The following is a 69,957-nucleotide window of genomic DNA, read 5'->3' as shown; positions in this document are numbered from 1 at the left end:
AACCAAATACATTCATGATTTACTTGTTAAAACTAAGATGCAAGAGGCCATGCTTGTCCCACTCCTATGCAGTAAGGACCAAACTTTTTGCAACTGATAGTGAGCTGTTTAAAGACCCTAGCCTTTATAAAGCATTATTGGAGCCCTTCAACATGTAACCCTCACAGAACCTGATATCAATTTTATAGTGAACAAGCTCACCAATATCTTCAAGCTTTACTGAGTTACAATAGCAGGCTTGTAAGAGAGTTTTAAGGTACCTTAAGGTACTCAATTCCATGGCTTGTTATTCAGAGCAACAACCTCTCTCAATGTTGAATGCTATGCAGATGCGGATTGGGAAAATTTAGATGACCGAGGGTCTACGTGGATATTGTGTGTACCTAAGTCTTAATCATTCAATAGAGTTCTTGCAAGCAAAAAGTTGTTGCTTTGTCATCTACAGAGGTTGAGTGCAGAGCACTAGCCCAACAATCAACTGAATTGGCCTGGTTACACAATTTGTCACTGAATAGGTGTGTCAATCAACTATTGTCTTGTCATCTGGTGTGACAACATTAGTGCTGAGCATTAGCATCAAACCAGTATTTCACGCAAGAACAAAACATATTAAGATCGCACTCACTATATCTGAGACCAGTTCTTGCAAAAAAGGTCATTGTGCAATATGTCCTACAAAGCTTCAAATTGCTTATGTTCTAACAAATGCCCTTTCAATTAGTCAGTTCCAAGAATTGAAACACAAACTTTGTGTTGTTGAGGTACCACATTCAAATGCTAAAGTTGACGACAACCAAGACTCATCTTAATCTCTGAAGCAACAATAGAAAATGCTAATTGTGTGCAAAAAAATATACAAAAGTTCTACATTACAAGAACATGTTTGATATGTAAGGTGTTGTGTTGAAAATATGTCATGGTATAGATTTGGCTTTGAAATATGTCAATATGGTTACAGATTTGGCTTTGAAATTGTCAATATGGTATATAGATTTGGCTACTAATGAATATGAAAGGGTGATCATAGGGTGTTAGCTTTTTTCTATGATGATGTAGAGGCAATGTGTGCTGTTGATTGAAATAGCCTCCAGATGTTATGGTATGAATGCTACGTATATGCTATTGGTGTCATATGTTGAGGCACATGTGTTGCATAATGTAGAGGTAAGTAATTTGTTGCATAATGTAGAGGTAATGTGTTGCTATTGGTTGAAATAGCCTCCAATACAGTATGAATGCTAAGTATAAGCTATTGTTGAATAGCTTCCAGTATGTATGAATATTGGTGGGAATTAGTTGCATTTTTTGTGGTATCAGCTTATGTATCAAGAAGCCAATCTGTATATAAAGGAAATGTCTGAAACAACAAACCAAGTCTTGAAGAAAACCACATCGTTCCAGTTTGAGGGGGAAAATTAGCCAGATGTAAGGAGGGCATTTTTGTAAAACTATAGGTGAAGAATAAGTAAACGGCTCTTTGTACAATAGTCTTTACTTTTGTTACTAAGCTGAGTTGACTCTCTTCTCTGTAAAAGTCGTCATAGTTTCAGCTTTATTAACTGAAATCAAACAATAAAATACAAGTTATGAATATTCCAGAACTCTTTCGATCCCTGTTTCTCAATCTCACAAAGCTGTACGAGCTATGATATGGTATGCATTTTCCTGTTATATATTAGGAACAAAATTTTCTTATACAGGTAATTATAAGAAAATTTACATATTTACAATACAAAATAATTTGAATTAGCAATTTCAATGAATGTTTTATTTAGTATAAATTATTTTTAATCACTAAGGATTAGGAGTTTCTGATGTGAAACATACCAATACTTCGAATGTAATAGATGTTTTGAGTCGCTAGGCCAATAAGCAAACTATAGAAGGCGTACCAATGTAGTTCAAGCTTGATTTGAGCTCAATCCTTAACTTAAGACAAATTAAGCTAGCTACTTGCTTCCAATTGTTAATCATAGGTTGATATGTAGCTAGAAATTTTGTCGGACGAATTAATATGTCAAGTGTACACAGAAGCATAGGTGATTTGGTGTCGAATAGGTTTTCTTTTTGTCGTTTTTTCCCTTCTTTTTTAGAAACTCGCCAATTAACTATTCAACTCTTAACTCTATTCCTTGATATATTTGAGATAATTTGATCATAATATGAAATTATCTCATGATATGCAATTTTACAAACCCTAAACATACGAAAATTGAATTTTTTATATATAATTTCATACACCGCGCGATAATATCAATATATCATGAATATATATGATATATGGTTCTCATTAATCCTTTACTCCAATTATCTTGGATGTAATGCCTAAAATTTATTCTAATAAGTTATTTCCAAATTATTTTTAATTGGTGATTTTTTTTTTTTTCTGACTTCGATCAGTACAAACATCATTTTGAAAGTATTTTTCATTAGTTTAATTAATTAAGAGCAGATTACTAGAAAACCAATAACATCAACTAGCTAAATAGTACTTTTCTATGATAGTATCTTGAATTTGTAATGTTTTTTTTTTTTTTTTTTTCTGTATGAATTTATACTCATTGTCATGACTGAGTTCCATTGTCAATTTATATTAGATCTATATATAATTGTACACGGATGCTAATTAAAAGAGTAGTAGCTCTAAGTCAAAAGGGATTTTTTTCTATTAAAGCATTTTCTATCCAACCAAAAACTTACCAGATCAACTATTCAACTCTTAACTGTATTAGATTTTCTTTTGTCGTAGTTTCCTTTCTCATTCCAAAAACTTGCCCGATCAACTATTCAACTCTTAAATGTATTCTTTGATATATATATATATATTTATTTATTTATTTATTTTAATCACGATATGGATATATTTTTCGTGATATATATACTAACGTTACAAACCCTAGACATACGAAAAATTGAAATTAATGGTATTATATAAAATTAATACATCCGCTATAATATCTATTTATCATGTATATGATATATGGATCTCATTAATCCTTTACACCAATTATATTGGATGTAATGCTTAAATTTCAATGTTAATAAGTTATTGCCAAATTAGTTTAATTTGTTATTTCTTTTTTCCTGACATTTGATTAATTATAAGATCAATTTTGAAAGTATTGTTCATTAGTTTAATCAAGAGCACATTACCAGAAAACAAATAATAGCATACTAGCAAAATACTTTTACTATAATAGTTAGTGGTTAAAGAGTAGTAGCTCAAAGTAAAATGGATTTCTTCTATTAAAGCATATTCTATACGTTGCTAGTTTAGAGCATAAATACCTATAAATCTGGAGTAGATATAGGTGATCATGGTAAAACTATTCAACCAAAATACAAAAAGGCACTTAATTTGAAAGATATATATTTGCCTAAACTCTTGTGTCATTAATTAGACTATATATTATAAACATTGGAAAAATAACACTTATTAAAAACATAATAAAACCTAGTGTTATATAATTAATACTAGCTAGTATTATATATAAATAATTAATGCCTTCAAAAGAACAGTAAAAAGGAATAATTAATATATAATTCATCAATTTACAGATCTGAGCAAGGCAAACACTATATATATATAATTAAGTAGAAAACAACAATTTACACCAACCACAATACATTTTCACTTAGTACTGTATTATTATTATTATTATTATTATTATTATTATTATTATTATTATTATTATTATTATTATTATTATATAACAGCATCTATAATAGTGTTTTTTATTTTAAAGAGCATCTTTCGTATAAATAAAAAGCATCTTCATTAATTTTAAAATATAAAGAACACAATTTTTATTTAAATCTAATAGATTCTTTAAATTTAATGAAGATAGTCTTTATTTTTAAAAAGGAGACTTAATGGGAGAGAGAATTAATAAATAAAATATATAGGAACTTGTAGTTTATTAATTAAAATTAGGATAGAGAGTGAAATATGACTCTCTAAATGTGGAGAGTTAAACTCACTCTCTAATTTATATTTTAAAAATAAAAAATCTGTTAAACTCTTATTTTTATAAATAAACTTTTTATAATAAAGAATTTATGTCATATAAAAAGTTATTTGGAAATGCTCTAACAATATATATATAATTAGAAACAGACACTTTTGACTTTTCTATACTTGTTTTTAGTAACATAACAAACACTTTTGACTTCCTAATTACAAACTTAAGTTCCTTAATCTCCGACAGAAACACAAACAACAACAACAACACAACAAAACCACTCTCATCTTCTTCTTCTTCTTTAAGTCTTCGGCCGATTGATGTCTCTTATGATGGAGGGTTTTCAATCCAACCAACTCCACTTATGTATTCCCAACCACGGTTTCCGGACCCTAACCCTAAGGGTGCCCTTCCCCACCACATCCAGTCCTCCTCATAGCTCAACGTCATCGGCCACTCCTCTAGTCCCACGAACCACCCATTACAGCCAACCCGATCTTCCGGTACCTCCGCCGCCGCCGTTTCAGTCACGGTCTTCTGCTCTTCCGTCTCCTCCTTTTCATCGTCAACATTGATGATAATCTGTTTTGTCTCATTCTCGTCGTCATCTTCAATTTTTATCACTTCTTTTGTCCACTCCTCAACATCAATCACCACGTCATCATCATCTTGATTCCCCGTTTCATTTATAATTATTTCTTGATTCTCCTCCTCCTCCTCCTCCTCCTCCTTAAAGTTCTCCCCCGAACTCGACGCCATTGAAGAACTAGCTCCTGTTGTGATAAACGTCGTCGTCCATGGCTGTGAAGGAACAGGAAGTGGTGGAGCTCTGGGATAATTAGTTCTGAAATTACGCATTCTAGCTCTGGCATCTATTCTCGCCATTCTTGACCTCCATTCTTCATCTCCTTCTCTCCCTCTCTTTCCCAGCTTCCCTTCATAAACGGGACTCACCTTCGCCATCTTCATTATTGCGTCTCTCCGCGACTGAGAAAGAGAAAGAGAAAGATAGAAAAGATGGAGAGTGAAAGAAAGGGAGAGTTTGTATATATAGAAAAGATAGAGAGTTTGTGTTAGGGTTAGAAGTTGGAAACTGGAAAATGCATGTGGCAAAGAAAGTGAAGAAGCCTTTTCCCGGGTTTAAATTTCTCGAGAAAATCCCATGAGAAAATAGAATAAAAAAAATCAATAACCTTAAGTAGAGAAACCCCTTGAAATTAATTGGACGATATATCAGGGAATTTGAGAAAAACTGAGTCTCAGGAGAGAAACAGAAACTAACAATTGTGCGTTTTTATTTCTTCATTGATACGTGGCCATGTAAAGAGGGCACGTGGCTATGTGGACCCACCGACCGACAATGATGTGGCTTGGGAAAGAGTTCAGTTCTCTTCTAATTTATGTTTTAACCATTTGGGTTTTGGTAATAAAAGTCTCTTCGGCTTTCATGAAACATGTTTTTGCATGAACTCACCACGTATACAATGGTGCACGAGTTTGTTACAACCCCTTTGTGTAGTGTTTGGGTATTATTAAGTTCAACTCTGCAATACCATTAATTAATTTCGCCAATAACATATTAATTATATTGAATTAACCTTGATGAGTTTCAACTAAATTGAACTGACACATACCCTAAATTTATTTGAATATTTCGTTCGTTTCTATCATCAATAGATTGTGTGAGGGATGTTTCTCCTTTCTCGATCTTCTTGTTACCATTTGGGTTGCTGGGGTTTATCTGGTGTCATGCTTTTTTATCAAATAATACAACATGTGCGTATTCTAGTTTATACAATATGTGTTATATTGCGATTTAATAACTAAAATTAAAGTGAATAATGTGGTAGTCATACAGTTTATATGGATTGATACATTAGGTTATAGGGAATTGTTTCTATATATAGTATCAAATATCAATTACTCCCCCTAATAAATAGTCTGGGCATATCAAATCAAAAGAAATCTATATATTACCCCAAAAAAAGAAGGAAAACATTAATTAAGATCATGATATCCAACTAAATCTAGAGTTTGCTAAATATAGAATATGTAAGATATAAGATATTCAATATATATATATATATATATTTCTCATTGATTGTGTAGGTTTTTGAGTCTAGTTATGCTAAGAGAAAGAAGGCTAACATGCATGAAAGAGTTGAAAAGAGAAAAACTTCAGCATGTATCTGCTCTATTTTCATTCATTGAACATGGGAATATGAACACAAAATTCTTCACTGTTACAACAACTCTTGCAGTGAGAACTTTTTGCAAATACAAGGCACTCTAAACAACTCTAACTAGCTAATACTAATTTACAATGTCATATAATGGCCTTAATCACCGGCTGTCATCACCTAAAAACATCACATAATAATTTCAAAAAACCAACCAAATACAGCATTTGAAAGACAGCTTTTAACATACTCAAACTTGGCGCCAAAATACAAACTTGAATAGCAAACCAGTTTCCAGCAAAATATTACAAACTTTAACACTCCTCCTTGATATTCTTGTTGGAAACTCCAAGTTTGAATCTTAATTCTTCAAACTTGGATTTGCTCAAAGGTTTAGTCATTATATCAGCCACTTGATGTTCTTCCTTGCAATGAATAAGCTTTACTTCACCATTTTGCTCAGCTTCCCTCACTGCACGGTATTTGATTTTGATATGTTTTGTACGGCCATGAAGGACTGGATTTTTGGCCATTGCAATTGCTGATTGGTTGTCACAATACAGCACATTAGCCTCATTCTGTTCCAGTCTTAAATCCCTCAGAATTTTCCTCAGCCAAACCAATTGGTTGACTACAACAACAACAACAATATATTCTACTTCTGCAGTTGATTGTGCTACAACTTCTGGTTTTTTGGAGATTCAACTTATGGCACCTGAGTTTAAGAAATAAACATAACCTAAGGTATTCTTCATATCATCCAAAGAGCCACCCCAGTCACTGTTGGTGAAACCATATAAACTGAGTTCTTCAGCTTTCCTGAACCAAATTCCCAGGTCTGGACAACCTCGAACATACCTAAGAACTCTTTTTGCTGCTTGCAAATGCAGTTCACTCGGTTCATTCATAAATCTAGAGAGTAAGCTTGTTGCATATATAATGTCAGGTAAGCTTGTTGCATACATAATGTCAGGTCTTGTTGCTGCCAAGTACAACAAGCACCGAACAATGCTTCTATATTTAGTTTCATCCACCATAGCAGCTCCATCATCTTTACAAAGATTCTGATTTTGCACTAGTGGTGTGCTGACTGGCTTGCAATTCTCCATTCTAAATTTTTTAAGAAGTTCATTGGTATATTCATGGCATATTTCTTTTGGGAAATGAATATAACACTAGGAGATTGATACACTTCCATTCCCAAGAAGAAAATCATTTCACCTAGGTTAGTTATCTCAAACTCATTGTGCAACTTAATCTTAAAGTCATTCAGCCGAGTGGAATTGCTTCCTATCACCAGGGGATCATCAACATACAAAGACACAAAAGTCCTCTCTTCACCAATCTCTCTAACATATAGGGTATGCTCATTTGGACTCCTTGCAAACCCCAAACTAACCAGATATTCACTAATCCTGCTGTACCAGGCCTTAGGAGCCTATTTCAGGCCATACAAGGCCTTCCTAAGGAGATACACCTTATCCTCTTGCCCTTCAACTTCATACCCTTCAGGTTGCGCTACAAAAATTTCTTCATCAAGCCACCCATTTAATAAGGTAGACTTCACATCTAGTTGGAAAATTTTCCACTTGAATTGGGCTGCAAGTGCAAGTAGAAGCCTTATTGTGTCATGCCTTGCTACAGGTACGAAAGTGTTAGAAAAATCCACTCCAATCTGCTGTGCATAACCCTTTACTATAAGCCTTGCTTTATATCAATTGACTGAGCCATCTGTATTCAATTTCTTCTTATAAATCCATTTCACCTAAATAACTTTCCTCCCAACTGGTTTGTCCACTAGTTCCCAAGTGGCATTTTTCTCAATCATGCCTAGCTCCTCTTCCATTGCTGCCCTTCACTATTTTACTCTGGCAACTTCAGAGTAGCATGTTGGCTTTATCAAAGCCATGTTACATTTCTCATAAATCTCTACCAAAGTCCTTGTGCCCCTAACTGGAGAGTCTACTTCAGAATCTGAGCTGAAATCTGAAGCTTCTTGGTTGTCTATCAGATCTCCTCTTTGCTCTAGCATTCCACTCTTATCAACTTCATTTCTTTCCCAGTTCCACAGAGAGGCTTCATCTACCTTCACATCTCGGTTTACCAGAAACCTTTTTGTCTTAGGATTATAAATCCTATGTGCTTTAGACAAGTTGATGTACCCAACCAGTATTCCAGTTTCAGCCCTCTCATCTAGTTTACTTCTCTTACCGGCTAGAATGTGTGCATAATAGATATTTCCAAACACCTTGAGGTTGCCAATGCTTGACTTTACTCCATACCAAGCCTCAAATGAAGTTTTGTTGCCAAGAGCTTTAGTTGGCAGCCTATTCAACAAATATAATGTTGTATTTATAGCTTCTGCCAAGAAACCTTTAGGAAGTTTTTTCTCAAACAGCATACACCTAGCCATCTCCATTACAGTCCTGTTTTTTCTTTCACTCACACCATTTTGTTGTGGTGTGTATGGACTGCTCAGTTGGTGCTTTATTCTAGCTCCCACACGTAGTTCTTCAAACTAGTTTGAGGTGTATTATGCACCATTATCATTCCTAATTGTTTTCAAACTTAAACCAGTTTGATTCTCCACCATTTGCTTGAATTTCTTGAACATTGCTACCACTTCACCTTTTTGCTTCAAGAAATATACCCAGCACATCCTAGAAAAGTCATCTATAAATAGGAGGAAATACCTACTGCCATTCAAGAAAAAAACTTGCATGGGTCCACATACATCCGTGTGTATGAGCTGAAGTTTTTCAGCAGCTCTCCAGGCTTGATTTGCTGGGAATGGCTATCTACTGAGTTTGCCCATTTGACAGATTTGGCACACCCCTTCTTTCTGCTCAATTTCAGGCATGTTTTGGACAAGGCTGTTCCTCTTCATCTCCTTAAGGCCAATGTAATGAAAATGGTCAAGCCTTTTGTGCCATATTTTAGTCTCATCAAGTTTGGCAGACAAGGCTTGTGAAATTGATTTTCTCTATTCAATTGGAAAACTTAATTTTTCCTAACATTCTCACTCTTTTCAATTCACTGCCAAGACTATCAACTACAATACATGACTTGTTTTGAAAATGCAAGGAGTAATTCTTTTCTAACATTTGGCCCACACTCAGCAAACTTTGATTAATTTCAGGCACATAAAGAACATTTGAAATGTATTTTGTACCTGATGGAGTTGGAACAGCAACCTCACCTCTTCCCTTGACTTTCACAAATCCTCCATTTCCAATTTTGACTCTAGATTGATAAGAGTTGTCAATACTCACGAAACTTGCCAAATTTGGAGTCATGTGGTTTGTACAGCCACTGTCAATCAACTAGACATCACCACACATTTTCTGATTTGAACATGAGGCCATAAAGAGTTGTTCAGCTTCTGAACTTTGCTATTGAATCTCCACCACCTGAGCCTATTGCTCCTGTTGATTTCCTTTGTTTTTACATACTTTTTCTATGTGCCCGAATTGCTTGCATGACCTGCATTGTATGCCAGGTCTGAACCAGCATCTATTTTCTGAATGGCTCCTTTTTTTACAATGTGAGCATGGAGGAAATGATCTCAGTCCACCACGTTTTCCTCCCCGATAAATACTCTTCTCTTTTCCCTTCTTCTCACCAACATACTTCTTGTCTTCCCTTTGGTATACTCTTCCCTTCTGACTTGCAACCATAGCTGCATCATGTGAATCTTCTTGCCTCGGCAGCCCTCTCTGCTCCTGAGCTTGAAGTGAATGGACAAGTTCAGCCAAGCTGATATGGGATAGATTTTTAGAGTCTTCCAGGGATGAAATTTTTGCTTAAAATCTTTCAGGCAAACTGACCAGGACCTTATCCACTATCCTCTTATTAGTCAGCTCTTCTCCAAGTAACTTAATTTTATTCACTACATTCATAAGCCTATCCACATACTCTTTGACAGACTCAGCCTCCTACATCTTAAGCACCTCAAATTCTCTTCTTAAATTTAAGACTTGCATATTACGAGTCTAGCTGCTTCCTCCAAACTCCTCCTTGAGGATGTCCCAAGCTTCTTAGGGGGTCTTACACGCCATGATTTTGGAGAAGACTTGGTCAGTGATGGCCGAGTGTATACATGACAAAACTCTTGGAGCTTTGGCTAACTCGTATTCATGGATTCTCATCTGGTTTAGCGTTGGGTTTGGTCCAAGCTGAGGAAATTGCCTCTCCTCCTCCACATATTGCCACAAACCATGGCCTCTCAAGTAGGTTTTCATCTTGACAGCCTAGACATGGAACTGATCACCATTGAAGCTAGGTGGTGATACGTTTACAAGTCCTAAAACACTTGTAAACATGAGTGGATAATGAATTACAAGTCCTAAAACACTTGCTAATTCGGTTGAATCAAATAATTCCATTCCAATTCCTAAAATACTTGGATTGTGGAGTGTGGAAAGCAATGGAGGAAATTCGGCCCAAGCAAGTTCCAAGGAGGAAGATAGCCCAAGCATTTCGGCCCAAACCAGTCCAAGTTCAAGCTCATCAAAGGAAGCTCAAGCCCACCAAGAGAGAAGCCCAAATGTCCAAGAGAGAAGCCCAAGTGTTGTTGTGAATCTATTTGGCCCAAGCCTCATTCCAAAAGGGGAAGCCCACATGAACCTCTATTGGATCCATTTACAAGACTCACAAGGCCCAAACACTTACACCCTTATTAGTAGACTTGATTAGGATCATTGATCAAGCTTTGAGCTAATAAAGTGAGTTTTTTCAACTAATGGGGTGGTTAAAGACATGGATCCTAGAATTAGGGAATCATGTCACTTTTGCATTAAATAGGTATGGTCTTGTTTTTTTTTTTTTTTTTTTTTAATGAATGGCTTGTAATTATTTGTGTAATATTTATTATTTTCATTTTCTTGTATTGTATTTGTTGATTACTCTTTTAACCTTGTAATTTCCTATATAAAGGCAACTATTCTCCTTGTAAGAGTTAGTTTATGAAATATCAAAAATTTGGTTTAACCATTGAGAGAACTTTATGTTCTTGTTGTGATTTATTTATCCAAGTCTTAGCAAGGAGATTTGGCGGTGAATCAATTCAAGTTGGTGGAGAATTCTTTTATGCTTGAAGTGTTTTCTACTTGTCTTAACCCAAAATTGCAAGTAAGTGTGACATTGCTCCTCTAGTGTATTTGGCCGAATTTAAGCTTGAATTTAGGGTATATTTTGTTGTGTTTTGTTGTTGCAAATTGGTAGGAATTGGATCATTTGGTATCAGAGCTTAGGTTGTGAAGTGGAGTAGGATTGATTTAGGGTTGATTGAATGTAGTTGGCCAGAATTTTGGAGTTGACATTGCCGGATTTGGAATGCTCTAGCTTAAGTGTTCTTTCTCTTTTGTTGCAAGTGATTGAACATTTCTTTCTCTTTCATCAAACACTATTCCCCAACCAAATCCCTTACACCTTGTTCTTTTCTAACCAAACCCATTGCCATCTCACCCAAACCCTAACCAATTCCCTCCAAAGTCAACTAAACCCATTCCTTCCCAACCAAACCAACTTTAACCCTAAACACAATTAAATTAACCTAATCCCATCTCCATAAACACCATTCCTTAGCCCAATTATAGAACACTATTCATATAATACTATTCACAAAACACTATTCACAGAATACTTTCACTTAAACTAAAATCACCAAAACTCATACACTTGACCTTTCCCTCCCAGTTTTCATTTTCTTTAACATTCAAAAAGTTACTGTTCATCCGGAATTACTATTCACAGTAGCTAAATTTCACCAATTCTCATGGCAAACAAGTCCTCTTCCTCCCCAATTCCACCCACAACACCATGGGAGAGTGCCAACAAAAAAATTCAAGAAGAACTTGATGAAGTAAAAAGAAATATGTCCAGCATGATGGAATTGATGGTTAACATGTCTAAGGACATTGCCAACCTTTCACAACCCAAACCCACCTTTGAGGAAACCCCACAACCACCTCCACAGGATAGTCGTCCACACTACCACCAACGAACCATCCTTAAGACACCATTGTTTATGAAAAACCTAGGAGATAGTAATGATTCATCTAATGAATCCGAAGTGCCTAGTTAGAGAAGGTTTGATGATGATAGGGGTCTTAAAGTAGACTTACCCGAATTCAATGGAAGTCTTGACCCAAATGACTTCATTGATTGGTTGCATGAGATTGAACTGGTATTTGAATTTAAGGACTACAATGATGAAAAGAGATGTAAAGTAGCCATATTAAAGTTCAAGGAGTATGCCTCCTTGTGGTGGGAAAATACAAGGAAGAAGAGAGAAAGAGAAGGGAAGACTAGAATTAGGTCATGAGAGAAATTGAAGAGAGTGTTGAAGAAAAGGTTCTTGCCTGATAATCACAAGCAAGACCTTTATCTTAAGCTCCATAGTTTGAAGCAAGGAGATAGAAAAGTTGAAGAGTATATTCAGGAGTTTGAAGGGTTGATGTTGAGAAGTGATATTCCCTAAGAGAAAGAGCATACAATTGCAAGGCTCATTGGCGGCTTGAGTAAGGACATTGCATACAAGCTTGAGTTGCAAACTTACCATTCCTTTGGGGATGTTTGCAAGCTGTCCACAAGGATTGAAAAGTAATTGAAGAGCATGAAGTCCTTGGCCCCCAAGCAACTCTTTAAGGAAAGTAACTACCAAAAGGGTTCACCTTCCTACACCAAACAGTATATGGCACCTACGACTTATGATAAGAACAAAGCCAATGAAGCACCAAAGGAGAAAACAGGTTTTGTGAAGAATGATGCTCCACAGCCTGATTTGAAGAACAAGAAATGTTTCAAGTGTCAAGGTTATGGACACTTCCAAGCAAATTGTCCAAACTAAAGAGTTATGACTCTTAGAGAGATAAATGAGATTGATGATGCTTGTCAAAGGGATTCTAGTGAAGAAGATGAAGTAGATGAGAGTGAGAATGAGGTTATTGAGGAAGCTGATAGTGGAGAGATGCTTATGCTTAAGAAGTTGCTGCATACTCAAGTAAACCCTCAAGAGAACCAAAGGGAGAACTTGTTCCATACAAGGTGTATTATCAAAGGGAAAGTTTGTTCAATGATCATTGATAATGGGAGTTGTACCAATGTTGCTTCCACCAAACTTGTGGAGAAATTGGGGCTGCTGGTTGTGGATCATTCTCACCCATACAAGCTACAATGGTTGAGCAATGGAGACACCATACAAGTAGTCAAGCAAGTAGTGGTACCATTCTCCATTGGGAGGAGCTATTCGGATGAGGTACTTTATGATGTCATTCCCATGGATGCTTGCAATCTTTTACTTGGAAGACCATGGCAATATGATAGAGAAGTGATCTATGATGGCTGCAAGAATACATACTCATTCAAGCTCAACAAGAAGACCATTACCCTTGCACCCTTAGCCCTCGCCCAAGCCATTGTCCAAGCTCCCACACAAACAACTTCCCAAACACCATCCAAGGCACCAACCCATAAAACCCTTGTCCTAAATAGCACCCAATTAGAAAGAGCTTTCCTAAAACACAAACCTCTCATTGCCCTCCTTATAGCCAAGACAAACCAAGAGAGAGAGCAACCTGAATTTCACCCGAAAGTTCACCATCTCTTGGATGAATTTGTGGATGTTTTTTTCTAGTGAGTTACCAAGGGGTTTGCCACCACTTAGGGGAATAGAACACCATATTGATTTGGATCCCGGTGTCCCTCTTCCCAATAGGCCAGCATATAGGTGCAATCCCAAAGAATCAAGAGAGCTTCAAAGACAAATTGAGGGATTGATTTCCATGGGATTTGTGAGAGAAAGCATGAGCCCTTGTTCAGTTCCAGCCTTGCTTGTGCCCAAGAAGGATGGCACTTACTAGATGTGTATTGATAGTCGGGCCATCAATCGGATAACTATCAAGTATAGGTATCCCATTCCACGGTTAGATGACATGTTGGATGAGCTTCATGGTGCAACCATCTTCTAAAAAATTGATCTAAGAAATGGTTACCATCAGATTAGAATGAGAGAGGGAGATGAATGAAAAACGGCATTCAAGACCAAGGGAGGACTGTATGAATGGATGGTGATGCCTTTTGGCCTTTCCAATGCACCAAGCACCTTCATGAGGTTAATGAATGAGGTACTCAAGCCTTTCATTGGAAAATTTGTGGTTGTATATTTTGATGATATATTGATGTATAGTACTTGTGAGGATAGTCATGTAGAACACCTTATCTTGGTGCTTGAATTGTTGAGACAAAAAAAGTTGTATGCTAAGCTTGAAAAATGTGAGCTATTTATAATGCAATTGGTGTTCTTGGGTTATGTAGTTTCGGGAGAAGGAATTAAGGTAGATCAATCCAAGGTAGAATCCATTCATAGTTGGCCTAAACCTGGTTCAATTACGGAGGTTAGGAGTTTTCATGGTTTAGCCTCTTTTTACCGTAGGTTTGTGCCTAATTTTAGTTCCATTATGGCTCCCATAACTGAATGTTTGAAGAAGGGATCTTTTGAGTGGACTAAGGCAGCAAATGATGCTTTTAATTTGATTAAGAAGAAGTTGTGTGAAGCTTCCATCCTTGCCCTACCGGATTTCAACCAAGTGTTTGAAGTAGAGTGCGATGCAAGTGGTGTTGGCATTGAGGCAGTTTTGAATCAATCCAAGAGGCCAATAGCATACTTTAGTGAGAAGCCTAGTGATTCAAGGAGGAAATATAACACTTATGATAAGGAGTTTTATGCTATAGTGAGAGCACTTGACCATTGGAGTCACTACCTTCGGCCGAAACAATTTGTCCTCCATTCGGACCACCAAGCTTTAAGGTTCATCAATGGGCAGCACAAACTCAACACAAGACATACTGAATGGGTTGAGTTCATCCAATCCTTTTCGTTTGTGCTGAATTACAAGCAAGGAGCACACAATGTTGTAGTCGATGCACTCTCTAGAAGGTATGCCGCACTCTCTTTACTTGATGCTAGAGTTATAGGTTTTGAATTAATGAAGTTGTGTTATGAGGAAGATTTGGATATGAAAACATGCATAACTAAATGTGGGAAACCTGGTTTTGAAAATTATATTATGCATGATGGGTACGTGTTCAAGGGTAGAAGATTATGTGTCCCTAAGGGTAGTTTTAGAGAACTAATTATGAGAGAAGCACATAGTGGTGGGTTGACATGCCATTTTGGGGTTACTAAGACCTTAGAAACCATCACAGAATATTTTTATTGGCCTAAAATGTTAGGGTATGTTCAAGCTCTCATTAGAAGGTGTGGATCATGTCAAAGAGCTACGAGTCAATTCAAGGCCGGCCCATATCTACCCTTACCCATAGCCGAGCACCCTTGGGAGGACCTTAGCATGGATTTTGTGGTTACATTGCCTAGGACCCAAAGGGGAAAAGATTCCATCATGGTAGTCGTTGATAGGTTCTCAAAAATGGCCCATTTCATATCATGTCATACCACACATGATGCCTCCAAAATTGTTGAATTGTTCTTTAGAGAAGTAGTGAGACTTCATGGCATTCCAAGGACCATTGTCTCGGATAGGGATATAAAATTCTTGAGTCATTTTTGGAGAAGTTTATGGGGTAGATTAGGGACAAAATTAATGTTTAGTACCTCACACCACCGTCAAACCGATGTTCAAACCGAAGTGGTGAATAAGGTGTTGGATAATGTCCTAAGGAGTTTAGTGAGTAAGCATTTAAAGAATTGGGATTTGCAATTGGCACATGCTGAATTTACCTACAATAGGAGTCCTAGTTCTACTACGGGTCACACTCCTTTTGAGGTGTTGTATGGAGTAAACCCACTTATCCCTTTTGATCTCACTTCCTTACCCCTTGATTTTGAGCCAAGTGTGAATGCTAATGGGAAGTTGAAGCAAATGAAGAAACTCCATGAAACCGTGAGAGCTCAAATAGAAAAATCAAATGAAAAGATCAAGAATAAGGCAAACAAGCATAGAAAGTCTAAGCTTTTCCAATCGGGGGATTTAGTTTGGATTCACTTGAGAAATGAGAGGTTTCCAAATAAGAGAAAGAGTAAATTAGCTCCTAGGGTTGATGGACCTTTTGAGATTGTTAAGAGGGTAAATGATAATGCTTATAAAGTGGAGTTGCCTAGTGAGTATGGGGGAGTCTCGGCCACCTTCAATGTGGGGGATCTAAGCCCATACTTGGAGGACAATTTGGATTTGAGGGCAAATCCTTCTCAACCCGGGGAGGATGATACGTTTACAAGTCTTAAAACACTTGTAAACATGAGTGGATAAGGAATTACAAGTCCTAAAACACTTGCTAATTCGGTTGAATCAAAGAATTCCATTCCAATTCCTAAAATACTTGGATTGTGGAGTGTGAAAAGCAATGGAGGAAATTCGGCCCAAGCAAGTTCCAAGGAGGAAGATAGCCCAAGCATTTCGGCTCAAACCATTCCAAGTTCAAGCCCATCAAAGGAAGCTCAAGCCCACCAAGAGAGAAGCCCAAATGTCCAAGAGAGAAGCCCAAGTGTTGTTGTGAATCCATTCGGCCCAAGTCTCATTCCAAAAGGGGAAGCCCACATGAACCTCTATTGGATCCATTTACAAGATTCCCAAGGCCCAAACACTTACACCCTTATTAGTAGACTTGATTAGGATCACTGATCAAGCTTTGAGCTAATAGAGTGAGCTTTTTTAACTAATGGGGTGGTTAAAGACATGGATCTTAGAATTAGGAAATCATGTCCCTTTTGCATTAAATAGGTATGGTCTTGTTTTTTTTTTTTTTTTTTTTTTTTGAATGAATGGCTTGTAATTATTTGTGTAATATTTATTATTTTCATTTTCTTGTATTGTATTTGTTGATTACTCTTTTAACCTTGTAATTGCCTATATAAAGTCTTGGCACAGAGATTTGGTTTAAGAGTTAGTTTATGAAATATCAAAAATTTGGTTTAACCATTGAGAGAACTTTGTGTTCTTGTTGTGATTTATTTATCCAAGTCTTGGCACAGAGATTTGGCGGTGAATCAATTCAAGTTGGTGGAGAATTCCTTTATGCTTGAAGTATTTTATATTTGTCTTAACCCAAAATTGCAAGTAAGTGTGACATTGCTCCTCTAGTGTATTTGGCCGAATTTAAGCTTGAATTTAGGGCATATTTTGTTGTGTTTTGTTGTTGCAAATTGGTAGGAATTGGATCAGGTGGAGAAAATGGAGTTGGGTTTGACGCCATGAGGAAGCTCACATATGGTAGTTTTTTGGTCCTGAAAGATCAAGGATGGTTCTGATACCAATTGTAGGTTTTTTAGTCTGGTTATGCTAAGAGAAAGAAGGCTAACATGCATGAAAGAGAGAGTTGAAAAGAGAGAAAAGCTTCAGCATGTATACGCTCTATTTTCGTTCATTGAACAGGGGAATATAAACACAAAATTCTTCACTGTTACAACAACTCTTGCAGTGATAACTTTTCGCAAATACAAGGCACTCTAAACAACTCTAACTAATACTAATTTACAATGTCATATAATGGCCTTAATCACCGGTTGTCATCACCTAAAAACATCACATAATAATTTCAAAAAACCAACCAAATACAACATTTGAAAGACAGCCTTTAACATACTCAAACTTGGCGCCAAAATACAAACTTGAACAGCAAACCAGTTTCCAGCAAAATATTAAATACTTTAACAGATTGATGCGTAATATTAAAAAAAAAAAATGTACCTGATCCACAATTGTAGAGAGATGAATAAAGAAAATCTCTTTCTTCCTTATAGCCTTACTGTCTTGACACCCATAAATTATGGTTTTAAGCATAGAATATGCATTGTTTTTAAACATATTTAACACCCACCCATATTAATTTAATGAATATATTAAGTCTCAAACTCAGAGATATATAAGCTCACAGCAGCATCAAACATTTAGAAAAACCTACCGCTAAACATCTTATTCCAGGATATGCATTTCAAGAAACTAGTCCACTCCTTGATTACTCATCGATCCCCATTAACGAGATTTAATCTTCCATTTGCATTAATCAGTCATTCCATTCAGCCTATAACGTTCCGGCTTTCCATGTCCATCGCATCATCACATCCGACTTCTTTCAATTGAGCTAAGAACAGAGACAGCTTTTTATTCAATTTCAATATTTACTGTACTAAATTACAATAATTAAGTCTTCTTTAATAGCTTCTAGTTTACAGTTTTAACAACCTGCCTTAACTTCCGCAACTCACACAATAAACAATATAACTTGCTGAGTCAGAGTCAGCTTCTTCTCTTCACGTGTCCATCAGCTGAACTTCACATGGCCAGTTAAACTTCTGCTCACTTGGCTGAACGACTACTGCATGTTTGATACTCTAACAATGAGATTTTTACATGGACACCCCTGGGGTTTAGTGAAAGAACAACGACACTTATAGGTTTCAGAATGAAACACACTAACACCCTTTTAATTGATAATGTGGTGAAAAGGAAGTGTCGTAAGGGTAAAATGGACAACACTATAGAAGAAAGTTTTATTTCCCAAATGGCTTATCCAATTGTCAAAGTTTAATATATTTAGATTAGATACTTTAATATATTTAATATTTTGATCATGTGAGAAATATCATATATTAGACTCTTTTTATTGTAAGAGAAAAGACAGCCACTTTATTGAAAATGGGAACCCACCGAAAATTTGAAATAAATTTAACTAAAATAGTTTCATCTTTTATAGTAATTGATAATTTTAATCCCACTTTATTTATGTTAACCTCACAAAAATCTCTTCTTTTATCTTTCTTAATTTTTGTTATTTTACTTAGAAAACTCTTCTTTTATCTTTCTTAATTGATAAAAGATCATGAACTATGAGTTTTTGTTGAATTTAATAAATGGGTTTGAAATTGTAACACCGAATAATAGATTCCTCTTTTTGACTCTACTGACTAAAAATTCTAGCTACATCCTTGGGTGTAAATTGTTTTATTTAGAAAGTATAAGGATGTAAGTGTTCCATTTAGAAACCTCTGAGTCAAGTAAGTTTCTTTCATACTCCCCTAACATATATTATCACTCAGTATTTTGGAAACTTCAAAAGTTTCAAATGCATGGGGTAAAAAATTAAACTGCAACTTGGGCTTACAAGTATGTATTGATCTCGGCCCATCAAGTGGGCCAGTCTCGACACTTTGTAACCAGCTTTTGTTATTAAGGAAATTACAAGAAAGTGTAGAGTAATTTGTGCTATCTATTATTGCCAATAAGCTGTTTGATTTTTGTTTGAGCTGACTGGCTCGACATCAAAAATAGATGGTGTAAGAAATTTCAGCTTCTCAAAACGAAGATGCCGTCCACGGCTCCACGCCTAGTCGAATATTCTCTCAAGTGCTGAGTATATCTAGTCCATAAACATCTAAATGTCAGGCTATCAGCAACAAGACACCTAAACCAACAAAGAATAATAGCGAATTGGTAAGGAAGTAAACAACTTTTTCCCCAAAATAATGGCTTAGTGACATTTTTCATCCAAAAAATTTCAAAATACAACTTTATTACCCACAGCATAAATCTGTTAGTAAATTTCGTTGTGAAGAAGTGTAGAATGGTCAATTAACATTTTGTATCAAAAATCAAATTTTAAAATTCCACTTTGCTGAGAAAACAATGAACGAGGAAAGAGGGCGACGATTCACAACCGACGATTAGTGAGTAACCAAGTGTCGGGGTTTAAGAGGTTTTAAAGAAGGGAGGTCGGAGGTTGAAAGATAGGAGAAGGTTGGCTGGGACAAATGGTCGAGCAAGTGGGATGGTGTTGTCCGGTGAGGCTTGGGTTTTGGTTGGAGCAAATTGTCATGTAGGTGGTGTGCGCTTGGGTTCGGAAGTTGTGTGGAAGGTTGGGGATGGGAAAAATTAGAAAATTCACCTGTAAACTCAACCAATTCAACACTTCTCAATACACAACAATCTCCCACCAATCTCCTTGACAAACCAATTCCACAAACAATTGTTGATGTCACAAAATGCGACTGTCACGCCGCGACAAGTACGGTTCACAAATGACAAACGACGACTAGAGACTATTGATGGGTGGATGAGTTTTGTTGATGAGAGGATGAGTGTTCAAATGGTGGTGGTAGGGGTGATTTCTAATGGCGAAATTGACCTAAATCTTGCTTTGAAGATGGGAAAGCATGCTAAAAGGACAATGGTCGTTGATTGGCTATTGGAGCGTGCACCGATGTTGGAGTGAGAGGGGTTTTGCTGTGGTCGTGTGGGTGATGTGAGAAGTCTAATGGAAGTTTCAAAGGGTTGTGATGGTGTCGGAATTAAGCCAAATCTGGCCTAATCAGACAGGTAATGGTTTTGGCCGCGATGGAGACTAAGAAAAGAAGAAGAGAGAATTGTATTTTCGTATTTACAATGAATATCATGATATTTAACAAAAATTATCAACGAAACTTAAACGTTTACGTAATAAAGTTATATTTTGAAACTTTTTGGGTGAGAAATATCATCAGGTCATTATTTGAGTGGGAAAAAATCGTGAGACTGTTAAAGACTTAGGGAAGTACAGGCAAATACATATCATCTTCCTAAAAAAAAGTTGGGCAATGGAAAATAAAAGCGTATCAAATCCATGTTAGGCAAATGAAGAATTCCACATAATCAACAACACATGCAATTGTAATATTTTTATCTGAAAGGGGTATGCAACACGAAAAAGCAACTCTCTTCATTTATGTATACGCAACAAAATAGCAGGCAGAGGGAAAAAGATAGAACCAAACCAGGCCATTAACAATTGCCAAAATACATTTACAGGGTCAATGACCAAATTTCAATCACCCACAGACTCTATACAAATTCTTTCCATGGTGATCGTTCACAAAACAAATGAAAAGACCCTCCCAGTACTAATCACTTTTATCATATATTACATATAGCACCATGCTCTCCAACATATTCAAGTCACAAGGTTTGCCGTTCAATCGGAAATACTTACAGAGACATTAGCAATGAGATAGATCACTGGCAAAAAAACCACATATCGATTTATATACACTACTTAACACATCATCTTAATTCTCTCCAAAAATATTCAAAACTCCCTCTTCTTGTTAGGTCTGCTGCTCTTGTGAATTATGTTGACATTCAGCTTCCTTCTATGTACAGTTTCTTTTATGGAAATCTAGGCCATAGCAGGGATGCTGGAATTCTGGCGATCCCTGTTAAGGCAATCAAATCCTTCTACTCTAACAGTTGCTGGTTTAAGCCCGAACTTCATTCTAGTACATCCAGCCTTACGTGCTGATGATGAAGGTGATGGTAAACCAGACGGGGATGGTACTACTGGCACTTGCAATGGTGTGAGTTTTTCATCTCCAAATAGAGCATCTTGAATCAAAGGGTTGGCAGCCCTACTTGGAGGAGACCCACTAAAATACGGGGGCGAAGATGCTACCTGGGATGCTGTTTGTTCCACGCCATAACCCTCCTATAGAAAATCAAAACATAAAATATTTATAGACTTAGTCATACATCTAACAAATGAAAAACTAATCCTTCCACGTAATAAAATCTTAACAATTAATTAAGCTTACCTTCATGAGAATGATGTCTAGAAGCTCTGCCCCGGCGTTTGAATCAGACACCCCAACTGGATGACTGGAATGAAATGACGATTTCATTAAAACTGAAACTTCTAAATAAATAAAAACAAAGTTTAAAAGGAAAGAAGAGAGAGCGAAAGAAAAATTTACCTCAATTGCCATCTAAAGGGCCTAGTACAATTACTCGCCAAAATCCCAACTCGTCGGGGCTTCGGACAAACAACAGACTCCCTCTGATCAGAGAATTCAAAACCGCGCGTCTCCTCACGCGCGACAAAGGCGTTCTTCTGATGATACAATTGATTCATCTTCAAAAATCCGAAAACTTCAACAGAAAAACGCCTAATCACACAAAAACACAATCGAAATTCTCAATTTCACAACAATAAAGAACATATGATTCAAAAATTACAAATCCGTTCGTTTGCCGAGAAAATCCAGAATTTTCTCGAGAACCAAACGGAAAATCAAGAGATTTGAATCATCCGGTCAACAGATCTAGATCCGAACCTTGTAAAACAAAAACTTTCAAGTTTTCAACTACTTCATCCACTGTCTCAACTATAAAAAACAAAAACTCTCGAAAAACCGAAAAGATCTCCGAAACTTTCAAGTTTTCAGAGCACGTGTATCCACCATAAGATTTCGAATTTAAAGATGATAAAAACACAGTCAAAACGCGTAATAGATAAAGATGAAAAAACTAATGACGAAATATAACTGAAAACACAGCTATTAATCACCAGATCTGTCTTATGACTCGCTAGGGTTTGTGAAAATGTTTTGACTGGGACGTTGAAACAGAAAAATAAAAATTGAACGGTGGACGAAGGCTGTACAAGGACCAGATCTAAAATATCTAAAATTAGTAGTGAAATGAAAACGCCGCGTTTTACCTGAATCCTCCGAGAGAAGATAGTTGAAGTTGTGATGAGTGTGCCACGAAGGAGTGGAGAGGAGAAAGAATAACTTCGCCGGGAATTTATAGTGGTGCTTTTGTTGTAATTTCCGGCTAACGGTGTCGTTTTTGCGTTTAGTGGACTGATTGGCTTTGGCTGTTTAATGAAGTTCATTGTACGGATCTAAATTAATGACGTGTAATCTTGATGATTATTAAAGATAATTATATCAAGATTATATGAATTTTATCAAGTTTTGAGATGACCAGATATTATATATATTTTTTCATATCACTTTTTAATTTTATCAATTTTGTAGCAGTGTAAAAAAGTAAATTATAAAAAAAAACAAATTATCTAATATTTCTTTATTCATCCAAACTTGTTTAAGAATTTTTTTTTTTTAATTAAGGTGTTCGAGTCAATTTATACGCACCTCGACTAAATCATAACTTTTATTATTACTTCAATTATATAACATTCAAAATATATTAAATATAATACATAAATTGAAAAATACTATTTTCATTAGCTAATTATGAAATTTTTTCATTAATAAATATGGTGATTTAGTATTTCTCCATGTTATATTTATCAAATCAATTGCCGTATTAATTACTCTAATTTAAGTATCCACTATGTGTTGGTTATAAAATCACTATAAAATCGTCCAGTAATTTGATAATTTTAGGCTCCATGTTGATCTTTATAAATCTCGTTGAAAATAACACAACATGATGACCTTGTCTAATCTAATTCATCAACTATTTGCCTTGTAAAACAAGTAGGAAATCATATATTGTATTCCTAATTATCCCTTTCACACACACATACACACACACACATATATATATATATATATATATATATATATATATAGAAAACAAATTGGAAAGTTTATTAAGGCAAGTAGCATTGCCTAATTACTAAATTAAGCAAAAGAGTCAAATTTATTAATTTTATAACTAATATTTTATTGTTTCACATTTATTTTCTGTCACCTAACCCATTAATTCATAACCACCAATCCAAATATTTAGTAAAGGTTTTAATTTGCAATTGCAAACCAAAGTAATACAACTTATAAATGCCAAAATTAGTAATATCATATGAATTGGTATTATCTTAATATCGCGATAATTATTTTTGATTTATTCCATTTATTTTAGTAATATCGGTTAACATAAATTTTTTTCACAATTATTAAGAAAGTGTTATAAACATTTAGAATAATTAAAAACCTATGATATATTATTAAAATCTTTATGAAAGTATCGAAAACTCACTAATAAATATTTTCAAACACTTTTTGACAATGTAAATATTTTGAGAGCAAACGCTGTTTTCCACTAAATAATGATTTAATGATACTTTCTAACTCACAGACTTTTAAAATATCATTTTACTATCAAAATTTATATTCCAACAGCAAAAAAAGAGCAAACTCGGTTCAAACAGTTGGAGTTTTTTAAGAGGAGAGGCTGATGAGTCTTTTGGTGGTGGAATGTTAGATTTTAGTAGTTGGGATTGATCGAAATTTGACTTGAGAGGGGCGGTTATGCAAACCTTAATCGTTCGATTTTCGACAATTGATGAGGTTGACGGAAGTAAGGTTTGAAGGGTTTTGATGAGTGATGATTAGGAAAGAAAATGGTGGTTATGTGGGATCGCAACGATACCAGAATCGAAAATAGAATATAAATTTTAATATTAAAATAATATTTTAAAATATGTGGATGAAAAAATGTCACTACACCATTATTTGAGTGGAAAAAGTACTCATATTTTAAATATTAATTGAAATCACATGATACATAAAATGAAGAGTAAATAACTCTTTCCCACCCTAATAATGACTTAATGACATTTTCCCACCTATAAACTTTTAAAATATAATTTTACTACCCAAATTTATATTCTGTTTTCGATTCTGACACCGTTGCAGCCCTACATCATCACCATTATTTTTCTTGATCATCACTCACCAAAACCCCTCAAACCCTATTCCTGTCGACCTCCTTACTCTTGCCGACCCTGCCAGTTGCCAACAATCGAGCGATTAGGGTTTGTGTAGCCACCCCTCCCAATCAAAATTCAGATTAATCTCAACCACCAAAATCCAACATTCCACCACTAAAAGACTTATAGACCACCCTTCTTCAAAAGCTCCAATAGTTTGAACCAAATTTGTTCTCTGTTCGTCACAAGAGTATAAATTTAGGTAATAAAATAGTATCTTAAAAGTTTGTGGGTGGAAAAATGTTATAAAACCATTTTTTGGATGGAAAAAAGTCGTTAACTCGAAAACAAACCCTAATTATCCAAGATGCACAATCAAATTAAATAAAAATATGAAACAGATTTTTTTATTAATTAACTCACAATTTACATACTATTTAGAGATATTTATGAATTTTGTAAGTTTTCTTTATCAATACGAATACGGAATACCATATTTCGTAGAATACAAGAAACTTTTGAAAAAATAGTTTTTCTATTTAAAAACGTTTAAATATAAAATAAAAATAAATTTGATTTGATGTGAAATGTAAGCGCGGTCAGAGGAGCCTTTGACTTTGACTGAACAAATTGAGATTCAGATCCACCGTAGGCTTAACTGGCTTCCATCAGTTTTCCAACTCATAAAATCTGACTTTTTCTTATTTTTCAACCATTTTTTCGATCACTTCAAGAACGTTTCATTTCTTTATTTGTCTATTTCCATTATTTTATTCTTAAAAATAAACATCACACAAAGCTTATTTCCGTGCGCTAATCACGCATTGGTTCCCAGGATGCGTGTTAAAGTTATTCTCCCCGCGTGGGTCCTGCCCTCCACCTCCTGATTTTGACACGTGTATAATTAACTCGTCGCTCTTGACTGGGCCGCTTTTGGTAATAAAGTCACCCACGTGCTACACGTTTTTTTTGTAATAATGCGGTAACTATTGCGTAACAGCTTTTGTGGTCTCCATGAAAATCCAGCGGCCTGTGCCCGTAGTGTAGTTAGTTACATGGGCTTTTGAAGCCCAACCAAATCAATTAACATCGGATTAATTTGATTTTAATTTAGAAAATTTTAGAGTAAATAATTATAATAACTAACAATTCTAACAACAGTAATTAATAAAGAAATGGATCAATGATAAACTGTTACATCTAAGTTCACGTAGAAGTTATAAGAAAAAATTAATTAATTTATCTTTATTAAATAATAAAATACAGTAGCAGTCGGATATGTGATTTGACATATTTTAAAAACAAGATAAGAATATTCAACATACTCAAGCTAGTTGGAGAGTCCAATTGGTAAAGAAGATGCTCTATTGGTGTGAGTGTGACATCAACTATTATAGTAAGCGTTTTCTGAGACTTTCATGGATGCAGGAACGGAGCCACTGATGGGTGAGTGAGGGCTCACGCCCCCACTGAACTTGGAAAATTCTCAATTATACCCTTATACTCTATGTTTTAACATTAATATCCCTTTACTTTATTTAATCAAAATCTAAGGATTATCACCACTTTTATTTTATTTTTTGTTTTTCTAAAATATCAAATAAACTTTAATTTGTTTCTTTTGTTAACAATCAAATAAATAAAATAAGTAAAAAATTGTTTTGTCTACAAATACTTATTAACTAAACTTAATGAATTAAAAAGTATTTTTTTATACATGATAATATTTGAAATAGACTTGGGCATTTGGGACCGGTCCCAAAAAATCGGCTCAAAAAACTGGTCCTAAGACCGATCCTTGGGAGGATCGATCCTAGGAGACCTGGTCCCAAACCCGGACCAAGCCCATGGAGGAGGGACGGTCCCTAGATCGAGCCCTCCTCCAAGGCTCGGGCCCAAACCCCTTTGCAATTTTTCAAAAAAGTCTCTTGAAAATTATTAAAAAACCTTCTGTAAAATTTAAGATTGACAAAATAATATGAGGGTTAAATTGATATTTTACAAGATTTACTAGGGGGCAGAAAAAATTTTATAGGCCCTTAAAAATTACATAAACCCCCTAATAATTTTATTTGGCCCATTAAATGTAAAAAAATTTGGGGTAAGAAAAAATTTTCCAAGCCTATGGATCGGTCTGGGCCCTGAAATTTCTCATGGGCCTGGGACATGAGTGACGGGTCCCAATTGGAACTAGACCCGGACTAATTTGAAATTTTTTCACTTTCTCCCACTTAGATGAAATCTTGATTTCGTCACTGCATGGGTGTAATATATGATTTGCATCTTTTGCTCATTTTATAAGGATTCTCTAAATTTAATATAATTCTCACTGGATTTTATTTCAATTTTTCTTTATTTTTTCTTAAACCAAATATTTATATTTCATTAATATAAGAAGATCGAATATTATATAAACTTTTGTATTACATTTTTATTGTCATATCATTCACACCTGCTAAATGATATCGCGTTTGTTCGCTTACAGTTTTTTTTTTTTTTTTTTTCAATTTGTAAATAGATAAAGTTTGTATAAAAAACTTTAAAGGTATAACAATATTGATGCAAAAATTTGTACCAACCAAAGATACGTGATTGACAATGTTAGAATCATATAGGATGCATGCGTGATCTCATTGGATTAACAATAGATCGATGTGATGATAAATGTACATAAATCAATATAAAACATAAAAGAATTGTAACGCCCGTTTTGAGGTACGTAGCTTATATATGCTTACTGGCCCTTAGTGTTGTTTGTGTACCCTTAGTTAAGCTTATATGTTTGTAATATTGCTTGTTTGCCCTGAGTTTTGGTGAAGGATTGGCAAAGTTAGGAATTGCAGACTTCGCCGCGGCGAAGAAGAAAGATTGCCATGGCGACGTATGCTCTGGAATTTTTCGCCGAGGTGAAGAAAAATCTTCGCCGGGGCTAAGAGCTGGCTGAAATTCTTGAGAAGTTTCTAGAGAATTTTTCCTTAGGGGCAAAGTGACCATTCTACCCCTAATTAATAGTAAAAGTGGGGAGTGAAAAGTAAGAAAATTTTATGAAGAATGTATTAGAGATGGGGGTGTCTTTGTAATGAATTAAAGGGCAAAGATGGAATTTTTAATAAAGTGCAAGGGCGAAATGGGGAAGAATGCATATTAATATGAGATATTAAGAGTTGAATCTCACAAACCCTATCATTCTCTACTCCCCCCACGCCACTTTCACTCTCCAATTCTCTTAATTTCTTCATCAATTTCAAGGTATTTTAGAGGACTTTTGACTGGATTTCTGGTAGAGATTCAATCATAAGCATCTCAAGGTAAGAATTCTTACAAATAGATGTGTGATTAATTATTTAAGTATTGAATTCTTATAGTTTATATGCTTGGGGTTTTAGAGAAAGAGGAAGTCTACCAAAGAGAGAGAGGTTCTAGTGGAAGTACTCAAACACAAGGTAAGTAAATCTAATCCAAGTTATGATTTGAGGAATCAATTGATGTAGAGATTTTATACATATATGTGTATGCTCATGATTTTGAGAATTGTTGATGAGATTGATGGTTGTGGATGAGTATACTTTAGCCATGAGAAGTGGAACTTGTTGCTTGGTGATTGATAGAAGTTGGGTTGAATTTAGAAAGAGTTTAAGAAGAATTATGAAGTGTATTTTCCTGGCCAGGTTGAGTGTTGATTTAAGGGAGTTTTATTTCAATTATTGGTGGTTTGAGAAAGAAATAGAAAAATAGCTAGAATAAAATTTGAGTATGCATATTTTATGTTTGATGAAATGCCTAAGAGAAGTGTATGCATGAGTGTGTGCATTTGCTATATTGAGATAAGCTTATAGATGATAGAGAAAAACTTATTTTTATGCTACATGGCATTCTTGCATTACATGTTTGCATTTAGAAAGAATAATAAGCATGAATCATCTACATGCATACATATGCATATGTATGAGAACTTAAAGAATAAAGAACTTAAAGAATAAAGAGAAAGAAAGAAAAACACTAAAGAACAAAAAGAAAGAAAGAAGAGTGTTAAAGAAGAGAAAAGAACAGGTTGTTGCGATGGGGAACCCGTGAGTGACAAGAAGAAGAAGATTCCTACATATACACCACTTTAAGTGAGAGGCCTAAGAAGAAGAAGAAGAATTTGTACGGCCCGTAAGAGTGCATGTGGATGAGGGCTATACCCAGAAGAAATACATACATGCACACCACCTTAATTGAGTGGCCTAAGAAGAAAAGAATTTATACAGTCCGTAAGAATGCATGTAGATGAGGACTGTACTCACTCTCACGACCAGGGTTCCAAATCCATGCATCAACCGAGTCCGATCGGCAAAGAATAAGAAAGAATAAGCAAGCAAGAGAGAAAAAAAGAATGAAAAGAAAAGCAAGAAAGAATAGAAAGCAAGAAAAGAAAAGAAAAGAAAGAAAGAAGAGCAAGAAAGAAAAGAAGAGCAAGAAAAGAAAAGAAAAGAAAGAAACATAGAAAAGAGAAAGAAAACAGAATAAGAAACAGAAAAGAAGAAAGAAAATGCATCTCTATGCATTTGTGGATTTGCATCATATTCATGCATGATACCATGATTTCTATCATGGGTAGTGAGAAGTTAGAAGAAAGAAAGAATAGAGAAAAAAAAGAGAAAAAAAAAAAAAGAGAAAGAAAAGAGTCCAAGAATATAGAACGTACAAAGAAAGTTAGAATGAAAGAACAGTGAGAACCAGAAAGAGAGAAAGAATAAAGGGAGAATGAAGAAGAAGAAAAAGAGTAAAGTAAGGAAATAATTCAAAAAGTGAGCAACGGAGAGAGAGGTATAGTGTAGCGGATTTACTTACTGAGCAATTAATGCCCACCCCATTGTTTCTCCATGTTTTGTAGGAGATAGGTGAGATGCGGTCGGAAGAACGTTGAGAAGCGGAGAGAAATGTCATTACTATCCACTGTATTGAAACTGTTGTATATACTATTTTGTTATATAAAGAATTATATGTAAAGTAAAGAAAATTTTTGGGCCCATTACTTTTCATGTTATACTTATGCATTTTTATCATAGTATATTTTCCAAGTATATTAGCTAGAAAGAAGGTACTACAAGAACAAGGAGATTTTTTTAAGTGGTTCTATTACTCATAATACAAGGCCTATGCCCACTGTTATATTATTGAATATATTGAAAGAGTGATATGGTTTACAAGGAGTTTGCAGTTGGTTTTCAGCAAGTTTTTCTCTCTCTAGGAACAGATTACAATTAGGTTTATATAGTGTTAATTACACGGTTGAATTGGAGATGCACTCTAATCCGATAAAAGGGAGAGTTGCATGATCTTTCATGTTAATTATGAGATTCATATCATGGGATATCTATATATCAAAAGGGAATGTATATGTTATGGATTTCCCACACAACAAAAAATAGTCCACTATGAATATCAATAGATTGTGATAATTTTTCTTTTTATAAATAACTTGCAAATCATATTTTCTCTTTATAATCAAATTACATAAATATAATCATGAATAAATTGGGAGTACTATTTCACATGTAAGTTATAATCATAAAAATGTAACTTACATGTGAAATGACTTGCAAATGATTGTTTTAAATGTTGATGTCAACAATTCTTGAATTGAACGAACGCTTGTGTTCTCGAGAGTGGAGACTCCCTTTTCGAAACAACCAATCTTTCATACCATCCTTAATTAATAATAAAAGAGTAAACGACATGTTCCTACCCGAGGTTTAACAAAGTGTAAGTTAATACCATTAGTTTCATTTATTCTAGATTCCCTTTCTTAAAGTAACGTTGTTTCATTTATTTTAATAGTAAATGGTTAAAATGGTCATTTACTCCGACTCCACCCCACCACCATCACCTCCTCCTCCAACACCACCACCAACACCAAAGCCTCCATTGTGGCTAGAAGAACCACTAAGTCCACCTCATTTTTTCTACTCCACCACCACCATCATCAATATCACCTCTAGCCTTGCCACCAACACCGTCCCCAACTCCAAAGTCTCCACCTTTACCTAAACCACCTCCAACTTCTCCTCCTCCAACCTACTACCTCCTCTACCACCTCCGGCTCAAACCAAATCTCACATTTCCACTGCGCAACACCGGGGAAACCTCTTTCCCAATCATAATTCAATTCAATCAAAAACCAAAGCAACACGTGGCGCATGATTGGCGCACGATAGACTGCAGGGTTCGATCATTATGGTTGATGGTGGCGGTTTGCAGTGGTGTAGAGTTGTAGCGTGGAGTCACGCGATGTTGCAATAGAGAGTAGACTTGGGCGACGGCGGCGGCAAATGGTGTCGGGGTTTTGATAGGGATGGCGAGGGGAAGCAGCTAGTGGTGTTAGGTGGGGTGATCAGCGCCGGGGGCTAGCCAGGTGGTTGCACGCTGGCTGGAGGCGATCACTTGGCCTGAGGCACCTCGACGACACCAATGACTTTCACACTTTAATCGGGTCGTTCAGGCCTTAGTCATCATCCAAGGACCCTCACCTTTGATCAAACCACTCAGGCCTTAGTCACCATCTGGGGACCCTCACCTTTGTTCACCAATGTGAATGGCCAAAGTGGCCTGAAAGGCTGAAAGGCTGCGACAATGCTAGGGAGTAGAAACCAGGAAGATGTACGGGATTTTTATTTATATATTTTCATGGGTTTAGGGTAATTTATCTCTAAAATTTGGCATTTTAGAGTTAAAATAAAGGGGCATTATTGTGATTTCATTAATTTATTATGAGTATATAAAATAAATATGGGGCATTCCTGGTTTTTTTTCATGTCCACTCAATTTTTTATTGCTAAATAATCAGAAGTCAAAAGGTTTAGGGGCAGTTCAGTAATTGCAATCTCTACACATGTATCAAAACCCAACAATGGCTAACAGTGTTACTTTAAGGGTGAAAATTTGGAATAAATGAAATCAAGGGTATCAACTTGTCATTTTGTTGAACCTTGGGTGGGAACAATGTCGTTTACTTTTAATTTAAGTTCTGAAATTCTTTTTATATTTATGTCTATTATCATCAAGAAAAGGATAAACTTCGCATAATCACCCTCTCAAAAATTAACATCTTTTTGTATAAGAAAATCTCTTTAATGATTCTTCATTTCTGCAACTAATTAAAACAATAATATCGTTAAATTGAGGCTGAGCGACTTGCACCCACTCAAAGTTTGTCGTAAAGACAATGTAGTACCCAAAAGGTTTAGAAATAACAATTACCCACTTTCCATAAGGTTTTGTTAGTGAAATCAGTTATAAGAAGGATAATATAGTAAATTTTCATTTAGAGAAAAATCTTACAATTTAATTCTTATATCTATTTTTAATATAAATTTTCATTATTCTATTTTTATAATTAATTTTAATTAAAATTACGAAATAATTGCAACACCAAACATATCCAATTATCCACCTTCGCCACCTCTCTTCCTTTTATTTTTTTCTTATTCACCTTTCTTCTTTCTTCTCTTCTCTGTTTTGTCTTTCATTTCTAATCTGAAAAAAAAAAAAAAAAAAAAAAACAACAAATCTCGTTCTACACAATCAAGAAGCCAAACCAAACACTTAAATAAAACAAATCTCCCCAATGGCCCCTGGACCCGATCCTACCAAAAGTCAACTAAACCACATCAAGTAACATTTTTTCCTGATGAGTATTCACCAACTGAACTCTAAACCTTAAAAAAAAAAAAAAAAAAAAAAAAAAAAAAAAAAAAAAAACTAGATTCATTTCCTGCATGGGATGCATGGCGGTTTCAAGTTGGGAGGGAGAGGGAGAGAGAGGGGCTTTCAATCTGGCTAGCCTCTAGTCCATATCCCGGTGCCGAGATCTTGCCTAGTGGTCAACCAGATCGAGTCATCATGATTTGGGCGCCACTTGATCAAATCTAGCCACCAAATGTTTGGCACATGGTGGAGAGAAGGGGAGGAGGGAGAAGAGAGCGAAGAAAGGAAAGAAAGAGAAGGGAGAGAAGAAGAAAGAGATGAGACGAAAAGCGAGAAGAGAAAAATAAAAAAATAAAGATAAAAGGAGATAAAATTTAGGAATTTTATAAAATATAAAAAGTCAAAATTACCCTTTAAGTATGAGAGAATATCAAATACCATGTCATCTAATTGATTTCACTAATGGAATCTTATAGAAAGTGGGTAATTGTCATTTCCAAACCTTTTTGGTACCAGATTGTCTTTGTGACAAACTTTGGGTGTGTGCAAGTTGTTCGGCTTTAAATTGATGAAGTTTGTGACCATAAGGTGTAGATAATAAATTTTCTTCCCAAAATTTTAAAATCATTAAACGTTAGATAATTTTGTCTCGATGCCTTTAATTGGCAAAAGAATTAGAAACATGCATTTTCAGTAATAATTTTGAGAAATGATATCTTAAATTAATAAGCTTAAAATTATAATTTTACGTATATGAAAGGTTTGATAATACGTTTAAAACCATTTGAGTTATAAAATATTTTTATTTAAGCTTGGGTAAAATATATGTATTTTTTTAAATATAAATTACTATTTATCATTAAAATTAGAATTAATTTCATGCACTTCTTCTACCATTGTTTAATTTAAGGGCATCCAAGCTTTTCGGAAACCCTAAAAAAAAAAAAAAAAAAAAAAAAAAAAAAAAAAAAAAAAAAGCCCTCAAATTATATAGGAGGTTTTGATTGTTTCCGTAAAGTTTGGATGTCCTTTAAATTAAACAATTACAAGAGGGCATTTAAATTAAACAATTACAAGAGGGCATGTTAAATTAATCCGTAAAATTAATAAATATTTTTATCACAAATCCTTATGATTTTATTATTATTATTTAATTTTTGATCAAATATATCTTATGATTTTCAAGTCGAATAGTCAACTCAAATCCGATTGGTATTTACTTTATTTCCATTTATTCGATTGTTTTATATTCATTTTAATAAAAATAGAGTGTATTCATTTCCCCCTGAGATATCAGTAAATAACAGTTTACCCCCTGCTGTTACTACTCTGTTAGGTTTTGTGATTTAATTTAACAGTTTAAGTGTGAAATGTATTAGTTACATGGTGGAAATATTAACGGAATTGTGACGATAAGGGATGAATTCTTATTGAATAATACTACACTAACAATCATTTCTCACAAATTTTCTCTCACAATTCTGATATGACAGTTCGCAATTAGTCAACTCGTAATTAATTAGTGGGACTCATGTGGGACCCATTGTGAACTGACTATTTACGAATTGTCAGGGTTGTAAGATAAAGTTTGTGAGAGAATGTTGTTGGTGTAGTATTATTCGTTGTTATTTCAGATACTTGGGGGAATAATTTGGGTGCGTTTGGTTTATTATTTTGGATAGGATTTTGGGAATAATATTGGGTAGTTGAATAGGGAGTATTACGAGGTAAAATTTAAAAATTTTCAAAAAGCCCCTAGGTTTACTAATTTATTAAACACCCCAATATTTAAAATAACAAAAATAACCCCACCACCTACAGTGCCAGATTCCGGCCACCACCACCACCAGAATCTGGCCGAAAAATCGCGTTACGACATAGACTGGTTGGATCTGTGTCATAACATGTTGTTATGGCCTTTTCCAACCAGATCTACCACAGATCTGGTCGGAAAAGGCCAGATTTACGACCTGCTGTGGCTGCGATGGCCAGAAAAGGCCAAAACGATGGCCATCTGGCCATCGTTTTCAGTCAATGATGGCCAAGATTTGGCCGTCGTTGACCGTCAACAACAGTATTTCTTTGGCCGTCGTTGACCGTCAACAACAGTCATTTCTTTGGCCGTCGTTGACCGTCAACAACAGTCATTTCTTTGGCCGTCGCTGACGACCAAATCCACTATGAATCTGGCTGGAAAAGGCTAGATCGGTGAATTACCAGCTAGTTCTGGTCGGTAATTCACCGTTGTGGCAGATTCCGGCTACCACCAATGGTGGTTGCCGGAATCTGGCAAGTATGAGTCATGGGAGTGTTTTTGTTAATTTTTAAACTTTTTTTCAGTGGGTATTTAATGAAATTAATAACCTTATGGGGTCTAAAAATAATTTAAAAAATAGGATAATATTTGTGGAATAATGTGTCAAACATTATTTGGAGAATAGGATTCGGAATATGGGCAGAAATAATAAGCCAACATGCCCGTTATTTTATGATACTTCAGGAACAAAAGTATTAAAAATATTTTAGGGTATAATAATAATATTGTATTTTTGCAGATCCCTAATTGGTGGTCGTGCCCGGATATTACGTGTCCACTTACAGATGAGCAGTCACCGACCTATATGACAGTGCTGTTTCGAGATCTCTACTCAATCGAATCCCACCACCCGACCCGTCACGCTGTGTTTGGAATCTTTGAATCCGTCTAGAAAAGAAAGTGACGTGTTCCACTTCATCTCGCCATCAAATTAATCAAAGAGAATCGTTTTTCTGATTTGAAACTGAAGCAACCTTCCCACTCGCCCGTTAGCCATTTAGTATCTGTCAACGACCACATGAAAAAAAAAAAACCTGATATAATGTTATCCCAAACATGGTCTTAAACTCTGCTAAACTCTTCAGGCTTCACCCTTTTGCTGGTACTTCGATTACCCAGAAACCAAACGCCTCCGTTTTTCTCGGTTTTTATTTTATTATTTTGTTTTTGAAGGGCTGGTTGGGTTGAGAGATAAGAGGAGAATAATGGGAGCTACAGTGAAAGGTATAAGTGATGAGTTGCGAAGGATTTTGAATGCCAACATGGACCAGGCGCCTGCTAGACAACGGGCTCGTGAGGCTTTTAAGGATATTCAACTTAATATTGACCATATTTTGTTTAAGGTAGTGTTCTTTGAATAATTGAGTATTTGATTAAAAGAAAAGAGCGTATTTGATGAATTAGACAATTTATAAAATTGCTTGGATGACTTGATTTTTTTTTTTTTTTTTTTTTTTCCTAGAATTAGACTTTTGTTATCGAGTCTCTTAGAAAAGACATAAATTTGAGTGGTTATGGTTATGCAATATGTAATAAGTGTGCTTTTACTAAATGTTATGAGAGAGCTTGATAGGGTTATTGGGGATATTAAGGTTGACAAAGAAAAGTTTTTTCTTTTTTTTTTTTCAGTGGTCTTGATGATTTTGGTTTTATTTTAGAAGGATGGTACATGTTGTTCAAATGACATTTGTTTGTTCAATGTTTTCAGAGTAACATTGTTGATTTTTTGTTGACTATTTTGCAGACCCCGGTTGATGGATTGAAAATGAAGGAGGTGAGAACCTTAGAACTAAGTTTTATTATTTCCTGTTTACATTTTTTGTTTTTTAGCTATTGCCTCCATAAATCGGTTTATAAACTTCAGCATCTTGAAAGTGTTTGACTATCCCATTGCTCTTTGTTTTCCTTCTTAGTTCTTAAAAAAGGCAGTCATTGGTGATGCCAACTAAGTTATAAACAAATGTATTGGCCTACCTTTTTTTTGTTTCTCTGTGTGTGTTTTAAAGTTTTGCTATAGTCTTCTTGTAACTAATAATGGGTCGCTTGATATTCTGTGGCATAGTCGTATGAGGTGAATTCTAGAGGACTGAAAATTTTCTCAAAGAGTTGGCTTCCGGAGACCTCTCAACCCAAAGCAGTGGTGTGTTTTTGTCATGGTTATGGAGACACTTGCACATTTTTCTTTGAAGGCATGTAGTCAGAGCAAGAATTAGCATTTTTTCTGTTTGTAGTCTTGGGCTTCTTGTGATAATTGAAGCCTAATTGTTTTGTGGCATCTTTGTAGGAATTGCAAGGAAGTTGGCATCATCTGGATATGGAGTCTTTGCAATGGATTACCCAGGATTTGGTCTTTCAGAAGGTCTTCATGGCTATATTCCCAGCTTTGATAGGCTTGTTGATGATGTCGTTGAGCATTATTCCAAAGTCAAAGGTACCTTTATGCTGTTACCTTTGAATCCTTTTGCTTTATCTTCAATGGTCATGAAATTTTTTCTTGGGAGTAGAACTCCATTTGCTGATTTGTACTCTTCTTTTTTGTTAGCAATTAGATTAATTCATGTACTCAATTGTTTAATTTGTTATTGAATGAGTTTTCTTGGTAGAATCTTAACAAGATACAATTGTTTCCTCATTGGCCTGTTTTTGATGTTTATATTTGCATGATTTGCAATGTAGAGAACCCTGAGTATCGTGCTCTGCCAAGTTTCCTCTTTGGACAGTCTTTGGGTGGAGCCGTAGCGCTGAAGGTGCACCTGAAACAACCTAATGCATGGAGCGGTGCTGTGCTCGTTGCACCTATGTGCAAAGTATTTTCTTGAATCCAGTTACCCTAGACACCCTGTTAGTTATATTTTCTCATGTTAACTCAAATTTTGGTGTAGATTGCAGATGAAATGGTTCCTCCATTTTTAGTAAAACAATTGCTGATTGTTATAGCTTATCTTCTTCCAAAGCAGAAGTTGGTTCCACAAAAGAATTTGGCTGAGGCAGCATTTAGAGATTTGAGGAAGAGAGAGATGGTTTGTCTCTTCACTTAAACAGATTATTTCAAGGATTACTATTATAGCACGTGTTATTTCTGGCTTTGTAGCAAATAAAATGGTTGGAGCCATAGAATTCGTATGTCATGCTGTAACAGTCTTTTTTTTTTTCCTCTCCCTACTGCATTTTTTTAACCCTTTCTGCAATCCACTTGTCGATTATAGACTCAGTATTTTTTTCTGCTGAATGAGTGGCTCATATACTTCTGTTCTTTTCTCTGGATGCAGACATCTTATAATGTTATTGCTTACAAGGATAAACCACGCTTGCAGAGTGCTTTGGAGTTGCTCAGAACTACTCAAGAGATAGAACATCAGTTGGAAAAGGTAAGCTAATTTTGGTCTTTTACAAAATTATGTGAAATTTCATATAATTCCCCCTTTTTGGCTTGGAATGCAGTAAGCTTGCTTGCTTCTCAAACCTTTATTTCTTGGACATAGGTTATGAGGTGTTCCCTCATCTTTCTTTCAGCTAACATAGGCAATAGGGGTCGTCAGTCAACTTTTCATGAGCATGTCTAGTTAGTTGGAATTTATTATAACTTTTGAGTCACTGTTAATGAGGTCCCTCGTATGTTAGCATAACTGACAACCTCAATAGGTTTTGATTTGGTCATGAGAGAGAAAAACAGAAGTACACATTTGTCAAATACACTCCTATTAATCAATTCCTGTAAGATATATTAGAAGATTATGGCTGGTGAGAGCAATGGACAATAGTATGCAAAAAACCTGTAATATGACGCCTCATATTACTCTGTAAATGATAGAACATATTATGCCATGATTCAAGCTGCCTTCCACCAACATAATTTTTTTTGCCAAAGATCCTTGTTCAAGCTCCTTCAATAAATTTAAGCTTGATTGTCTTAATTACCTTGGTTTGATAACCTTACATTCTGATTGACTTTCAACAAACCTGCATCTTTTTTTTTCTTGGAAAATCCAAAAATGGATCCCAAATTGATGATTTGATATGAGCTTTGATCACAACGGTAACTTTGCCAATATGAGCATACTGGTGATCACTAGCTCCTATGATTTGAAGCCACATTAGTTCTTTGACCCTTGGTCCAATTATTCTTGCATTAATCTCCAGGAGAAAAAATTGTTCTGTTGTATCAAACAAAATGTGCTTATTAATATCCCTTGGAAAAACTTGTTCGATCATCTTATCAAAGAAAATGTGCTAATTAATGTTCACAGTCAATATCCCTTGGAAAAAAATTGTACTATCATCATATCAAACAAAATGCTGCAGCCTACAGTCTATAACCAACCAGAGATGGTTGAATCAGTACACATCAATAACACCACTCTAATGCTACCAATTGTGTTCATCTCTCTCTCACACACACACACACACACGCACGCACACACACACACACACACACACACACACACATATATATATATATATATATATTATTTCGTGAACAAGCTTGAGCTCATTTTTGAATAAGTTGTGTTGGGTAACTGGCATTGCAGGTGTCTCTGCCATTATTAATCTTGCATGGTGAGGCTGATATCGTGACCGACCCATCTGTGAGCAAAGCCTTGTATGAGAAAGCAAGCCATAAGGACAAGAAGTTCATTCTTTATAAGGATGCATATCATTCTCTTTTGGAGGGTGAGCCGGATGACATGATTATTAGAGTTTTTAGTGATATCATTTCTTGGCTTGATGATCACAGCAACAAAAGCACTGCCTCTTGATATCTCTCTGTCTGTCTGTCTGTCATAGCAAAAATAGAAGAAGAAAAAAAAGAAAGAAAGAGTGTTATTGAATTTGTATAGATACAACTGTCTGGTACAGTAACAGTACATTTAATAATATTCATAATTCAGTTAGATTACTTGCTTTTCATAAGCTACTTCTCTCAAATAGCATGTAATGAGAATCATGGAGCAACTAGGTCATTTTCCTGTCTTGCATGTAGCTCTCATTGGGGGAATTGGTTATTAAATATTTTGGGAAATAACATTTTCATCCTTGATGTCTCGGACAGTTTTTCTTTTGTCCAGTAGTTTTCAAAAGTGACATTTTCATCCTATACTTTTAAATTAAAACTATTTTATAGAATAGAATAATATCACTAAATTTTGGGATGACAAAGTTATTTCCCCATATAACTAGTGAAAGATCTGGCATAACAAAAGGCCAGCCCAATGTGGCTCGATTAACTTTTGGGTAGGAGGTTTTTTTATTATCTTTAATTGGAAAATGAAATTGATATTTATTTGTATTCTTGCAAGTTAGAACTAGAAAGGCCCTACCTGAGTTTTGGCCGTGTCTAATTTGTTGCAAGTGGCAAAGATAAGGGTAAAAGATAAACTGGACAAGCCGACAAGGGGATAAGGTTGCAATATCAACAGATTATGAGGGACCTTTAGTATTTTAAACTTGAGTGATACAATGTTAATACTGTATTTCCTTTTAGCTCTTTAAGTTTCAAAGGCCTTAAATTATACTTTCATTTAGTCCCACAACTTATATTGTGCTTATTAAATCCTCAGATTTCAGTTTTTTGCTTTGCACCCATGCTCCTGACCTAGCAATAAATTTTGGTTTTATAGCTTAAAAGATTTTGAAACTTAATATCATAATACCAACCCAACATTATGAAGTTATAATCAAGGTTTTAAAACTCGGCTTGGGGGGAAATCCGACAAAGTGGCCAGGTCTTGAGTTTACCGGTTGAATCGGTTTGATCGATGAGTCAATTGATGATGTCAGTATGTCCAAAGGTTTGAAATCTAACCAAAATACCCCTAAAAATTACCATAAGTCCCTAAAGGTTTGAAATCCTACAAAATAATCCCAAATTACCTTGTCGGCGTCGACAACCCAAGCCAAATAAGGCTTATTTTCGACATCGACAACACACCCTATCACCATGAAAACTCTCCTCTCAGCCTCCTGAATAAACCCATCTCACTCTACCCTCTTTTGCCTTGCCAATCGTTATTGCCACCGATCAATTTTTGCGATTTTCGATCATTTCACTAGAAATCACCTTTGTTGCCACCTTTCGACTCATCGGCCCTTCCTTTTCAAAACCCCCAACATTCCAGCCACCAATTGTTAGCCGATCATCGTCCTAATCTTTAAGGTTTTCCATGAACAGTTAAATTGGTAACCTGACCCAGAGAAGACCCTGAGTCTTGGTTGAACCAATAAAATCGATCGAGCTGAGTCGGGTTTTAAAACACTGCTTATAATATCCTAAGAGCTAATATATTACAAGACATAAAACATGAAACAAACTTGAATCTAACAATGACTTTCCCAAGAATTTTTACACGTTGTTAATCAAGTGGTTGACCATTGTCCACCCAAAAAATCTCGGAAGATTATTGCGTGACTTTAACAGATCTTTAAATTCTGTTATCACTTTTAAAAAAAGTAATGTTACACTTACATCACTCTTTTATACAATTTTTATTATATCATGATGTGACATATATCACAATCACACAAATTTTTAATTATTTTAAATTTTTAATATTATAATAAAATTTATGTGGTTATAACATATGTCATATCATAATATTTACAAAATGGTGTAAAAAAATGGTGTTAGTGTAGTATTACCTCTTTCAAAAATCCCAAAATACTAATAATTATGGAAGGAAAAACAAAATGGAGAGTGCGTCCCGCTGTAGCCAACCATGTATACTTACAAAATGGTGTAAAAAAGTGATGTTAGTATTTACAAAATGGTATTAAAAAAAAAAAATGCTATCCTTACAAAGACAATACAAAGAGAGCTTCAAAGTGACATCACTAGGAAGGAAAAAACAAAGAAAAAATGGAAAAAGAGGGAGAGAGAGAGAGAGAGAAATCATGAAGATGAAGGATGAAAATTATCTTTGTATGGCCTCTTTGTTTTTGTCTTTGTAAAAGTAATATTGCTCATAAAAAAATAGTGTTAGCGGAGGATTACCCTTTCAAAAATCCCAAAATACTAATAATTATGGAAGGAAAAACAAAATGGAGAGTGCGTCCCGCTGTAGCCAACCATGTGAATGCAATTGTAGCAATATCAAAATCCAAAGTGGAGACTCACGAACCTTTGTCTTCTACTGTTGAAGCTTTGCCTAAAACTTTCGGTGCTTAGCTTCGTTTACTTGCTGTACGAGCTAAGCTACGCTACTCAATGACGTTTCCTTCCCTTTCTCCCTTAAGTGGATGCCTGCGTGTCTTTCCTTCTTTCATCGAAATGCAATGACCCACCTCACTCAACTTCGCACTGTTTCTTTCTTTCTTCATTTTTATATTAACGGATGAAGAACCCATTATTACTATCGTTGTTGTTGGAACAATTCGTTGTGTTGCACAAAAATGGCCTTCTCTTCTTGCCTTTCTCTCCCTCTAATCTCACTCAAGGTGTGCTCTTTGTTTTTTATTTTTACTCTTTTTGAGGATTTTGTCTCAGTTTCTTGTTTTTTCATCTGGGTTTTCTTTAAATTTTGTTAATATTTTGTTCCCTGTTTGTGCTGAAATGAGTAAATTGAAGGCTATAATTAGATTTTGAGTTAAATTTTCTGATAAGATCCGAGATTGGTGGCGTCTCCTGTTTAAATCAATTTCTGTGGATTACCAAATTGGATTTTACAGTAAACTAGTTTATCATTAGAGCAGTGTCACTGTCACCAGTTATTGTTGTAAAGTAATGAGCTTTAACTATTGATTATTATAATAAAAGGTTAGGTATTTATTGTACATTTTTTGTTGCTTATAGATTGACTGTTTGAATTGAAGCAGCCTATAGGAACTTGGCGAAATGTCGGTGTCGACCAAAGATTAACTTCTCCTCTCAAAAGTATGAACACTGAACTTTTTGGCCAACAAGTTGCAGGAATTGGAAGTAATTTGCGAAGAGAATGGAGTTTCGCGAGAGGATCAAGAATTGTAGTAAGGCCACAAGTAGCAACATTCATTCATCATAAGAAGGCCTCTGGAATTCATGCTTCATGTAATCTTGTTTGTTCCTTCGACTCCTTTTAGCTCAATTCATATTCTCCAAAAGCTATATAAACTGAAAGAAATAATTCCTGAAGAACAAATCTAATTTTCAATCTCATTGGATACCTCACAAATTTGAATGAGGTGAAGAAAACTGGAACTGATATTTGTGATTGTCTGTATTTAGCCTTTGAGGAAGATGACGCTTGCTTACTAATTTGTGCTTTGTTATTTGAAATTCACCAACAGTTGTAATTTTGTTTGAAGCACTATGGAGATGTAGTGAATTTACATCTCTGAGGTATTTTGTAGGAATTCCCATGTGTCGAAAACATATTAAGATTCATGAAAATGCAAGAAATTGATTCTGTTTCCATAGAAAAATATCATACTTGGCTTATGCAAGATATTGCAGCATGGTTAAAGAATGCCCACGACTTGTTCCTACTTAGGAATCTTAACCTTTCGACTTAGTAGAACGATGGGTTGCCATTCTTTGCTGTAAAGGATTCGAAGTTGTTACCAGTGTTCTGATGTTTCATCCCCACATCTTTTTCAGGGTTGGCAAATTCTCAAATAGCTAGTAGTGTTTTTACTTTGGGAACAGTAGCTGTGCTGCCATTCTACACTCTCATGGTTTTTGCTCCTAAAGCTGAACTGGTATGTTTTCTGGGTTTATCTAGTAACTTCAATTCAATATTGTACCCTTCTCATAATTTTTTCTGTTTCTTTTTGAGTCTATTGTGAATTTGTGATTCATCTGTAACTATGACTTATTTAGAACTTCCTTAAAAATTTGTGAATTCATAATATTATTTCAGACTAGGAGCTATGCTTTACAAGCACATTGCTTTGAAATTACTTCATGATCTGGACAGTAATATAGCCTTTAAAACTTTTCAATGTCTCTTGAGTGTTGCATGTAATTGGTTTGTTTAACTGATAAATGCAGACGAAGAAGTCGATGGAAAGTGGCATACCATACGTTGTACTCGGTCTTCTGTATGCATATCTATTATACCTCTCCTGGACACCCGATACACTACGGACGATGTTTGCTAGTAAATACTGGCTTCCTGAGGTATGCATTAGTGAATGCACACAGATACAATCTATAATTAACAGAAACGAAACTTCCCAGATGTTAAATGAATGAATCATTCAATCGTTTACTTTGTCAATGCACTAAATGCAGCTACCTGGCATCGCAAAGATGTTCTCCAGCGAGATGACTTTAGCTTCTGCTTGGATTCACTTGTTGGGTGTGGATCTCTTTGCTGCAAGGTCTCTCTCTCTATTTCCCTCTGATATTTTGTGTGTGTTTATTTGTTTGTCGCACTTCTGATGCTTTTGATTTTGTTACACTTCCAGACAGGTTTTTCATGATGGGCTTGAAAATCAAATTGAAACTCGCCACTCTGTTTCTCTTTGCCTCCTTTTTTGTCCCATTGGAATTCTTACTCATGTCATCACCAAAGCAATGACAAAAAGCACTTGAAGTATTACTCATGACATGCCATAACAACTCATGCAGAAACAATAACATTGATGGATTCTTAAATTAGAGAAATGAAAGATCTTATGATTTCAAAAGAAATATTTTCTTCAACCATCATCGGAATCTTACATCTTTGTTGTTCCTTTACCAACATTATTTCATTTTATTTGCATTAAATGTTTCATCACATGTTACTTTGTCCCCGCTTGTATTCAAATGGTTACAGTATGGCTGATAATACACTACTTCTTCCTTAAGTCTAACCCCAAACTTCTGATCAATCTTGTCCTTAACCAAATCGATGAGATTAAGCATGTCTCGAGAAGTTGAGCTGCTGACATTTATGAAGAAGTTGGCATGAATTTTGGAAACCATTGCTCCCCCCAACCTAAAACCTTTTAACCCAGCTTTCTCTATCAATTCAGCTGCTGCAACTCCTATATCAGAGGGATTCCGAAACACTGAACCAGCTGTTCGGTCTCTCAGAGGTTGAGTCATCCTCCTACTGTATAATGAAACCACACATCATAAGCATTTCATAATTAACAGTCTTTCAAGAACGATCAAGTAAATATTATCTTCATAAATTACCTCTCCAAATATTCTTGTTGCTTTCTCGTAGCTGATCCCAACTTTTTCAGTCTAAATGTGACTGCAACAATGGCTGCTAAATCTTCCATATCTTGAAATGATGATGATCGATAGCCAAACTTGAGATCATTTCTGTCAAGTGTCCGGAGCTCTCCTTCAACTGTAACAATATCGACACTGTCAATGGCATCAGCAGATTCCTTCAAATACCAAACATACAACCCAATCAGTCAGCTAATCCAATAAAGAACTCAAACTATCTGAATCTTTACATACACAACCATAAGTACCTGCCCGTTCGCTCCAGCATTCATATAAGTAGCCCCACCCACTGTCCCAGGAATTCCTCCTGCAAACTCAAGACCTGTGAATCCTTCATTGGAACATTGCATCCCCAAACTATTAAATCGGAAACCACTTCCAGCTCTGTATATTCCAGGTTCTTTCCTCTCCAAGAAGTTGATTCGGTTCAGAATCACACAACCCTCGAAACCCATATCATCAAAGAGACAATTCGATCCTCTACCAATGATAATATATCTTATGGAATGCTCATGACAATACCTGCATATGCATTTATGTATTAATCAGAACCACTGTTAATTTAGGCTGCGAATTAAGACCATCTTTTACTTTTCACTAAAGTTTAAGACGGGCGTCATTTAACTTAATTATCGAATTTATAATCTGAATCAAAACACATACAAATTCGTATATTGATTTAGATACAGGAGTAACTTTTGTTCTTTGGTATAATTCAATTTCAAAAAGAGAAGATTTAATTTAACAGGACTTTAATATTATGTTCACTGACCGTTAATCCAAACATTTAAAGTGATAAAAATGAATCAATAATAACAACAACTTTTTAACATTTGCATTGTTCATATAAAAATCCACATTTGTTCACCACATAATAAATCAGACGAAAGATTCTGAAATGGTTAAGCAAGCAAAATAAAAAGTAAACAAAATGACTTAGCAAGAAAAAAATAAAAAAGTAAACAAAATGAGAAGCAAACCTGATGGCAGAGAGAAGTTGGGTTTGATCAAAAGCTTCGACAAAGTAATTACAGGGCCCACCAATACCCCAAGTACTGAGATCTTTTAGAAGTTTCTTTCCTCTAAAGATTTTCAGTCCATTCCACTTCTGGGTTTCTTCTTTTTTGTTCAACAAGTAAGTTTTTTCACTGCATTTTAAGGGTAAGAGAGTTGTTTTCCTTGACGGCCGCAGCAAAACTTGGGGATTGTGAGAGACAGGGAAGGACATGGAAGAGTCTTCGGGTTTTGAGTGCACGAAGTGGTTGTGTTTCGGGTTTTATCGGAGAAAAAGGATTTCTGTAACTTGATTTCAAATCGGTCTATGTTTTTTAGAAGGGATACTTACAATATCGTCCTTATGTTTGGTGTAAGTAATTTTAGTCTTATAGAAATTTTGTAGTAACTTTTTTGGTTCCTATCAGCAAGATTTATACTAATACTCTAATAGAGACCAAAATGTAACTAATAGGAATAAAACGTTACTAAAAAAAATTCAGTTCGATTCCCCTTGATTGGGTGGTCATGAGGCAATATGGACTCTTAGGTATATTATTCAGAAGGTTTTGAGTTTAATTCCTCTCAGTTGCTAATAAAAGTGGTCATGGGAGAGTTTACTCGGTTGTTAACTTCAGGGTATCGAGAGATTAGTTGAAGTACGTGTAAACTGACCCAGACACCCCCAATCACTAAAAAGAAAGTACTAAAAAAAATTCTACAAGACTAAAGATTCCTTAAACAAACCCCAAAACAAAATTGTAATTTTATCTTTTAAGGTAAGTTTAAGGCCTATGATTTTTCAAAAGTATTAGGGGGTTTTTAAGGGTAAATAAAAATCTCAAAAGGTAAATTAAATTTAAGGGGGTAAATAAAAATCTTTTCATAGATAGTGAGTGTATTTGATATTTCATTATCTCTCAAGGGTTAGAAAACAATGGTTTTTTTTTTTTTTCAAGTGTAAAGCTATATATATTTGTATATAAATTCAAATTCAAGGACTCAATTGATCTGACTGGATTTTTTTTATATTATTAATGAATATAAATAAATTAAATGTTACTTTCATATGTTTTAAGCCATTTTCAAAATGATTTCTCTAATTATACATTAATTCATTATAACAATAAGCTTATATAATAACTATACATTCAGATTAGTTGGTCATCCATAGTCTGGACTAAATAATCTCACTTTTATTAAAAGGTTAACAAGAACTCAGAATCAATTTCTAGTTGTATTTTGCAAAAGAGTTAATTACATAAAACCCTCTTGAGGTTTAACCTTTCATAGACAAATAGAAAAGATCATTAGGTTAACACAAACACTCCAGTCCTTTAACTTTCTTTAGGGCTCTATTAGGGTTATTTTCATTAAACACCGTCTAACATTAAAAATGAACAATTGACCTCTATAATTAGCTGCTTACACCTTTTGTCATCCATTTTTTGTGCTAAAGTTAATTGAGGGAAAGGGTAAAATAGACCTTCTATGTTAAAATACTTAATCACATATTAAGTATTTCAAAATAATAATAAAAAATATTTAGATTTAAAATATATATATATACACTTAAAATTTAATATTATTTTTAAAAGAATTTACTTTTAAAGAGGTGTAAGGCGATCAAAGATATCTAGAAACATCTTCTTAGATCGTTGGAACAAACAATCTTTTTTCTTAAAAGAAAAAAATTATTGAATTTTCAATTTACAAAAATATATAATTTTAAAAAGTATATTTTAATTTTTTTTAGTTTTTATATTTTTATTTTCAACTTTGTGTCCTCTAAATAATTTAACACCAAAATTTGAAGGTAGGAGGGTATAAATGACTACTTACACTCTTACAAGGGCCGAGTTGTTAATTTTGTTTTTTTGTTGAAGGGGGTGTCTTGGAAATAACTCTAACAAAACCTTAAATAGAAGTTAAAGGAGTGAAGTGTTTGTATTAACATAATAATCTTTTCCATATGCCTCTGAAATGTTAGAATCCGAGGGGAGGTCTATGTAATTAAGTTATTAACTCTTTGCAAAATTTCAGGTGAAGGACTAAAGCCTAGGAGTGCTTAACGAACCGAGCTGCTCGCAAGCCGGCTCGGCTCGGCTTGAGGTCAGCTCGTTAACGGCTCGGTTCGTGTGATAACGAGCTGACTCGACTTCGCTTGTGAGACAGAACGAGTTGAGTTCGAGCCAAGCACGGCTCGGCTCTTTAAGCTCGCAAGCCGCGCCTGGCTCGAAAAATCGAGGGCTTTTTTGACGTTTTCTGAAGTTATGGGATTGAATTAAATTATGCAACAAAGTTTTAAAAAATAACAAAATCGCCCCAAGTTATTAAAATCCCCAAATCGTCGATTTTCGTCGATAGAGCTAAAATTGTGTCGTAAAATTGAAACCCAAATCACGTTTTTCGTCGCTGTCATCAGGACAACATCCAGTCGGAATTTCGTCATCAGATTCTTCCACCGTGTTCTTCATCAGATTTCGTCGCATTTCTTAGTTCGTCGCGATTTGCTTGTAGTTTTCAGTTCACCGTGAAACGGATCTGCTACGCCATCGACCGTCGATTTGTCGAGGTAAGGTTTTTGTTTTCGCTTTCTCTATTCGTCGCGATCTGAGACTGTGATTGATTTTTGTGAAGGATGTTAATAAAATTTTAAGTTAGTTTTTCTTGAATTCTTTGTCTATAACAGGGGGCTTTTTTCGGTGAAACAATTCAGGGAAGAGCAATCTGCTGTGTTATGATCGTTGATCGTCGTGGTGTTGCTGTGAAACCCATACAAGAATCGTTGAGCCCTTGATCTGGTATCCTAGATTCCTGGTTAATGTTTGTGTATTGTCTGTGAAGAGCAATCTGCTGTGTAAATTGCCAGTCTGTTTCATTGTTTGTTTAAATTGCTTTACTGAATTTGTTATTGTTTGTGGTTGTGGGACAAAATTGAAATTGCAAAGGAGTTTGTGGTTGTGGTTGTGGTTGTGGTTATGGAGTTCTAGTTGTGGGAATTTGTTTTACAGTAAATATAAAAGGGCAATTTATAAATTTGTTTGTGGTTGTGGTTGTGCATTTGGTGGTGGGGACTGGGGGCTTTGTTATATATTAAATTTCAAAAGGGTAAAGGGCTATGATGCTTAAATTGCAAAAGGGTAAAGGGCAATGTAATGTAAAATGGCAAAAGGGTAAAGGGCATTGTAATTTAAAATGGCAAAAGCGTAAAGGGCAGTGTAATGTAAAATGGCAAAGGTGGGTCTAGTAATCATGTTAGTCCTCCTTATACTAAACAGAGTTGAGGAATTAAAATTGTTTAATGGTAAAGGGCAGTGAAAAGTAAAATTGCTGAATCTTTAATTTGGTAATATGCTAAATGTGTTTAAACTAAGAAAGTAGGGCGTCAGGGCCCCAGCTACATAAAGACAGGAGACTTTTGTTTGGGGTTTTGTTGGGATTTAGCTTGTAAATTAATTAAAGAAAAAAAAAAATGTATTGTTGAGAACACGTTAAAGAGTGAAGACTTTGCACAAGTAAACGTTTGTTTTATTAGTTGTGAAAAACCAAACAGAATCATAAGCTCTTTCTTACAGTTGTGTTGTGTGAATGATTAATGTTTGAATATCTCCCAAATCGTGTCTTGAAAGCTGTACTAATCATTGATTTATATATTTCATTTTATTTTTAATTCTAATTAATTAAAATGATAATATACTCCCCCATTCAACAAGTATAAAATTAAATATATTTGATTGGGTATGAAAGCTTAACATGAATGCATGGACTGAGTTGGGTACCGGTACCAGTACCAGTTAGATCCATGGGTTTTAATTTGTTTTAAAGTTGGATTATTATTGACTGAATTTGGTTCAACCCAACTTAACTTTATGGCCACAGGGATATGTGTGCAATGTAATAGTTTTATATTATTTCATATTGGTTTTGCATTAAATAGTTGATTTTTTTTTTTTTTTTCCATTTATAGGTTTGTAAATGGAGGGTAATTCCTCAAGTACCCCTACAATACAAGATACAATAACCAATACACCTGGCGGTAACCTTAACTTGAATGCAACCACAATAAATACGGAGCAAAGTATTAGTAGCCTGGATAATGGTGATGAAAATGAAAATCCAATTCAGAAGAAAAAAAGAGTGAAGACATCAGTGGTATGGACAGAGTTCAAAGAGGTGGTACTCCCTAATGGTACCAAAAAGACAGAATGTATCCATTGCAAAGTAAAGTTGTGTATTAATGCCACCGGAAGCACCACCCAGTTTAATAGACATTTAAGCCAGTGTTTAAGGAGAAAAACTTCCATGAGGCAACAACATATTAGTTTTTCGAGTGCCGATAATGATGTTGCAACTACTATTTTGCCAGCTTTAAGTGGGAAGTTTGACATGTTGAAAATGAGGGAATTGATCGCCCATTGGGTGCTTATGCATGAGCATCCATTTATAGTTGTGGAGGAAGAGGGTTTGAACAATATGATGAAGTATGGGATTCCTGGATGGACTCTGGTTTCCCGCCATACTTGTAAAAAAGATTGTATGAAGGTATATGAAAGTGAGAAGGCCAAATTGAAGACTTTGTTGAAGAGTGTGACAAAAATCAGTTTGACTACAAACTTATGGAATTCAGGGAATCAAAAGATGGAGTATATGGTGTTGATCGGACACTGGATAGATAATACTTGGAGGCTGAATAGACGTATCCTAAACTTTGTTCGTCTACCTCTTCCTTGGATTGGTATTGCGATTGCGGACGACATTTTCAATTGCCTAATGGGATGGGGAATTGAAAATAAGGTATATACTATTTCTGTGGATAATGCTTCAAGTAATGATGTTGCGATTAAGGTTTTGAAGGAAAAATTTTGAAGTTTCGGGGAAACTCCTTTGTAGAGGTAAACTGTTTCATGTGAGATGTTGTACACACATCTTGAACCTAAGTGTTCAAGATGGACTTTATCCAATTAGGCACATCATTGACGACATCCATGAGAGTGTGTTGTATATCAATAGTTTATAAAGTAGGCTTAAGGTATTTTCGGAGATTATTCAACAACTTAAATTGCCGTTTCGGAAACTTATTCTCCATTGTAAAATAAGGTGGAATTCTGCCTATGAAATGTTGGCAACGACAATTAAGTTCAAAAAGGTTTTTCCAAGATTGAAAGAGAGGGATATCAATTATCATAATAGTCAGGGTAACGAGGATTGGGAGAAAGTGGAGAAAGTCTGCGAAAATTTAAAAGTATTCAGTGGTTCAACCAAACCCATTTCAGGAAGTGATTATCTGACGTCTAATTTATTCTTGAAGGAGGTGTGTGTAATGAAATGTATGTTGGATAGTAAAAGTGAATCTGAAGATGATTTTATTAGAGTAATGATTAGGAAAATGAAAGAGAAGTTTGATAAGTATTGGGGGGAATGTAATGTGTTGATGTCTGTGGCTACTGTATTGGATCCTCGGTTGAAAATGAGGGTTATTCAGTGAGCATTCCCTAAGATGTATTATGAGGTAAAAGCGCGGGCAAATATGATGATGGTCCATGATGCATTGTATGAGTTATATAAGGAGTATGTTTAAGCTAATCAAGGTCTGACTATCGCTTGTGCTTCTACGTCACAAGGGGATGGACATGGAGCCATTGGTGAGGTCGCTGCGGTTGAGGGAGCCGAGGCCTAGGATGATTTTAGCAGTTTTCTGGACGTGGTTGAAAATGTTGAGCCGAGTAAGTCTGAGTTGGACTGTTATTTGGGAGAGGGATGTCATAAGTGTGTGGGGGATCATGACTCATTCGATGCCTTACAGTGGTGGAAGGCAAATTCAACCAAGTATCATATATTGTCTACGATGGCTTATAAGATACTAGCCATCCCGATCATTATAGTTGCTTCAGAGTCTGCATTCAGTGTTGGGTGCAGGGTTATTGATAGCTATCGAGCTTCTTTGTCACCAGCTACGATGGAGATGTTATTTGTGGATGTGACTGGTGTCACACTTTGAATGGAGTGAAGAAAGGGTGCAAAGTAACTTCCATTGATTATATGTTTTGTTTAATTCAATATTTAAAATTACTTTATTCTAACCTACAGATTATTTTTATCTTTTTTTCATTTTAGAAAGAGGAGGATAACTTGGAGATTCAGCTTCCTGTTCTGTCAGGTGATGAGAGTCAGCAGATTGGTTGATTCACCCGTGAGTTATTGGCTGTGGCAGTAGGATTCTACAGGTCTATATTTATTAGTTTTGTGTTCAGGTTTGTATTTTCATCTTTACGGTTTATATAAAATAACAATTGTACTTAATGTGTTTCACATTAATTTGTTTGTAGGAGTGGGGCTATAATGGACATACATCCAATTATCTTTTGTTGTTATATATTTTTTTTTATGGATAGGGATGTCACTTGATGTATAGTTATGTTAATCCCTCATTTTGTTTTGATGAAAACTTAATTAAGTAAAGTGAACTAAATAAAAAACCTTTATTTCACTTAACTTAATTTGTGATACATACAGTATGTTGACTGATAAATTATTAATAGCAGTAGCATTTCATTTAATGTTTATTTTAAGTAGGTTTAATTGTTGGGTGATATATGAGGACATGAGAAAAAAAATTACAATCTGTAGAATTTAAAAGTTGTTTGAGGATGGCGAAAAATTAAAATGAATTATGAAAATTTAACAAAAACCATCAGACATTCAGACCTGCGTGCTACCCAGAAAATTTAAAAAAAAAAAAACTAAATATTTTGGAGTTTGCTCGATAAGCCGGCTCGAAATATGCCTAAATCCTTCACAAGCCGAGCCACAAAATATTCGGCTCGGCTCAGCTCGATTATAAATCCTCTTTCACAAGCCGAGCTCGTTAAGCCGAAAACTCGGCTCGGCTCGGCTCGACTCGTTAACACCCCTATTAAAGCCATTCTTAACAAATGTACAGTGGCAATTAGTTTACCCTTTTTTTGTTGTTATATCTACTGGAGTCATGATTATACAGTAATAATATTTAAAAATTTGATGAAGATTTTTTCAAAAATTAAAAAAATAAATCTAACCTACAGTAAAATTACCTCCAAAACCTCTCACAAGTTTGACAAGAATCAACTATCAACAATAGATAACATATGGGAGAATTTTACAGTCTAATTTTCTCACAAGTCTCTTAATATTCCATGCCATATCATGGAAGGTTTCAACTATTAACCATTTGTTTGTAAGTTTCCTAGAGTCACCTATCATTTTCACATTAAAGAATTTAGCTGAGAGTTCCTGAATGAGCAGTGTAAATTACCCCATAACGTGGGGATGAAATCAACATCTCTGAAAGAAATGCTGTGAAACAAAATTGCTTGTGTGTTCGATATACTCCAAGCTGCAATTTTGCACAGAGAGAGCATGTCAGTCGGTAGAGAGGAGACTCAAATTCCAGCTGCCAATACATTTCATTTAACTTTCCCATGTGCTCCCCCTAGCCCCTCAGTTAGCATTAAAATTCATATTTTCAAATTCACAAAACTATCGCAAGAGAGAGACTGTAGAACAAATTCTGAAGGCAAAAACTTAAACATACTCTTAAGTCGGAAGCGAAGTCATCTGAAGGTCATCCTCTAAAATTCCATTAGATTGATCTGACTTTTGAAAGGAATCTTTCCTACTTCGTTCCAAAGATGTCGCCTCATAGATCCCTACAAAATTTATACACAATGATATGATAAATAACCCATATAAATTTAAAACATAAAAACTGAAGAAATATATATGATAACCACACATAAGTTTTCCCTCAAGTATAAACAAAATCATGTCAGATGCCAGCACCATCAAGAACGCAATTGTTCATATTACAATTACATTTTTTTTTTGGTAAAATGGGTAATGCTATGCGTACTAACGAATTTTACTAATTAGCGTACTAACTTTTGTTAAAATTACATATGGTACCCGTATTATGCGTATGGTACCCGTACTATGCTTTAGGTTAGTACGCATGGTATTATTGTGGTAAAATATTTGTTACTAAGTAATTGCATCGCTCTCACATTTTTCATATTATAAGTGAAGATTCATTTATTTACTATTCTATGTATTGATAAGAGGACAAAATTCATTGTGAAGATACAGAGATGGGAGATGGAGGACTTCTTCACAACCACTTCATCAAAGGAAAACAAAACATCCATGTCATAAGAAGGTATTTATTCACCATCTTGACCAACAATACTAGTTAGAGTAATGAGAAAGAAAAGCAGTAAGAGAATGGTAAGATTTTAGGATATGCCATTATTTCCACCTTCCACAATCAATAGTTTCCACAAAGCTGTTAAAAAGTTGCCATTTAAAATGAGTAACTTGATCATAACATCAATGAAAAACATATAGAGGCATATACAAATGCACCCTACATTAGTCAAGCCTTTTATACTACCAATCAAAGTTCATAATTGATGATCAACTTCATAAAAATATCCATTTAAATTTGAGATTTAGTAAGCCATAATTATTGATTATCAAGATGTACAACAGAAATCTTTTCCCATTTTCAGATCTAAGTAACTGAATCACCATCCTGGCCAAATAATGAATCATAAGAGTAGACCTTCCTGTTTAATTATCCATTAACTTGCGGCACATAAAGGAAAAATTATTAATTATTTTATTGACAATAAAATTAAAAAAAAAAAAAAAAAACAAAAACAAAAAAGAGTAGGTATATCCCTGTAACACTTTTTTTGCATGCCATTAAATTTGGAGTGCCAACTGTAAGCCTGCAAGTGCAGCTTGAGCACCATGCACATGCCAAGGCATAAAAGGCGAAATATTGGGAAAAATGAAGAAATTAAGATAACATGTACATACCAAAGCCCAATATTGAGGAGCAAATCATGAAGCCTAGCTGAGAGAAGTCCATTTTGTACACTATCTCCATGACAATAATGCATCCCCCAGCCACCATTAAATGCCTTGGAGACGAGAAAACCATGTGCAACCTAAAAACAGTAAAGGTTGTCTCAATCACTAAGAAAAACCCCATGAATATCCTATGATCACCGATCACAAGCACCTCCTAACTAAGAGTTTAAAAGTTGAAACTAAAAGCAGAAGCACCAATCTAAAAGATTTGAATCATGAATACATATCCCCCAAAAACTTTCATGATTCTTTAACTGAACATACATGAAAAGGGAAACAAAAAGATGCAAGAAACATAAGAAACTAATGCTAAGGAAGTCTGGTGTACTTAATAGGACTTATGTGTACTGCAAAAGACTCCTATATTACCAAGGTGGAGTCACATAATTATCACTCTTGCGCAATGAAATCCATGCTAAACCATACCATCATATAAATGTTAGCAATTGCTTTATTATAATGGAAGCTGAGGCAGCATAATATCCAATTTTAACCATTTTTTCATTGAAAAGTTTAGAGGCGACCATTGGTGTTTATCAGTGAACAAGCTGTACATGTAGCTGATTTTAACTGAAAACAAAGAACTGTTTCATTTGCACGGGCATGTATCATATAAGATAAAGTTTGACAAAGTGCAACTGCCTCTCATCTCAGATCACACCATAGCCAGCGAGGAAATTAAAACATGCAGTTGTGATTGCCAGTCATCATTAAGTTGCAAATGCCAGAGAAGATCTTTAGGGATAATCTTATAAGATACCTCTCCTCTGCAATACTGTCAACATAGAATATCAGGATAACCCCAAAGAGGGTAGCGCTCAGAAAAGCCCATGCAGAAAATGGCAACTCTACGCTGCTACTGGATGCTGACCCCTGAATTGCTCCAATGAAAACAGAAGTAAAAAGCAAATGTCCATTAAACCAGAGTCCGAGAAAGGTTAACAAACTTACATCCCTGAAACTTGTGTGTTTACTGAAATTACAGTTAGGATTGATTTGCATAACAATACTTACTATGATCAAGTCCCACATGGCCACAGGAAACAGAAAACATGTTGCAGCAGCTATAGTTATAGCATGAAGTCGCCTCTTGAGTTGATTCTGGAGCAGAAAATGGAACAATCAGATAATGCAACAGTAAATGAGTACGTCTGTGCACTTAGAAAAGAGAGAGAGAGGAAAAACTCAGAACTGATTTTTGTGCTCATAAATAATGCACAAGATAAAAACAAATAAAAAAATATATAAACCTTGAGTGAAACACGCCGTGCAAGCACCCTTCTCAATCCTGACAAGATTCCAGCAAAGATGGGAACTGCCATTTCTTTCATACCCAATACTTGTTCAGTCGGAACCTCTGTATCAAGGCTATCCTTGAATGGTATATTTAGGTTAAGTTTATCATAATAAACTTGAATAAGCCAACTATTCACACTTAATAAACTGAGAGAATTGAAGAGAAAGAGAAAGATTCAGAAGATAATAAAAGAAAAAAATAGACTCTATCAGCTCAATAAAATAGTCACCAAAAAAAAAAAAAAAAAAGTGTATGTGAGGATATAAAGTGGAGAAAAGGTTGCCATGGCCCAGCCTTGAGATAATAAGTAGTAAGATGCCAACATTGCAATAAGCCCACCAACCTGTTAACGGATGAGGAAGCATCAATATGATTAAGGAAGAAAAAAATATCTAAATATCAGTTCAATCACCCAAATGGTAATAAATTATTACAGTGATAGATTTCATGTTAATTTACACTACTACACTTTAAGTTCAAACTTGAACACCATATGCAACATACATGCATAGAACAAATGTCTTTCAGAGAACTACCTTTTTCCAGACATGGACTCTCCGTCCATATAATACTCCAGATAATACTCCAAGAACAGCACCAGAATACTCTCCCAATATAGCTCTAGAGACCAGAAAAAAAGGTCAAGACAAGAAATAATACATAATTCGCCTAATTAAAGCAAGAGAAAGGACCAGATGAACATTTTTGAGTTAAGTGATAGATGAATAAAGTCAACAAACAGATTCTTGAAAAAGAGGACAAATTGTGCAAACAACAGTTTCAAAAAGACGCCTCAGGTAATAACTCGACGTAGTGATGACCAAAGATAATTTTTTACTGCGAATTACAAAATTGTATGAAGTATCACTAAAGAGAGAAAATTGTACTCAGTCATCTTCAGACTCGAGAGAGTACATATAATTGACTTTTGGATCACCAAATATTTAGTACATCCACATTGTTCCAATGTTATGCAGTTTAATTTACATAAGATTTATACCAAGATATTATAGGATTCTCAAAATTGATCTAAGTCATGATACATTTGTCATTTGTTGCAGCATGTTCTCAACACTGAGTTGGCCAAGGCCACCGATACCAAAAATATAAGCACTGATCAAAACCTTAATTTAAATAACCAATTAAACACATTTCACCATATTTATTCCTTAAACGAGAGAGCATGCTAGTTAATACAGGCACTTGAAAGCTAAAGAGCTAGTTGCAATATACCTTAAGCAACAGAAAACCTACCTAACTGGTCCACATGCTTTGAGACCCTTTCCCCACAAAATGAAGTACAAAGCTGTTATGCCACCATTAATTACAGAAGGCACTACCTGAAAAGAAAAAAAACTGACAAATTTTACAAAAGAATATACAAGTCCACATCCTTTAGCATTAAACTGTCTCTTAAAATTCTACATAACTTCCAATAAATAAATAACCTGTGTATTTGAGAGTGGTCTTCCCTTCCAAGGCTTTTGCAACATCAAAAATAGGATGGATGAAGGCACCAGACAGCAGAAGATAAAAAGTGTTACTGACGCTCCCGTTTGAGACAAATAGCGATACATGGAGTAAACTGACCATATCCTCAAGAAGTTTCCGATAACATGGATTATTTGTAATGGTGTATGCCTAAAGGACCACAAGCACATCAGTAAACCACTAGCAGTTTCTAAGAACAAACATAGCCAACAACACTGAATGCACAAATTCAACAGAACAATAAACTAAAATTTTGTCATTACCATTCTCCCAATCAACAATTCTAACTAATTCAACATTTTAAAAGATAATTCCCCTTATTAGCACTTCTATATCAACTCAAAACTAAAATCATCTCAGTCAAACACCAAAACTAAGTTCATTTGGAAAAAGAGCTCAGTACACGTGCTGCACTGAAAGCTTGGTATTCATGCCCTTAGACTTCTATTCCCAGACGAGACTCATAATATGTAGTATGATCACCAACAGCACGAGTACTGGACAGAAGAGGCAGTACTGAAACTTTTTTCAAGCAGTAGTTGAAATGTCAACTATCTGCAAACAATTTTCACTTTTTACTAACGCATAAATCAAACAACACTACTCAGCTAACTCGAATTCCGAGTGAGGCCCCAGGTTGAACTTAACAATCTTTGAGAAGTAAAAGACCTGTGGCTTTTAGCCAGCTAACTCGAATTCCGAATGCCTAATCACTCAACTAACGCCTCAGAGTTTTATTCGTACGCACAATCTCACCAAATCAGAAAAACAGCATTACAATTTTCACTCAACTGAGACCTATATAGCAAAATTTCAAAATTCTATTTCCAATTCCATTCCCATATTTACTTAATAAGTTACTAACTGCAAGCTAAGTAAATAACAATCTGAGATTTTAACATTTTTGCTATATTTATCTTTTTTTCTTTTTCGCATCAGCCTAATTAAACAACTTTGCTAACAAAAACCTTTCTGTAGGGTACTTTTGTTCTTAGTTACGCCCTGTTTGTTTTCCAAGAAAATGCAGGAAAATAAAAGAAACTTAAATTAGGATTTTGATATTGCATGCTATTTGACTAACGTCTACAAAGTCAGCTGAACCTAAAAACAACCATAACTATTACATTCAAAATTTTCTTAACTGCATAAGGGTTTTCCAAAAACGCAGGCAATGAAGAACAAAACGACAAGAAAAATGAAAAATTTGAGATTCGATGTTATTACCTGAAATGAGGAGATCCTCGATCTTCAGATAGTGGCTTTGGCGACATCATTTTTAATTTATTTTTGTTAAAATAAATGACGAGATTTATATGTAAATGAAGACGACAATGTAAATAAGGAGATTAATTAGCGAATTAAAGATTTACATTTATTAATGCTGATAATAAATAAGTTGCTTCAGTGATAAACCAGCCGAGTTGAATCTCTCAAGGCAGAGAAAGAAACGCAGAGAGTTGTTTCAATTTGGGTTTGCTCGCTGAAAAAAGAAAAGCCCAATATCCTCATTGTTGGGCTCACCCAGGCCCAATTTATATGACCATTTTTGTTTTTTTTGTTTTGTTTTGTTTTTTTTTTTTTTTGGTTTCATAACATAAGGTTTTTTATTTTCATTTTTTGTTTCATTTAAAGGATAATTTTTTATTTTAATATTTTTCATTTCATGGAGATTTTTTTTTTCTATTTGAAAATAATGAATGTCACACCGTATATATTAACATTGGAATATGTAAAACTTATAATATTGGACAAACTATAAGATGAAAATTAAAAAAATAATAATTTAATATTCATCATAATATTATAACAACGTGCAATATAGTATAGAATATAAGTTTTTTGTATTATGAGAATACAAAACTAATAAAATATTTTCAATACCACTTGAGTTGTTGACAACAAAATAATCGTTTAATAACACATAATAGCATTATATATTTAATAAGTATTGCATCCAATATTATATAACAAACAAATAAATAGGTTCAATTTCTTAGGATTGTATAAATAGGTAGTGATAATTGGATTTAAGGTTTAGGTGGAGTGAGATAAGGATGAGGAAAAGAGAAATAAAAATGATTTGAAAATTAATTTGTAGAAAAGAAATAGAAAGGGTCGTTATGCATGTTAAGTGAAGAAACAGACATTTAATTTGTTAAATGAGGACAAATAGTGGATGATAAAACCCATCTCTTAATAAACGTTTTGATTCCTTTGTCTGTTTTGTTTAGTGGGCCTTATTCAATTTAATGCAAACTGGGTCAACCAGGCAACACTCTCCTTGTCCACTTGGGCTTGTCTTAGGCTTGTTTGATATGAAATTTAAATACGATATAATCTTTTGTTTTTGAAGGCCGAATGACTTCTTCCCATCTGAAGTTTACCCTAAAGATCATACCCAAAAAGTTTTAAAATGATAATTAACTACCAGCTGTTAAGATCTATTAGACAGTTTTCCACCCTATCGTTAAGATCTATAAGTAAACTCTGTTTAAAGAAGGATAGGATGGTAATTTTTCATGCAACCGAAAATGGCCGAAAGAAATGGTGGCCAGTGGTAGGGAAAATAGTAAGAAAAAAACCCAAACAATCAACAAAGAATCTGGTCGGACCTCCACCAGCTCCAAACTTGCCACCATAACCATAACTGAAAAAAAAATTGGCGTTCTCTCAACTCACTCTTCAATGCCGGTCGATTGTGCTGAATCCAGCTAAAACCAATGGAATCCATCGCCCCAAGCCCGTTTGCACAACCCTCTTACCTCATTGATCCTTTTTTTGGCCAGATTTGTCCCTTTTTGCGAATCTTCACAACCATACGCGCCCCTGTCTTTGGTCGATCTAGTTGAAATCCGGCATTGTTGGACTTCCTCGACCCTTCCACTAGCTTCCCTAACCTCCATTGACCAAAACCCCCAAAGTTTCCAAGCCTCTCCTTCCACTGTTTGCCAGCAATTGCAAAGTTAAGGTTTTGTTGTACTAAGCCAAATTCCGATGACAAATGGCAAACAAATTTCAACCAAACACCGCCATTCGAACCACTGACCTTCACTCTACAAAACCCCACCAACTATGACGCTTGGTAATCTGCCAGTCGAGACTCACCTCCTATCGCCACGATTGGGTTAATTTTTTTTCACCAATTTGGTTTCAATTTGATGATTTCTGAGAAAGCCATTTTTTTTCCAATGATGGTTCTAGTGGCGGGTTTGGAGTTGGTGGAGGTCCGGCCGGATTCGTTGTTGATTGATTCAGTTTTTTTCTTGATATTTTCCCTACCGCCAGCCACCATTTCTTCCAGCCATTTTTGGCTGCATGGAAAATTACAATCCTATCCTTCTTTAAACATAGTTTACTTATAGATCTTAAAGGTAGGGTGGGAAACTATCTAATAGATCTTAACGGTTGGTGGGTAATTGTCGTTTTAAAACTTTTTAGGTATGCAATTATCTTTAGGGCCCTGTTGGATGGGGTTAATATTATATAACTGGGGCAATGTTTTTTAAATTGAGCAGATGATGATGTTTGGTTGATTTGTAAAAAAATATTCTCGGAATCTTTTATGACAAACAGTGGCATTTTGGGGGGAGTTTGTCTGGAATATTATTACCTTGGGGGGCGGGGGGCTGTTATTAAAACTTACCCAAGATAATCCAATTTTGTGTCCCATATTGCCCCTAAATAGTTGAGCATTTGGTCCAAGTTAGCCTTATATTTGATAAGATGTACAAAACACCAATTCACTTATGTAGACCCTTTTGTCCTCACTTTTTTAATTTTCCAAACGACATTGCACTTGTTATTGTCATTATTTACAAAAAATGTCATTATACCTAGAACGGGGCACCACCACTAGTCGCCATCGACCACTACCGGAGGCTGTCGAAAGTCGTTATAATGGCATAACTACCTTAACACAAGAAAGGGGTTTATTTTTATTTATTTTTTGTTACAAATACAAAATAGAAGTGGATTCACTGAATTCTCCAAGGTCAGTGAACCCTTAGTGGCTTCGTTCCTACCCAGAGTTATCTAGTTTGTTGCAGTTAAGCATTCAATTACTTTGCAATAATTCAGCTTAACTAATGCTTGTGACACTCTATAATACTTAAGGTTGAAAATTTGAAGAACAAGTTCGGATTTGATGATGCTTTCAACTACAAAGAGGAGCAAGACTTGGAAGCAGCTTTGAAAAGGTAAGTTTCGTTACATATATATTGTATATACTCTTTGGGTTTCAGGATCAAGAAAGTTGGAAACTCAGAAACTTTCATTTTTCTTTTCTCCAGGTGCTTTCCTGAGGGCATTGACATTTACTTCGAAAATGTATGATTAAAAATGATAGACGCGGTGCTTCTAATTATGAGATTCCATGGTCTTATTGCGGAATGATCTCATAGTATAATCTTAGCCAGCCTGAAAGTGCACACAATTTGATGAACATTGTTTTTGAGCACATTCAAATGAAAGGATTTTTTATCACCGATTACTCTCCTGAATATGTAAAGTTTTTGGAGGTTGTGCTGCCTTTGATCCGAGAAGGGAAGATTGTTTATCTTGAAGACATTGCTGAAGGTCTTGAAAATGCTCCTGCAATTCTTCTTGTTCTATGTAGTGGACAATGTTGGGTTGTTTCCTGGGAGTAATGTTATTCAAGCCTTCTTTCAATTGTATTATCATTTTTCCACTCTTTAATTGTATTATATGTTTATTTAGATATATTATCTCTAAATTCATCTCACATTTATCGGGATTGGTGTCCCAATTTAAATAAAATTTTAAGTTAAAAGATCACGTACCATTTATTTCTTACTTACACATTGATAGTATAATCTATAGTTTGTAATTTTTAATTTGTTTCTTACTCACCCATTTATAGTATTTGAAAATTAACCAAAGTTGCTAAGATATTATCCGCTTTAGATTTTTGTTCTCGGGATTTTGCTTTTGAGATTCAACCCCAAATACGTTTTGACAGTTTAAAAACTCATATAATATCTAACAAACATTTTACTCTTTATTCCAAGTGCTATGAAATATCACACATGATATCTACCTAATTTGGTCTAGACTGTTATATATGTATTCTTGCATATACTAATATATTTCACCTTAATTTTTATCTATTCTTTTTCCTAATTAAAATAAGAAAATAAATCAAAACTTGAAGTATCAATCTTCCAAATGTAATATAGTAAAAATGGGCTGGCCTGGTAGTGTTGCCCTTTAATTGGGCCTTAAACATGGGCTTATAATCAGCTTTGTCTAAAGCCCATACTAGGTTTTAGAATCAATAGACTAATGAAGAGAGATTTGGTTTAAATTTGTAAAATAATGGTTTAAATTAATTATAAACATAAATTTAATAAATAATACAGAGAAAATGACAATAATATCCTTTGAGAATAAACAGTACAATAAAAAATAATATTAGAAGTTGGAAATTAGTTAAAACTACTTATTCTTTCAAAACCCAAAATAAAAATGAATTTGATCAATGAAAAGATAAAGATTAGTTAGAATTTGACTGGTATAATAAAAGATAATAATATTAACCTATGGACATTATTATGGCGGCTCATAATTATAATGAAATAACAAAATCCCTCTTATAGTCATTATCATTTATCAACCACCCACTTTCTCCAATGGCAGATTCCCATATGTACTTTACCCAAACAATTCTTATAAAAATCAATATTAAAGCATGACATTTATTATCATATTATGGCGCAATAATATTATATATATTTTAATTATATGGTGACGCTTTCATTCAATATGGGGTCCTAGACAATTTCCTTAGTTGCAGAGGGTTGAACCGGCTCTGTTTTCCACAAGCCAGGATGGTCATCATCAAATAGGAAAAGTAAACAAAAACCCAGGAATTCGTCAGTGCTGACTCGAATGACATGAATTTAAACAAGAATACAAAACAAAAACGACATAAAAAACTATATCATGCAACTATAAATACGCAATCAATACACAGAGGGACAAAAACAAAAAAAACATTATAGATTTGAGTAGTGAAAAATTAAAGCAAAGCAAAGAAAAACAAGCAATAATGGCAGGTGTTGGAGAAGTGATTGACAACAAGCAAGTGATATTGAAGCAACTCGTTAATGGAGCTCCGAAAGAATCTGACATGGCGGTGAATACAAGTTCTATATCTTTGAAAGTAGAGGAAGGCTCAAATGGTCTTGTTGTGAAGAATCTTTACTTGTCTGTTGAACCTTATGTGAAAATCCGCATGAAGAAGTTTGAACATCCTGATTTCTCTTCCTTCACGCCTGGCTCTGTAAGCATTACTTTAGTTCTGATATCATGTTAAGTAATTACAGGATTCGAAAACTTAAAAAGACATTTGATGAAGGGTTTTCTTTTGTTTTGTTTACTTTGTGTACATGAAAGCTTTCTAATTTAAGTTGATGGTGTAAAAATGTAGGCAATGGATGGGTTTGGAGTGGCAAAAGTTGTGGACTCAGGGCGTCCGGAATTTCAGAAAGGGGATCTAGTTTGGGGAATAGTTGGATGGGAAGAATACAGTGTGATTAAGAATCCTGAAAGCTTCTTCAAAATCCATCATGCTGATGTTCCTTTGTCCTACTATACTGGAATTCTTGGTGAGTTTTTCCCTCTGTTGATGATCTCAGGATTTTCTATCTGGAATAACTTGACAATTAAAGGGGAAACAAGTAATATGAATTGATAGCGAATTGTTTGTTCTTTTTGTTTCGTTTTGTTTTAGGTATGCCTGGAATGACTGCTTGGGTTGGTCTCCATAAAGTAGCTGCTCCTAAGAAAGGAGAATATGTCTACATTTCAGGAGCATCAGGCGCTGTTGGTCAGCTTGTTGGGCAATTTGCAAAGTTATTGGGCTGCTACGTTGTTGGCAGTGCCGGAAGTAAAGAAAAGGTGAGCCGATTTCTCCTGAAATACCTCATTGTTACATGTCACATTGCTTGTGAATAAGTCTGAGATTCAGTTTATAATGCTGTAGTCCCTGTTATCCATAATTAATCTTTTCTCTTACAAATACTTTTAGGTTGAAATTTTGAAGAACAAGTTGGGATTTGATGATGCTTTCAACTATAAGGAGGAGAAAGACTTGGATGCGGCTTTGAAAAGGTAAGTTTCAGGAACACAGGAGATAGAAGCAGGGGCCATTGCCCCCACAAACTGAAAAAATTGTAACAAGAAGGAAAATAACCAGAAACTTCCATTTTTTTTTTCCAGGTGCTTTCCTGAAGGCATTGACGTTTACTTCGAAAACGTGGGGGGAAAAATGCTCGATGCAGTGCTTCTAAACATGAGACTTAATGGTCGAATCGCGGTGTGTGGAATGAGCGCAGAGCACAATCTTGAAGAGCCTGAAGGCGTACAGAATTTGAGGATAATTATTCATAAGCGGATTCGTATGCAAGGATTTGTAGTCTTCGATTATTTTCCTCAATACTCAGAGTTTTTAGATGATGTGCTGCCTAAGATCCGAGAAGGGAAGATTGTTTATCTTGAACACATTACTGAAGGTCTTGAAAATGCTCCTGCTGCTCTTGCAGGTTCGGAAAATGTTTGGAAACAAGTAGTTTTAGTTTCCAGGGAGTGAAATAATTCAAGCCTTCTTTTAATTGTATTTTTTTTCCACTCTGTGTATTACATCCCATTTCTAATAATGATAATAATAATCTCATTGAGAATGTTCTTACACTAACTTAATGAATTTTCCATTACAGAAACAGATTAAACATAGTATAATCAAAACACATAAAGGTAGATTTGATTTTATCCGAATAGCAAATATATACGAGAATCTGACCAACACTAAGTTATGCCACCTAGATTTTTTTCCCCTTTTTTTTTTAAATGAACAAAAAAATCAGCACTTGAAGTACCGATCCTGCAAATATAATATAGTAAAACTGGGCTGGCCTGGTGGGATTGCCTCTCATTGGGCCTTCTAACTGGCAACTCCTCGTAATCATAAAGAACCGACCAGCTGAAGCATCATCTTGTAGCCCAATGGTTGTTTGGTGCAGCGAAAAATATTAATAGAATTTTTCTTATGTGTATTTTGCAATGAGGCCATAATCATAGAATAGTATTTTGCATGTGTACATGACAATATAAATATGAGGCCAAGTGAAATTGAAACACCAATATAACATTTTATTTGTTTAAATAAAAGAACAAATTAATCTCTTTCCGGTGATTATGAGACAAGCTTTAAATAAACATTTAAAAATAGAGTAATCTCACGAATTTTCTCTCACAACTTCGACGTGGCAACTCGTAATTGGTTAGCCGCAATCTATCAAATGGGACCTATTACGAGCTAACTAATTACAAGTTGTCACATTGAGGTTGTGCGCAGAGGTGGAAAAAATGGGTCGGGTTAGGTAGGCCAGCCCCAACCTGGCCTGGCTTAAGGGTAGGTCGGGCTTAGCCCAGTCCGAGTATTCCCAATCGGGCAGGTTGGACCTGCATAGGCAGGCCCGACGGGTTGTTATTTTTTTTTTTAAAACTCGTCGGGCTCGTCAGGTTGGCAATTGGCAGCCGACGGGCCAACTTGCCAGGTTGGCCATTGGGCTGCCAACCGCCAACTCGAAGGTTTGGCAACAAAAAAATAAAAAATTTAATTTTTTTTTTCAAAAACCCATTTTACCCTTCAAATATAGTCATTATATAGCAATTAGAGGGGTCTTTTTGGTCATTTTCTTTTCCCATTTTTCTCTATCTATAGGGCATAAACTTCTCATATTTCCTCACATCCAAAATTCTCTCATTTTCTTCAATTGCTTTATTTGCTCTTGCTTCTAAAAATCTCTCAAATCTCAGTTGTCCATTTGCTCTCATTTTAATTTTTATTACTTTTTGCAATTTTCAATTCATATTTCCAAATTCCAATTCTCCTTCTTTAATTCTTTTATATCCTTTTTTTTTATTTTTTATTTTTTTTATATATATAACTAGAATGGATAGATATTTCCATCCCACCATCAATTTTGATGATGAAGAAAATTGTCCTAGCCCCCCTGGATTTACTAACATAAACGTAGTAAATTCAAACAGTCCTGCTTTCCCATTCTTAGAATCTGATACACCTCATAATATTTTCCCCCTTCCTCCTCGTGTTGCTATAGCTCCCAGTGGTTCTAGAGGTCATTTTCGTAATCATCGTCCTCGTCCAACTCCATCTAAAGTAGAAGCAGGTTCATCAACTACAGCTATCATAACCGACGACAGGCATACATCAGACGTTTGGATGCATTTCGTAAAGTTTTAAGAGACAGAAAATGAGGTTCAAGTGAAGAAAGCAAGATGCATGTATTGTAGAAATATTTATAAAACTGATGCGAGTAATGATACTAGTACTTTAAAAAGGCATGGTGATAAACATATAAATCATCATGGAAATTATTATGCCTGAAAAATATAGGGCTGACGTAAGGTCCAGTCAGCGTGTAAAAGTCAGAGCATGGGTACACCTACAGCCGAGTCACATGAGGAAAGGGGCAGCCTGCTTTTGTCAGAACAGTAGGTGCGCGTCAGACCAGCCAGAAGCTGTGGTGATCCCATGTGTCCAATCCCTACTCCAAATCGCGTAAATCACTCTAAAAGGTAGGCAATGTGACATAAAGAAGGATTTGTACACTTAATCCCACCAACTCACAGATTTAGTAATCATTAGTTCAATGCATCCCACTATAAGTAGAGGGCTCCTCTCCCATTCAAGGGATTCGCTCATTTTTTACTCTTGATTAGCTACCCTCTCTCTCTCTCTCTCTCTCTCTCTCTCTTGTACTATCATTGTAAGTCAGTCCGCTAACGCGACCTAACCCTTATCATCAATATAAACATTAGTGGACATAGGACTTGCTACCTTAGCATCCGAACCACTTTAAAAGTTGTCCCCATTGCAGTTACTCTTATATTTCCTTATATTCACGTGTGTCTTCTAGGCCAGCTCAGCATTTCACATGTGCGTTTCGTTGGTGTCAAAATCACGCATCAACAGTTTGGCGCTAGAAGGAGGGCCTGATTTAGTGTTTATCCTTCATTAGGAGAATCTCTAACTTACTGGTCCTATAACAGCAAATGGCCCGTCAACCTGAACTTCAGTGAACCAACTAGGGTGCTGAGGGGATCCCCCAAGTCCAGGGGGACACCTCTTCCAAAATACCTTCAGTTTCGCAAAATGCCGTGGGGGATATCCCATTAAGTTCACAACTTGACTCAGCCATTAGAAGCTACCTAGAGAGGTTCGACAATACTCTCCAAACGGTCAACCGAAAGTTGGACCGTTTGGACCAAGGCGTGCCAACCAAATTAGTTGGGGTGGTTAACGCCTGCAAGTCACGCGAAAGAGCGGCAAAAGGAAATAGCCCGTGCCGCGAGCACTGCAGCATGTCGGCGAAAGGGTAAGCAAGTGGCAAAAAAAGGGCCTACGGGCTCCAAAAGGCCAGCGAACTACAACCGTGTCCCGAGCAGAATACCAGTCTCGTTGAGATCGGTGAAAAGACGTAGCCCGATCTGTCCCATGCCACGTCGCAAGCACACCCCCATAAAAGTGCTGGACGGGGTGATTCTTATCACCACCAGCAAGACGATCCTGATTGTCACCGTGCGAGAGGGTCCCACACTTTGCGGGGTGGTTCTTACCACCGCGAAGGTCGTGAAAATACCCCGCACCATTCATCGTCATCACACGGCTCTAGCCAGCGTGTGTCGAGAGTGGCCAGAACCGCTAGCCGAGGTGAAGAGAAACCCGACCCCCGGACTTTCCTCAATCGTAATCGCGAGGGTCGAACTCGCATGGGTGAAAGCAATCCCCAAGTGGCTCCATTGCTATAAATTGAGGAGCTGCAGCGAGCTCTAGACCGACTAAGAGCTCAGCAAAACGAGTAAGGGCAGGTCGCGTCTGCGTCCCTCTTCTCTCCCAAAGTGCTAGCCGCTCCACTTCCATCAAGATTCAAGATGCCCGACATGTGGGCGTTTGATGAAAATTCTGATCCGCAGGATCATTTATATGAATTTAACGACCTGATGGAGTTTCACCAGGTCTCAGATCTAGCAAAATGTCGTTGTTTGGCAGTGACTTTAACCTCCCATGCCAAACGGTGGTTCAGGTCACTCCCAGCGGGATCGATCAGTTCATGGCCTCAGATGAGCGCGACGTTCCTAAGGTATTTTCAAGCGAACAGAAAGTTCTCGATGCCTTTGAGCTACCTCAACAATATAAGGCAAGAAAATGATGAATCCTTCCAGTCCTACATCGACCGTTTCTATAGAGAACTCAACAAGGTGGTTCATACTCCCGAAGAGTCTGTTCGGACTCTCATTATAGTAGGAGTTCATCCACAAACCGACCTGTGGAAAGAATTACAGGCTGAGGACAATGTTTCCCTCACCCGATTCTATAACCTTGCGGAGAAGTACCTCCGGATTAAAAATTCATTGGCAACGCTCCGCCGTCGCGACCCCGGCGCTTCAAGCAGTACGTCAGGTCGGGGGGAAAGTAGAAGAGCTGATCGCAGAGGGGCCGCTGACGACCAGCGCAAAGGAAAGAAACCCCGCTATGAGCCCAAGAAGTCCTATGCTCCTGTCCCTCGTCGCAATCGCGACAAAGACCAATATACACCTCTGAATGCATCTGTGTCGGCTATTCTTGATAAATCAGAAGAAGCCAGCCTGCTTGGAGAGCCCTAGCCCATGAAAACTCTCACGTCAGCCAAAAATAATAAAAGGTACTGTCGCTTCCATCGAGATAACATGCATCACACCGATGAGTGCCAAGCTTTCAAGCAAGCAATCGAAGAACTCATCAAGAAGGGACATTTTAAGGAGTATATTGACGACTCCGCTCCCGCACAAGAGAAAAGTCAAGGGGATCAAGGAAAGAAGCGTCGTGATCGCACAGGATATTGCAGTGTCAACATGATCTTTGGGGGGCTGCACCTCGCGGGGAACATGCAAGGTGCCTAGGAAAGATATGCTCGCGTGGCTTATCACGACCCAATCAGTGTGATGAACACGTTGCAACGGCCATAAAAGGTTCGCAAGGAGGAGCTAATTACCTTCTCCGAGAAGAATGCAGCCCATCTGTATCATCCCACGACGACGCACTTGTGATCACGCCCCTCATAGGGCACTATAACGTCTGCAGGATGCTAGTGCACAACGAAAGTGCTGTGAACATCCTGTTCCAGACTGCTTTCGAAAGAATGAACTTGGACGACGCCGACCTGACGCCCGCCTCGATCCCTCTTTATGGTTTTACAAGGGACCACCTGATCCCTTTAGGAACGATCCAACTTCCAGTCATGCTGGGTGACTTTGACGAAGTGACCAAGGTTATTGAATTCTTGGTAGTGGATTGCCCATCTGCTTTTAATGGAATTTTGGGGCGACCTCTACTAAGAAACTTCAAGGTAGTCACTTCGGTATACCATCTCAAGATGAAGTTCCTCACCCTGACGGGGATAGGGGAAGTTAGTGGATCTCAAAGTGCATCTCGCGACTGTTACATAAAAGCAGTGCAGATGGCGTGCAAAGGGAAGGGTATCTCGCGTGGCATTCCCCGACAGGCTATGGCGATCAGTCGGATCGAGCCACAACCTGGTCCAGCCGAGGATAACATGGAAACTCGGATTCAGGAAAGCCCTTCCAGTGGGCCAGTTGAGGATTTGTCCGAAGTATTGATCGACTAAGGCGAGCCGAGCCAGGTGTTAAGGATTAGGAGCAATCTCAACCCCTAGCTCGTTTCCGAGCTGATCAGCTTCCTCAAGGAAAATATTGATGTGTTCGCCTGGTCACATGTAGATATGATCGGGATCAGCCCTGATATCATCTGCCATGCGCTGAACATCATCAGCGAAGCCAAGCCAGTTTGCCAAAAAAGAATGGCGATGGATCCAGAGCGATATGCCGCCTTAAAGCTAGAGGTGGATAACCTCCTCCGAAACAGGTCCATCCGGGAAGCACTCTACCCGACCTGGGTTACCAACCCAGTTCTGGCAAAGAAGCCCAAT

General features: G+C 35.8%; 8 protein-coding genes across 10 annotated transcripts; 4 read left to right on the top strand and 4 right to left on the bottom strand.

Annotated features, from left to right (window-relative positions):
• Positions 1-4,289: 4,289 nt before the first annotated feature.
• Positions 4,290-4,925, bottom strand: LOC116138512. The gene is made up of 2 exons (XM_031424224.1): positions 4,712-4,925; positions 4,290-4,630 (listed from the first exon to the last, which is right to left on the bottom strand). Exons 1-2 carry the CDS (start codon positions 4,923-4,925, stop codon positions 4,290-4,292), a joined length of 555 nt encoding a protein of 184 aa, XP_031280084.1.
• A 15,902-nt stretch (positions 4,926-20,827) lies between these two features.
• Positions 20,828-22,776, bottom strand: LOC116138661. The gene is made up of 4 exons (XM_031424358.1): positions 22,625-22,776; positions 21,879-22,070; positions 21,720-21,783; positions 20,828-21,613 (listed from the first exon to the last, which is right to left on the bottom strand). Exons 2-4 carry the CDS (start codon positions 22,034-22,036, stop codon positions 21,308-21,310), a joined length of 528 nt encoding a protein of 175 aa, XP_031280218.1. The 5' UTR covers positions 22,037-22,070; positions 22,625-22,776; the 3' UTR covers positions 20,828-21,307.
• Positions 22,777-35,018: 12,242 nt separating this feature from the next.
• On the top strand, positions 35,019-38,983 carry LOC116138855 (caffeoylshikimate esterase-like). Of its 2 annotated transcripts, none has more exons than XM_031424528.1 (9): positions 35,019-35,193; positions 35,265-35,434; positions 35,836-35,865; positions 36,154-36,280; positions 36,376-36,522; positions 36,768-36,898; positions 37,049-37,111; positions 37,361-37,459; positions 38,621-38,983. In XM_031424528.1, exons 1-9 carry the CDS (start codon positions 35,148-35,150, stop codon positions 38,846-38,848), a joined length of 1,041 nt encoding a protein of 346 aa, XP_031280388.1. In that variant the 5' UTR covers positions 35,019-35,147; the 3' UTR covers positions 38,849-38,983. The 2 variants fall into 2 exon arrangements, with proteins under 2 accessions (XP_031280388.1, XP_031280378.1); XM_031424518.1 differs by having other exon boundaries at positions 35,020-35,193; positions 36,974-37,111.
• A 2,240-nt stretch (positions 38,984-41,223) lies between these two features.
• Positions 41,224-43,626, top strand: LOC116138121 (protein ABA DEFICIENT 4, chloroplastic). Its single transcript, XM_031423871.1, has 6 exons — positions 41,224-41,522; positions 41,901-42,111; positions 42,661-42,761; positions 43,054-43,182; positions 43,297-43,385; positions 43,473-43,626. Exons 1-6 carry the CDS (start codon positions 41,478-41,480, stop codon positions 43,597-43,599), a joined length of 702 nt encoding a protein of 233 aa, XP_031279731.1. The 5' UTR covers positions 41,224-41,477; the 3' UTR covers positions 43,600-43,626.
• Positions 43,623-45,563, bottom strand: LOC116138131 (UDP-N-acetylenolpyruvoylglucosamine reductase-like). The gene is made up of 4 exons (XM_031423880.1): positions 45,213-45,563; positions 44,481-44,754; positions 44,191-44,390; positions 43,623-44,104 (listed from the first exon to the last, which is right to left on the bottom strand). Exons 1-4 carry the CDS (start codon positions 45,458-45,460, stop codon positions 43,753-43,755), a joined length of 1,074 nt encoding a protein of 357 aa, XP_031279740.1. The 5' UTR covers positions 45,461-45,563; the 3' UTR covers positions 43,623-43,752.
• Positions 45,564-52,284: 6,721 nt separating this feature from the next.
• LOC116138972 lies at positions 52,285-58,220 on the bottom strand. Of its 2 annotated transcripts, none has more exons than XM_031424645.1 (11): positions 58,151-58,220; positions 56,884-57,076; positions 56,690-56,775; positions 55,972-56,056; positions 55,700-55,778; positions 55,389-55,519; positions 55,153-55,239; positions 54,899-55,011; positions 54,085-54,215; positions 52,799-52,913; positions 52,285-52,696 (listed from the first exon to the last, which is right to left on the bottom strand). In XM_031424645.1, exons 1-10 carry the CDS (start codon positions 58,198-58,200, stop codon positions 52,801-52,803), a joined length of 1,068 nt encoding a protein of 355 aa, XP_031280505.1. In that variant the 5' UTR covers positions 58,201-58,220; the 3' UTR covers positions 52,285-52,696; positions 52,799-52,800. The 2 variants fall into 2 exon arrangements, with proteins under 2 accessions (XP_031280505.1, XP_031280513.1); XM_031424653.1 differs by having other exon boundaries at positions 52,285-52,600.
• Positions 58,221-60,117: 1,897 nt separating this feature from the next.
• LOC116138497 (NADPH-dependent oxidoreductase 2-alkenal reductase-like) lies at positions 60,118-61,572 on the top strand. Its single transcript, XM_031424204.1, has 4 exons — positions 60,118-60,180; positions 61,040-61,122; positions 61,216-61,252; positions 61,327-61,572. The coding sequence occupies exons 1-4, from the start codon at positions 60,118-60,120 to the stop codon at positions 61,570-61,572; spliced, it is 429 nt and encodes a 142-aa protein (XP_031280064.1).
• Positions 61,573-62,993: 1,421 nt separating this feature from the next.
• LOC116138779 (2-alkenal reductase (NADP(+)-dependent)-like) lies at positions 62,994-64,590 on the top strand. Its single transcript, XM_031424454.1, has 5 exons — positions 62,994-63,227; positions 63,375-63,552; positions 63,678-63,844; positions 63,975-64,057; positions 64,166-64,590. The coding sequence occupies exons 1-5, from the start codon at positions 62,994-62,996 to the stop codon at positions 64,533-64,535; spliced, it is 1,032 nt and encodes a 343-aa protein (XP_031280314.1). The 3' UTR covers positions 64,536-64,590.
• The last annotated feature ends 5,367 nt before the right edge of the window (positions 64,591-69,957 follow it).

This window comes from Pistacia vera, unplaced genomic scaffold (assembly GCF_008641045.1).
Source record: "Pistacia vera cultivar Batoury unplaced genomic scaffold, PisVer_v2 Contig11, whole genome shotgun sequence".
Classification (NCBI taxonomy): Eukaryota; Viridiplantae; Streptophyta; class Magnoliopsida; order Sapindales; family Anacardiaceae; genus Pistacia; species Pistacia vera.
Note: the sequence above shows the minus strand (reverse complement) of the source record. Positions and strands in the feature narration are given on the sequence as shown.

Bases quoted from the DNA above. Each gene is read 5' to 3' on its own strand.
- LOC116138512 (XM_031424224.1), bottom strand. From the start codon at position 4,925: ATGGCGAAGGTGAGTCCCGTTTATGAAGGGAAGCTGGGAAAGAGAGGG. The intron at 4,631-4,711 runs GTTCGGGGGAGA...CGGGGAATCAAG, and splicing joins TAGTTCTTCAATGGCGTCGA to ATGATGATGACGTGGTGATT.
- LOC116138661 (XM_031424358.1), bottom strand. From the start codon at position 22,036: ATGAATCAATTGTATCATCAGAAGAACGCCTTTGTCGCGCGTGAGGAG. The intron at 21,784-21,878 runs GTAAATTTTTCT...ATTTCATTCCAG, and splicing joins CCCTTTAGATGGCAATTGAG to TCATCCAGTTGGGGTGTCTG. The intron at 21,614-21,719 runs GTAAGCTTAATT...GATTTTCTATAG, and splicing joins TAGACATCATTCTCATGAAG to GAGGGTTATGGCGTGGAACA.
- LOC116138855 (XM_031424518.1), top strand. From the start codon at position 35,148: ATGGTCTTAAACTCTGCTAAACTCTTCAGGCTTCACCCTTTTGCTG. The intron at 36,523-36,767 runs GTACCTTTATGC...TTTGCAATGTAG, and splicing joins GCATTATTCCAAAGTCAAAG to AGAACCCTGAGTATCGTGCT. The intron at 37,112-37,360 runs GTTTGTCTCTTC...CTCTGGATGCAG, and splicing joins ATTTGAGGAAGAGAGAGATG to ACATCTTATAATGTTATTGC.
- LOC116138121 (XM_031423871.1), top strand. From the start codon at position 41,478: ATGGCCTTCTCTTCTTGCCTTTCTCTCCCTCTAATCTCACTCAAG. The intron at 41,523-41,900 runs GTGTGCTCTTTG...GAATTGAAGCAG, and splicing joins TCCCTCTAATCTCACTCAAG to CCTATAGGAACTTGGCGAAA. The intron at 42,112-42,660 runs GTAATCTTGTTT...CATCTTTTTCAG, and splicing joins CTCTGGAATTCATGCTTCAT to GGTTGGCAAATTCTCAAATA.
- LOC116138131 (XM_031423880.1), bottom strand. From the start codon at position 45,460: ATGTCCTTCCCTGTCTCTCACAATCCCCAAGTTTTGCTGCGGCCGTCA. The intron at 44,391-44,480 runs GTACTTATGGTT...TGGTATTTGAAG, and splicing joins ATGCTGGAGCGAACGGGCAG to GAATCTGCTGATGCCATTGA. The intron at 44,105-44,190 runs GTAATTTATGAA...TTCATTATACAG, and splicing joins CAACAAGAATATTTGGAGAG to TAGGAGGATGACTCAACCTC.
- LOC116138972 (XM_031424645.1), bottom strand. From the start codon at position 58,200: ATGATGTCGCCAAAGCCACTATCTGAAGATCGAGGATCTCCTCATTTC. The intron at 55,520-55,699 runs ATATCCTCACAT...ACCTAAATATAC, and splicing joins GGCAACCTTTTCTCCACTTT to CATTCAAGGATAGCCTTGAT. The intron at 52,914-54,084 runs GTATGTACATGT...TAAATTTTGTAG, and splicing joins CTCCTCAATATTGGGCTTTG to GGATCTATGAGGCGACATCT.
- LOC116138497 (XM_031424204.1), top strand. From the start codon at position 60,118: ATGGTTCTAGTGGCGGGTTTGGAGTTGGTGGAGGTCCGGCCGGATTCG. The intron at 60,181-61,039 runs GTTTTTTTCTTG...ATAATACTTAAG, and splicing joins ATTCGTTGTTGATTGATTCA to GTTGAAAATTTGAAGAACAA. The intron at 61,253-61,326 runs GTATGATTAAAA...ATGATCTCATAG, and splicing joins TTGACATTTACTTCGAAAAT to TATAATCTTAGCCAGCCTGA.
- LOC116138779 (XM_031424454.1), top strand. From the start codon at position 62,994: ATGGCAGGTGTTGGAGAAGTGATTGACAACAAGCAAGTGATATTGAAG. The intron at 63,228-63,374 runs GTAAGCATTACT...GTAAAAATGTAG, and splicing joins CTTCCTTCACGCCTGGCTCT to GCAATGGATGGGTTTGGAGT. The intron at 63,553-63,677 runs GTGAGTTTTTCC...GTTTTGTTTTAG, and splicing joins CTACTATACTGGAATTCTTG to GTATGCCTGGAATGACTGCT.